Consider the following 70042-nt stretch of genomic DNA (forward strand, 5'->3'; position numbering starts at 1 on the left):
GATCTACCCATACTACCTAACATTGCTATCGACATATTGGGCACCCCTAGTCTAGGGTGTGACAAACAGTGAGTGGGTTTATTTACATTTGGAAAAACCAAATTAATCTAATAATAAATTAAACGCAGTGTTGAGGCAGTTACTGTCAGCATCTATATGAATGTTAAAGTCACCCACTATAATGACTTTATCTGTACTAAGCAGGGGTTGACTCATTGAGACTGACATTTTTCCTGCTGCAACCAAGTTTCTGTAACACAAAATAAATCAAATTGATGATCACTTATGAAGTCATTTACTAACAGAGATTTAGAAGAGAGAGATCTGATATTTAATAATCCACATTTAATAGTGTGGGTTAGGGTTAGAGTTACTATGCAAGTAATGAAAGCTTTTTCGCCTGACCTCTGATCTCTCTGTTTTATACTCAGAGTCACAGCCACCCTGCTCAGTACTGTGATGGAGACTGCTTACCTGTCCCGGGAGCTGCTGCTGCTGGGACACCCTTACACACTCTGCCATCCTGAGAGCCGCCCGGCCATCGTGACAAATATTGAAACATTATCTATGAGAGATGAAAAATTCTCCTCTATTCAACAACAAAAACAACAACATTAACAACACAGTGGCTGACTACTTTATGATGTAATGTAACATCTGTCTTTACATTACAGTTTCTGCAGAACCCTCAACAGCCAGCCAGTCACATCAGATTGTCAACAACACTCAACACAAACAAGATAGACATGCAATTGTGATGCATGAGAAATGTGTCTGTGATAATGAGTAAAGATTATATTAGATGAGGAAATTTCAGTGTTCCAGCATGGAAAAGACAAGCACCAGATATTGCACCACACATTAAATCAAACATATCACCCCACCCCTCACCTAAATCAATTCTGCACAAGAGCACAATAAAAAGTTACATAACACACACAAAACCCCACTTTAACACTCAAGGTAATATTTCTTTTGTCTGTGGCTCCCAGACTGTGGAACACACTACCCTAGACTCTGCGTTTGGCGGATTCTACTGATCCTTTTAAAAAGCAACTGAAGACACTCTTCTTCAGACAAGCTTTTAGCTGACTGGGCTCTTTTGGTTGCATCTTTGTTGTAGTTGTGTTTTCACTTATATTTGAAGTTTTATTGTATGTACTATTTTCTTTTTTACATTTCTGTAAAGCACTTTGTGATTTTATCTGTGAAAGGTGCTACATAAATACATTTTACTTACACACAAGACCTTTTCACATATTAACCACACGAGCAAACACAAAAAAGTTACTCCCATTTGTGTCTCACCGTATTGATGTGTTGTACAGTCTGATAGCTGTGGGAAGAGTCACAGTGACATTCTATATTTGCTTCAGCTCTGTTGACATTTATGCGAATGACTCTGTATCTTTGACAATTGTTAAAACATTTTTCGATGTTAGGGGGAGTAATTGTAATTGTAGTAATTGTAATTGTAATTGTTTGGTAGGAATCTAGTGTCAAGTATCATTACTGTCAGACATCAAAACGTAAATGTAAAAAAGGACCACAATAACTTCAATGTATTCTGTAAACAGTTTTCTTTATTCTTTTACAACAATAACTTTCTTTAGTCCATCAATCTGTGAAGCTACGGTGACTATTTTGTATTTCCTGTTAAGAATGTGCAGTGCATCTTTAACACTTTATGTACAATAAAACCAGGCCTATTGTGCCGAATTGCAGATTCTAGTTTAACTGTGTGATTTCAGGCTGCTTGTAATGATCACGTAATCAAGGAGAAAAATAACACATTTCTCTTGTAACATTGCGGTATACTCCACAGTGATTAGGATCGACCAGATAGGTCTTTATAACTTCTCTTGTGAATGAATACATTTCAGCAAATGGAATTTGTCCTGTGAAATCAGCCTGTGTCTGGTGACATGTGTGACTCAATCAGAGCACTGTGTAGTTTAAGAGTTTTAATGCCAACTTCTTTATAACTTGTGAAGTGCCCCACTCCCCACATTCTAGTCTCTCTCTTTCTCTCTCACAGACTCACTCACTGACTGACTGGGTGGGTGGCTGAATGACTGACTGACTGATTTGATGTGTGTTTTTTTTCTATCTACTATGTATACTATCTTTTAGGTTTACATCAGACAAATAATGAAACTACCTCTAATGTCGCTGCAGTTCTAACACTGCAGCAGCTAGTGACTGGTAAAAATATTTTATGACAGCTTGGGTGTTTTTTATGCATACCGTGCTAAACATTTACAGCCATTGCACAATCATCTAAAGTTCACCATCTAAAGTTTCACATTTGCATTCTCACTCAACTAGTGTTTGGTGAGGTTGTTTCCTGATTGTCTGCATATACTAACTGGCTTCATCGCATCAACTGATCAGGGATCTGATTGGTTGTTTTCAGGATCCTTTGGTGCTTCTGATCATTGCTTCCATCATCTTCCACTGATCGGGAGTTACCTGTGATTTACAAACCTTTAATGAATGTTTTATTTTCATTATCTGTCACGTGGAATTAAAACATATTCACTCACAGACATTAATTGTAATAATGCTATAACATTGTCTCTCAATTGACTCACCCTGCGCAGCTCATTAAACTCTCCTGCCATAGACACATACTCTCCCCCATCAAATCGAATCACCTGAACAGTCAGAAAACATTTTTTATCCTAACACATTTGGCTTTACATTAATGTCTACTTCATGGATGAGTATAAACTCTGTTGTACGATCAAAGTAGACTTACAGCTCCAGACATCCAAGTGGCAAAGTCACTGCTCATGTATGCTGCCAGGTTTGCAAGTTCTGCTGGTTTTCCAAGCCGGCATGTCGGGATCCGATCAATCATCGCTTTCTCAAATGCTCCAGTGGGGTCCAAACGGCTGAAGGCGCCCTGAGCACAACGGGTCAACAGCAGGTAAACAGCAACAACCAAAACAACAGGAGCCTGTACCATAAAGTCAGATTAGTGGCTTATCTCCCTATCTTTGGGCTTCACACAGGTTTTGTGGTATCACAAAGCTGGCTGACTTTAAAAAAGATAAATAAGCAAACAAACTGCTGCAGAGCAGGTTCACTTTAGAGGACCAGATCTAAACCTGTCAACAGCCCAACCAATGACCAAACATGTCACTGGAAAACAGTAATTATTCATACGGGATCCCTACAGGGATAAAAGTGATTGCAACAGTCCGCTCAATAATAAATAGAAATGGCTATTCTTAGACCACTCACATACCAATTTAAATCAGTTTCTAAGAAACTGAGGAGTTTATCCCTACATAACTGCACAATTATAATTCTGTATTTTAATTGCACAAAAGTTTTGATTTCTATAAAGTTGATTTATTTTTTATTTATTAACTTATTCCATCAATGCCCCTTAGAATAAGCAGATGGTAATGCAAAGAGCATTGCAAATTGAGAAAACGCATGCAAGCAGACAAAACACAAACAAATTTAAATTTAATTTGTTTAAAAAAATTTTTAATGCTGTGCCTGTTCTGTCAAATTGATGAAGTTTTTTTTATAATTTTGGTTGTGTTTTGTCCATTTGGAGTGCCTTGAGCTCCCAGGGCAACCATAAGATGCAATAATAACTGAAAAAATACCACTACAATGTCAAATATTTCTCATTATGTGATCATAATGGTTATAGTTTACCTGGTAGAATATCAATTTCTGTTTCCACTTTAACCTGAATTTCTTGAAGGTATCGCTATTTAATTTCAATTCACAATTCTGTTGATGTCACATCTCGTACACCACTCCTATACCTTTTTCAGACGAAAACGCTCATAGCCTGACAGGAGACCTTATGCTTTAGAACCAAGAGAAGAGGAACAGAGCCAGAACCATTCCCTGTGGGGCTCCCGTGTTGCATAAATTCACCTTTGAGTTGCAGTCATTAGCCCTCACATACTGTGGTCAGTTTGTGAGGTAATCCAGTATTCGGGTGGTGAGGTGTTGGTCCATCTCCATGTGCTCCTTCTTATCCTTCAGAAGCACAGGCTTGATAGAATTAAAAGCCCTAGAGAAGTAAAAAAACCTGACTCTCACCGAGCTCCCAGCCTTCCTCGCCTTAGTTCTGAGGCCGCACAAGGTGGTGGTGGTGGTGGTGGTGGTGGTGGTGGGGAGGTGTAAGACCCATGTAGTGTGTTGGCTGTGAGCTGAGGGCAGTGCAGAGAGAGGTGGGGCGGCAGCCGAGGAAACTGGTTGAATGCAGGGGTTGGGAGCTGATCAAACCTACTGAAGAATTGGTTCAGGTCATTCACCTACTCCTAGTCACCCATTACCCAAAAGCTAGGCTCTCTGTGGCCAGTGATAGCTTTGAGCCCTCTCCACACTCTGCAGACATTATTCTGCTGCAGTTTGTCCTCCATCTTCCTCCTATAGCCTGTTTTTCTTTCCCTGATCTTCTTTCTCAACTCTCTTCGCACAGTTTTTAGCTCCTCGTGGTCTGATTTAAAAGCTCTCTTTTTCTCCTTAAAGAGAGCCTTTATATCAGAGTTTATCCGTGGCTTATTGTTGGAGAAACACCGTACACCCCTGGTGGGTACAGTGTTATCCAGACAGATGTCGAAGTAGTACATTATACAGTCTGTTAGACTGTCAATATCATCCCCATGTGCACAGTTCCTTCCACACAGTTGTTTCCAAACGGTCCTTCAGAGCCTCTTCCGTCACATCAGATCAGGTCCTCACTATGCAGGAGACAGCTGGTTGTTTGCAAAGAAGGGGCTTGTACACAGGCAGAAGATGAATCAGGTGGTGATCTGATCTTTCCAAGGACGGGAGGGGTGCTAAGGTACACTATATTGCCAAAAGTATTCGCTCACCTGCCTTTAGACCCATATGAACTTTAATGACATCCCATTCTTAATCCATAGGATTTAATATGATGTCGGCCCACCCTTTGCAGCTATAACAGCTTCAACTCTTTTGGGAAGGCTTTCCACGAGGTTTAGGAGTGTGCTTATGAAATACATAATACACAGTGCTCGCAGTCTTCGCTGTAATTCATCCCAAAGGTGTTCTATCGGGTTGAGGTCAGGACTCTGTGCAGGCCAGTCAAGTTCTTCCACAACACAATTACTCATCCATGTCTTTATGGACCTTGCTTTGTGCACTTGAATTCATTTATTTGGATGGGTGAGCGAATACTTTTGGCAATATAGTGTATATTCCTCCTTGGAGTTAGCATAAACTAAGTCCAGTGTTTATATCGTCTAGTGTGGCATGACACATACTGGGTAAATGTAAGCACAGTGGAGGACAGATGGGCTTGATTAAAATCTCCAGATGATAATGAGGATGAGGACATCAGGACTCTGTGTCTGCAGTTTATTAACAATGAAATGCAGAACATCACACGCCAATTCACCGTCAGCAGAGGGAGGGATTAACGTAGTTATCGCGATAATGTGCAAGAATTCCCTTCGCAGATATTAGGGACTCATGTTAACAGCTCAATGTCTTTACAGCAGATCAGCTCTTTCACAGTGATATGCTTGGAGTCACACCATCTATTATTCACAAATACTGACAGCTCTCCTCCCTTTCATATTATCTACTCGCATCACCTGAAATCCATCCAAAGCCATAGTCATATCAGGTGTTCTTTCTGGTGCTGGGTCAGAGCAGCTAGCTCAACCCTCTTATTAGGTAGAGATCTCACATCCCCCATTACAATAGACGGGAGTGCTGGTCTGGAACGGTTCCATTTGGCACGGCACACAGCACCAGCTCGGTTCCCTCCTCAGCTCGTGAGGAACGTCTGACTTTCCTGCATTAGCACCGCAGAGTATTGGAATGCTAACAGCTTATACCTGGTGTAAACAATAGCCATGGATGTGAATGGAGAACAACTTTATACAGTTCAAAAAACAAGAAAACGCTGCGAACATAGACATAGAGCTATTAGAACTGCTGCAAAAGGCTGCCACTCGTGCGCCGCCAACTTGCAAGAAATCCATGGACAAGGCACTGCTTGCGAAGTTGCCCCTGATTTGCATTCCTTAGTCTCAGTAAATAAGAACAACTGTTAAATGACTGAGCTAAGTGAAGCATTACCTTGGTTTTTATTGGTCCAGGCTGGATGATGTTAAACCTGTGGCCATAGCGGCCCCACTCTGCAGCCAGGGACCTGAAACACAACAACAGTGTTGCCGTGGCAACAATCAGTGACTTCACTCAGTAGTCTGTAAAGAAAGCACTGCTTCATACAGGTGAAGGATCAAACCTACTTGTAGAGTGCCTCTACTCCAGCTTTTGCAGATGCACTTGGAACCACAAAACCAGACCCAGACTCAGCATAGATGGTTGTGATGGCCAGGAAAGAAGCCCCTATACCACAAAACAATACATGGTAAAATAACACAAAACCTTCACTTTATCAGTCAAAACTGAACACTGATCTGTCTAAGCCTACTCCAAATCTCCAGGCTTTTCTGAATTTGAATAAGTTTGCAACCCTGTCTGGTTCTCAGCGACTTATTTAATAAGGCATTTCAACTGACATGCACTATACCAATGAGGGCAACAAAAAGCCAAATAGAGCACAGTAGAATCCAGAATGTGGCAGTAATGAACTTGAAAACTTAATTTCAGATGAAGAGTAAAGACATGTTTACATTCTTATTGCAGATATAACTGGTTCATTAATGAGAACGGAACCTGTTCTGTCAGACGGCACTTAGACATTCCCAATTCCTCTGATATCTGACCTTTCTTGTTCTTGATCAGCCTCTTGCCCAGCTCAAGAGTCACAAACGCAGTCCCATTTAGTACAATGTCAGTGATGCTCTTCCAGGCGTTGGGTGACAGATGCTCAGATGGACACACAAAGTTTCCTGCAGCATTGTTTATGATTATCTGCACCAATTACAACATAAAACCACTGATGTCATAACTCTTGTCAAAGGTGCTCTGACACAATCCTGTCACTATAAAGGGAATGTTGTGTTGTTACATCTGGAAGTCCGGTCAGAGTCTCCACCTGGTCCACACAATGACAGACCGCCTGAGGCTCTCTGACATCACACTGAACTGCATGGACCTGAGAAGGAAGATGGGGAGGTGGGTTAGACCAGTTCAGACAAGGGCCAACAGGTTGAGCCCAGCTTTGGTTCTGATTAACAACCTTGTTTCCAGTCTGTCTGCTGATCTCCTCAGCTGTTTGCCTGAGAACATCCAACTTTCTGATCAAACAAACAGAAAAAAAACTTAAGTTATACAATAAAAAAGTCCTGAAACCAGGGTGGGGGATAAATAATGTAAGTTTAGACCTGCTAGCAATGACACACTGAGCCCCCAGCTCTGACAAGGTGGTGGTCATGGCTCGGCCCAGACCTGTCCCCCCTCCAGTGATGAAGGCCACTCTGTTTTTGAAAGTTCCGATCGGAAGCATGATTTCTTCAAATGGGGGAAAGAACCCAGAGTTGGGCAAAGTAGAACTGGAATGAAGACCTGCAGAGCTGCGGAACCACAACTGGAGGAGAGAACATGTCAGAATCATAACAACAAATAAATTTCCACCACCCTACAATGTTAAACTGTATTTCGTTGCCTTGTACCATAGCATGTGTAATGACAAATTGTTGAATCTAATCAAATCCAATCTAATCTAACAATCACAGGACACCAGTCACACACACATTTAACTATAATGAGTTAAAAATAAACACATTCATTTCTGGAAAACTAAAACTTTCAATTTCTCATCAGAAAATTTAACTTTTTTAGATAAAAATACATTTTATTCAATTTCGATTTTGCTGTTATTTACTCACATTTGAACACATCACAATTAGCATCACTGTAAGCAGGAAGGTGGGTAGAAGAAATTAAAAAATCTCCAGGACAAAGGGTGATAAGAATAAAACATGAATTGTCTGCAGGTAGTGATAAGATTGTTTTCACTTAAAAAACATGACCTCAAACCTCTTGAAACACCTAAGACAACACATAAATGTAAAGCTCGTGGAGATAATAGAGGTCAACATGCCATTTTGACATTTCTAACTCATTTCACTAAACAGTAAATATATGGTGAGATCCTATCCTAATGTTGGAAAATACCAGGGTTGGTAAGTATGGGACTGTATTTTTAAATGTCTATTTTAACATCTGACTCTAATGTGATCTTATCACATACAGACTTACAAAAACAGAACTCGCTGACAATTTGTATTCTGGTAATAATCATATTAAAGATGATGTCTTCTCTCTATCATTAACTTATAAACTTGCCACATTAACACGTTTGTTAAAACAGATCAATCATCATGGCCTCTCAGGTGCTGCCAGTGTGTTTGCATGTGAAAACATTTAGTTGTTCATTCCCTGATATAGGACTGAACATAGTCTCGGACTGATTACTAATTAGTGATTACATTTTGTAACCGGGTTATTTCTGTCATCACATTGTACACATTTAAAATGTGTATACAATAGATTTATTTATTTTTCTCTATTTGGAAAATTATCTTCTCACCTTTACTGCTCTAAAAACGCAATTTCTCCCACAAAACACAGCCATCGCCATATTGGTGACGCTCCAGTAACCTTTGACCTGGATCGTACCAACTTGCAGAAAAAGCTGGGCTCTAATTTCATCACAACAGGCTACGATGTTATAAAGTTTTCATCTAAAAACACAAAGCCAAGACAGTTTTCGTTGATCAGAGTATTATTTAATAAGTCAGAAATATTTTTTTAAATATAAATAAATAAAAACCCGTTTCTTGTAAACACAACAGAAGAGACTGGAGCACACTGATTTTAACTTAGTACTTTTAGGCTTGGAAACAAACTACGTGGATCTTGAAACTAAAGAAACAGGTCTGTCAAAAAAGTCCAGTTTATCATTATGCTTCAGTGCACTGACCTGAGAAGCCTCTCATCCAGCTGCATATTATTGGAAGATACACAAATAACACACTTTTGAAGTAATTAAAGATTTTATGGTGCAGTGTGTAAGATCTAGAGGGATCTGTTTGCAGAAATGGAATATAGTATTTACAATTACAGTATGTTTTCACTACACAAAAATATGAATTAACTTTTTATTTAGCTTGGAATAACACTTTTATATCTAATTGGGTGCAGGTCTCCCTTTTATGTAGGGCATGAAGTTTCAATTTTGAAACGTCATATTTTTACCAGCGCTCAGCAGACAAACTAAACCCTCGTTTGGGAAGAAAATGTATCATTTGTATGTTCCGACTTGAATTTTGTAGCACTCTGGAACCCTTTGCAGTGGTGTCTGGGAAGAATCGAATAATTCTAAAAATATACTAAAATTTTAATAACAGGCTAGGTTAAAAAAGACCATGTAAACATACAGTTGAAAGAAAGACATCCAACACAGACTGCAGTGTAGTGAAAGATTTAATGTCACAGAGTACTGGAATATTTGTCCTGTAGCTAGCTCACTTCCACTTGACTGCAGTCTGTTCTTATGTTAACCCCCCCCCCCCCCCATTTTCGTCGGAAAGTGGTTAAGCCTATAAGCTGACGATGATCACGTGTTACCATAATAAGTCTGAAACACTGTCCCTTTGTAGAGACACACCTCCACCATAGTTCTTTATTCAACTTTATCAATCTTTATGCGTAATGTAATCGACAGTTTATGTTTTCTATCGATCATCGATCTGTCTGACCCCACTGATGAGGGCTATTCTACACAGAGCAGTTTTTCTTTGAGGTGCATCCTGTTTGCTCGGATCGTTACGGTATCGAGCCATTGTGGCGTGATCCTCAAAACAGGGGTCATGTTATGAACCGGCAGCCAGGTAATTTACGTAAGTCTAAAAAAAACGAGAATCGATCAATGATTATTGGTGACAGATGGAGGGCCAAGTCTCGGAACCCGAACTGATTCTGGTTTTCAGCGGGAAACGGAAATCTGGAAAGGATTATGTAACGAATCTGATCCAGGAACGGTTAGTGCATCACATTGTTGTTTACAGGTGTTTGGTTATCCTAAGGTCGACTCATTCTACTGTATTCTTTCTCTTTGGTTAGAAACGTTTCGCTACTCCTACAAGCAGTTATGAAACAAAAGAAAAGTGACCAATGTGTCCAACATCTATTTCCCATTAATTATCCAAAGTCGGCATAGGTCAGTCGGTGCATTTGACTTGTGATGAACAAATAAAACCACTGGGCCATGGGACATCTGTAAATACCCGTGAATGATCCATTCCTGTAAGCTGAACTCCCTTTTCCTTCTTCTTCAGTTTGGGGCCTGATGTTTGCTGCATCCTGCGTCTGTCGGGACCCCTTAAACAAAAGTACGCTCAAGTAAGTACATGTGCACATTACCAGGATTAGGTAACTGGGTTGCATCATCATTGTTACTAATGTTTGCAGGAACATGGTTTGGACCTGGACCAACTACTGGGCCCTGGTCCATATAAGGAGCAGTATAGGGCCAATATGATTTACTGGGGAGAAACAAAACGATGTCAGGACCCCGGTTTCTTTTGTCATCTAGCAACCAAAGGAGCACGGCAACCAGTCTGGGTACGTTGTCAGCAATTTATCTGTGTATTACTTTATCTCTTATGTACAACTACAACATGCTCTGTCCCAAAGGTTATAACACAGCATTAAATAACATTAAAAATAATTTAGCAAACCCTGCAATAATTCAAAGCACTTTATGAAGGTTTAGTTGAATAATTTTTAAATTTAGGGGTTTAAAAACCTCTACCTAGACTACCTTATGTCAACAAGGAGGTTCGTCTAATGTAAAGAAGTACAATAGGAAAAAAATACCGCTGCCAACCATCTTTTATTTTTTTTAATTTTAACTCTAGAGACACAGGATCCCTTAACTTTAAGTACTTAATTTATATGAACTGACCCATTGCTATCATTTATAACTAATCTTATGTCCAACTGCAGTGAGGCTCTGTGCTCTGATTTGTCAGGTGGTGAGTGACGCACGCCGGCTGTCAGACCTTCAGTGGTTTTGGTCAAAGTTTCCTCGACAGACTCGAAGTGTTAGAATTCAAAGTTCAGAAAAAACACGCCAACAGAGGGGGTGGATCTTCACTTCAGGTAAGATTTATCCGTTTATCTGTTACTTTAACTCTTGGTGTGTGTTTACCCGTTTCTGTCCTCCAGGTGTGGACGATACAGAGTCAGAGTGCGGGTTGGACAGCGGGGTGGACTTTGACTGGATCATCACTAACGAGGCTGACGCGCCCTCGTTAGATGAGCAACTGAAGCCATTACTGACACTGGCTGAGGAAGCAACTGAATTAGCTCATCTCTGCTTTATAAATCAATAACGTAATCAGTGGTGAAGACTCATGTTGGTGACATTCTCACTTGTTCTGGGGTTGGTTTCATCATTTATTCCGGATGCACCTTTGGACGTAGCATACATGGTTTATTTAAACACGTTTAATATTAAAATAAAAACTTGAGTCTCCGTTTGAATCTAAAAACCAGTGACTGTTTTTATTTTATAAAACCCTGTTTCACATGATTTATTACAATGAGCTGTGACATCATCACAGTAGTGACAACACCCCTGTGTCTCAGGTAACAACATTTAAACTTTTCTGGTTCATCTGGTCAAAAATGGGTGGGGGTGGGGGTCTTTGACCTCTTTTGGCCCCATTGGTTACCATGGCAGTGGAATAACTCCCTGTGATTGGCTACTTTCAACCAACAGTAATTGCTAACAGGAGCTTCTCTCAGTAAAGGAAACTTTGATTAGTTAATTAACTGACTTTAAATGTTAAACTCCCTTTAAACACAGAAGTCCAGCAGCTCCCCTTCGCTCACCCTCCATAATACTGAAGGGGTGGTGGGGGAAGGACAGACAATAGGCAATAAATGTGACAAAGATTCAAAGCAGGAATCTGCGAAAGCAACACTAAGTTGGGGTAGGAATGTTTGACCCTGGGAATAGAAGGTGGTGAGGTTTCGCCAGAACTGCAGGTTTCTCTGATGCAACAATAGCATGGGTATTTGGCCACATCATTCCCTGACACCTGGGTAGGTGGGTGCATTCAGCAGGAGTTGAGCTCCTCCATCGTCCGATTCAGAGTCGCTTGCAGCTCCATGTTGGCAGTTCTTGCAGCACTCAGACCATCTGAAAAGACAGAAGGGTGTTAATCTGTCAGCAGGCCACACCCTCACAGTGACAGGCCCCCACACCCATCACATCACCTGGGTCACTGTTTAAAAATAAAATACGTAATCAGATTTACCTTCCAGACCATCAATGGTTTTCTCCAGTTTAGTAACAGAACGCTCTGCAAATTCAGCTCTGGTTTCTGCCTGAAACACAAGTAGTCAGCAGGTCAAGGCAAAATGCAAAGAGTTTACCAGTCAAACCAATCAGTAATATTTCTCACCTCTTTGAGTTTGTTACTCAGGTTCTTGATTTCCTCTTCGTACCGGTCCTCCTTATGAGAATACTAAGACAGACAGACCAAATCAGAGAACAAGTGAACTGATAGGTTTGAGGACATCTGGTCCTGCCAACTTCTAGACATGTACTGTATTTATTTAAAAAAAGAAAAAAAAAGACAATGTTATAATCCTGCATTTTATCGCAAGAGATAAAAAGGTTTAAATATCCAACCGACAGCCTTTGTGTATGTGCATTGCAAAAACTTAAAATTGTACTGCTAAGAAGCGTTGCAAAGTGCCAATAAACCAGTATAACTATTGACACTTCAAAATGCAGTTGTCACTTAGTTTTAAACAAGTTCATGTGTAGGCTGCTGTGTGGAAGCTTTTTGCATTTTATTTTAACTGTGATAAACAATATAAGAAAGTTCTTGTCACTAGTGTAGATAAAAGTGGTCTACTAAACAACCATGTTAGTGCAAAGTTATTGAATATGTAATTCAAAGCTTCTTTCACATATAAACTCTAGACAATGTTCAGACACTTCTGAACATTGCCTGGAGTTGCCATTTAGGGGAAACTTTTGTTTACTGCGCACGCACACACACACACACACACACACACGCTTATTTGCTCACTGTAAATACTCCAAACAATTCAGGATAAAGTAAAGTACAAGGTACATTGTCAAGTCAAGTACAAAGTCAAGACATAATCTTGACTTTGTACTAGGAAGCTCACAGGATATATACCATTGGTATTCATTGGACCATCTCACTCGGATATTAAACATTCACGTTCACAAATATACCATCTCTGGGTAAAATCCAGAGAAGATCAGGATTCCAGTTGCGTTAGAGGCTTAATTCTTTTTAAGGTGATTTGAAGAACCAACATAACTGGACAACCTGATCTACAATTAGATCATCGAGCATTACTGATTTGAGCTTTGATGTGTTAAGCTATGCAAAAAATACAGGGCCCTAGCTGACCCGAGTCCCCACCCCCTACCTTCTCAGCCTGGGCCTCCAGAGACTTTGAACTAGTGAAGATCGTTTTCAGCTCCTCCTCCAGCATCCGGCTCTTGCTGTGGGTCAAAGGTGAGAGGTCAGTGGGATGTGTGTGTACGGTCTGTGCGTGCAAGTTTGGGTTGACAGCAGGTGGAGCTAAATTTAATATCACTGGAGGTGAGCAGGTCTTCAGGTGCAGGATGACCAGACACCTGCAGATTCTTCAGTGATTGGTTACTGAACTCTTTCTTCCCCTCTGCCATCAGACTCCTAAACAGCTGACAGGAGTTTGCAACCATGGACATAACTGTTTACATTGAATTACAATTTTGCACATTCATTTTTTTAAGAACTGCACTACCTCACCAAGAATGGCACTACCTCACTTTATTGCCTTATTCAGAACTGCACTACTACACTTTTTATTGCCTTTATTAAGAACGGCACTACCTCACCTTTATTGCTCTTATTTTATTTTATTTCTATTTTTAATTTTACTTGACTATGACATTTAGTGTCGACGGCAAATTAAAAATTTCATTGTGCAGTGAAACATGCTTTCTGTCTGTGCATATGACAATAAACACTTTGAATCTCTTGAATCGAAACTCCTCAACTGCTACTCCAACCTCCGCTTACAGTGAGACAAGTGAAGGGCAAGAAGACAGGTAACAGAAAACAGAAAAAGAACCTTTAGGTCATAACCTTAACAAAGCGATGTAATAATTTCATTGCGTTTACCTGAACTAACTACTCCAGACTAACACGTATTTATGTTCACTAACGCTGTGACATCACCTTACATCTATCCACAGGGTTAGCGCCATTTTTGTCCGTCTGTCCACCTGTCTCTCTACATTTAGCCATTTGGCAGAAGTTTTTGCCCCTAAAGCAACTTACAAGTGAGGTACAACACAAGCAAAAATAAAGAAGACATCAAGGCAAATCGCTAAAAGAAGTGATTCTATTTCATGAAGTCCAAGTTAAAGCATCAGAGCAGTGTTGGGCAGGTCCAAGACAGGTGCTGTATGTTATAGTCAGGTCCACATTTATTTGGATAGATTCTGCAGCCTACAACATTTTTTTGGTTATGTTATATACAGATAGGTTCCTAATATTCTAATCACCTCAATAACACCAAACTGGCAAGTGTTCCTAATAAAGTGGACAATGACAGAGCTGTGTGTGTGTGTGTGTGTGTGTGTGTGTGTGTGTGTGTATGTGTTTTACAAACCCCTCTGCTTGCTCAGCCCTCTCTTCAGCTCGTTCCAGTTCTCCCTCTACCATCACAAGTTTTCGAGCCACCTGTTGATAAAACATTCACTTTTTTTTAACTCTTTTTACATATGATAAATTCTAGTATCAGGCTTTAGATGTTGTTAACACATTTAACGGGACACAATTCTAGACTCTTCAGTACAAAATTTACAATTTTACAATACAAAAAAACTTTACACTTCATAACCATTACAGTAGGCCTAGATGATATGCCCAAACAAAATTGTGAACAAATGTTATTTAATTGAATATTAAAAAAATAAAAAATAAAAAATATTAATGATTCAAAAAGTTTTATTAAAACTACATGCTGTTCCCCTAGCACCACATGGGCTATAACAAAGAAAAACACCACTAGCTGTTCTCCTTTTATGTATGATTAACTAACCCCTAACCCTAACCCTTTTTTAAAAATGGACAATGTGTAAAATCTAAATAAAAACTCAATAGAACGCAAACATCATATCAAATTTTAAAATTGGGATGTTTTATAATTTCATGGAAAATATGAGCTAATTTTGAAATTTAATGGCAGCAACACATCTCAAAAAAGTTGGAACAAGGGGATGTTTATCATTTGGTAGCATCCCCTCTTTAAAAACTGTCTGTAAATGTCTGGGGAGTCAGGAGACCAGTTGAGGATTGTTTGATTTTGTGTTTTTTGTGTCAGTTGTTTTTTTGTTTTTGTTTTATGATGTTTTCTATTGGTTCATCACCTTAACTCTTCTCCTGTGAAGCCAAAGCCATGGTGTTGTGACGGATGCAGTATGTTTTAGCAGTATTTAGCAACGACTTGCTTAAGTATGCAAAGCCTTCCCTAAAACAGATGCTGTCTGGATGGGAGCATATGTTGCTCTAAAACCTTAATTTTCAGCAATAATGGTGCCTTTCCAGATGTGTAAGCTGCACATGCCATAGGCACTAATGCACCCCTGTACCATCAGAGGTGCAGGCTTTTGAACAGTCCAATGATAACAAGCTGGATGGTCTCGGTTATCAAATGCTCCTCAATTTTTTTTTATTTTGCAGCCATTACTTTTCCACCATTTCCTGCCCCTGTTCCAACATTTTCTAAACTTGTTGCTGCCTTCAAATTCAAAATGACCTAATATTTTCCATTCAGATATCTCAAACAACATATCAGATGTTGAAACTATGTTCTATTCTGAATAAAATATGGGTTGCTGAGATTTGCATATCATTTCATTCTGTTTTCATTTATGTTTTACACATTGTCCCAACTTTTTTCCCCCTAAATTAAGGCTGTAGTAAAGATCAACACCACAGGAACAACAGGAAAAGCTGTGCAAAAATAGCAAAAAAGACTAAATGCTACAAAATGCTACAGGATGAATGAAGTCTCAGAGAGACGACTTGGCACATCTGAGATTCAGTCTTGATGGCCTTTTATTGTTTTTTTTTTTTCCCTTGTAGTCACATATTGCAACCACCACTACTCCAGCTTGTTGACTAGCAAAGCCAACGGACTTGGAGACATCTCCAAGAAAACAAATCAGATAGTACTGTGGCAAGTCCAGAGGAAGGAGTGATGTTTTTTAATTTAGACATTTTTCAAAACTTAAGAGTATTACATTGATAGATTGTCTGGCCCTCTTAGACTTTAATAGGTTTTAGCTTTAGTTTCAACTTGTCCGTCTTGCAGAACAACGAAGATGATTTTATCATCAGAACTGATAGAACCAGAAACAAGACGCTGCATGTTTTGCACTTGCATGTGAAAGAGAGGAAAACCTAGGACTGCATGTACAAACTGTAACAAAGCCTGTTAACCTACCTTTGAAACACTCACTACATGTGTCTTATAACTTGTTATGAGACACCTCATTTATTAAAAGAAGCCACAACTACAGTACAACTGAACTGCAATTGTTAATACCATGGTCGCTTCTTGTACATTGATTTGCTAAGCTGCCAATGATGATTGGTGGACTCTTTCACCAATGGGCTGATGCCAATCCAACGTGTTGTGTTAGTCGAAAAACCACAGACTGCAGTTTGACTACCAGTGACCATCTGGGGCACATGGCAAAGACTAGGCTAATTGAGGATCCCAAGTGCCTGATGCTAGTTCGACTGTCAGCTTGGTGCGTCTGTGCCAAGATAAACACTATAATGTAATTGTGTGTGCATGTGGTCAGGTAAGATGTGTGTATGTGATTATACACATGCACGTTGCATTTCCTGACCTCCTCGTACTTCCTGTCGGCCTCCTCAGCAATCAGTTTGGCTTCTCTCAGATGAACCTCCAACTGCTCCATCTTCTCCTCATCCTTCAGAGCTCGGTTCTCTATCACCTTCATTCCTCTGGAAGGTGGGGGGGCAGTGAGTATGTCAGTATCTGAAGCAAACTACATCATAGGCTTACCTGTGTCTCAGACAAAAGGAATCTGACCTCTCGCTCTCATCCGCGACCTTTTCTACCTCGTCCAGTTTGTGCAGGGCAGTAGCCAGTCTCTCCTGAGCTCGGTCCAGATTCTCCTCCATCAGCTGCAGACGACGACCCAGAGAGCTTACCTCCGCCTCTGCCTGGAAGAAACAGCAGGGACACACCACACAGTGAGTGCAAACTGATCCACAAAACTGAAGTAGAGACGTTCATATTTTCCATCTGTTCGATCTAAATACAATACCAAGCATAGTGTTTCAGTAACTAAAAAGTCCTTATTAGGGCTCGACTTTTACAGTGTCTACATAATGTTATATGAACCCCCTTCCCTTACACTACTGCCAGGATGAAAGCTTGTAGATGTATAAATAACTAATACCAACTTTCAGTGTGGACAGACAATTCAGCCATTTGGGAGGGTGAAGCATCCAAAGTTCTTCACCGTCAATGCAAAGGTGAGTGCTAATTACCCAACATTATCTACGTACCCAATGTTGACCCATGAGTGTTAGTTTTTAGGTAAAATATGAGGAACCAGGATTTCTTTTTCTTCCCAGATGAATATGGCTAAAACAGTGCATTACAATGTTTTGGGCCTACATTTGCAGAATAGAACAAATGAGCAAGAATAATGTGAACTTATGTGAATAAATGCTATCCCACACATGGTCTGTTTGTAGTACCTTACTGCAACATATAATGATCATGGTTAGGACAGACACTGACTTTGCTCACCAACATTGATTCAACTACAGTATGTGTTGAAATGACATCCGAACAAACATGTTGACAGACTGCAAACAGCAGCTAGCTAGTTAATTAGCATAAGTCCCCCACCAGGGACAGACTAAATAAACTGAATCCACTCACTGTTCACTGTTCATCCCTAATCAAACAAAGCTCATAACAGTGTTGCCTTCTTTTCAACCCATTCCTTCAATGGACACATTCTCTAGATCTGCTATCGTCAAGTCAGCTGACCAACCTGAATCAGGACAGGCGAGTGAACCGCTGAGGGTCTTCATAGACAACCATTACATCAAGGTTAACTGAGGTGTCATGATTAAGACGGAAGTCATCTACTTGACTTTTGAAAATGCGATTTTTTTTGCAATTTGTAATGAAATGTATAGTTTCCCAGAAATTTTTTTTTAAACATTGTATGCCATTCAGTTAGGACTGAACAAAGAGTGACAACTGTATACATGTGATATTCAGATGATAAATGTTTAATGTTACTGAGAACATGCGCAGCAAGGATCAACCACAGGACTTTATCAGAATCAGAAATACTTTATTGATCCCGGGGGTAAATGGCTTTCGTACAAGATACTCCATGCCAGAGTAGGAAATTGTGCATAAGAACACAACACATATAAAAAGGAATACAATAAATGAATTATAAAGTTAAAAATTTAGTGTCTGATATCAGAGGAAGGAGTTATAAAGCTTGATGGCCACAGGAAGGAAAGACTTCCTGTATCACTCAGTACTGCACTTTGGTAGTATGAGCCTTGCACTGAAGGTGCTCGTTTGTCACCGGCATGTCATGCAGAGGATGGGAACCATTCTCCATTATCCATCGCAGCTTGGTCAGCCTTCTTCTGCTTGACATTGCTGTAATAAATTCTAGCTCAATCCCCACTTGCCCTTCTGATCAGTCTATTGGTAGCTGCAGCCCTCCGTCCACTGCCCCATCACACAACAAGCAGAATCAAACTGGCAACCACAGACTCAAACCATCCTCAGCATGGTTTGAGAGAGGGACCCGAGTCTGACCAGAGTGATCAGAAAACTTTTGAATATAGCACGACTCTGTCCGGTAGCTTAAAATCAGTGGTCTAAAGGGTGAAGAGGAAGGGAGAGAGGACTGTCCCTTGTGGGACACAATTGTTACTCACCACTCTGACACACCATGCAGCAGATGTACATACTGTGGTTTGCCAGTCAGATAGTCACCAATTCAATCAAAAAACAGGATTCTCAGTGCTTGCGGGCTTCTCCAGAATGGCAAATGCGCAGTTCAGCAGGTAGATGATGGCATCCTCAACTCCTAGCTAGGTCTGGTAAGCAAACTGAAAAGGGTCCAGGTTGGGCCTAAGTATGGGCCAGAGTCACTCCAGGATGAGTTTTTTAACGGTCTTCATAACGTGTGATGTAAGCACCACCGCTTGGTACTCTCGTTACCCACGGCTTATTGTTTGGACAGCACTGGACGGTTCTTGCTGGGACAATTCTTTCTACACAGAAGTTGATGTAGTCATATGGACAATGTAAACCCATCTTATCCTCTCCATGTGGCCTCAGAGTGCATTTCAGTCTTTTGCCTTAAAACTCTTCAGTGCTACATAACTGTCCTCTGCCCATCTGCTCACTGACTTCGTGGTCACAGGCAGCTTGCCTTGTATCTCACTTGTCGCTTTTTATAAAAGCGTCTGCTAAATGACTACATGTAAATGTAGGTAGCATCCAGAGGCACATAAAAGGTAAGAAACACCAAATTGTCCAAACATGGACAATCCCTCCCACCTGCTCAACTGCATGCCAGCTGCACAGAGGACCACTTTCAGCCAGACACTGATCACAGTTAAGTGCTAAACAGAACACAGGAGATCCTTTCTCCCAATGGCCAATAAACTGTTCAACTCACCCCCCACTTCTGTAAAAAGGAGGGGAACTAAATGGTCAAATAGTATTGTTTTTATTTCATTTATTATTTTTATGGGTTGGGGTTTTTTCTTACTTAACCCTAACTTAGGGTAGAGCTATGTGCATCCTCCACATTAGCATAGAGTGACTCTAGGGTCCTCTCCTCTCTCGTCTTACAGGTCACATTCTGGGTGAATTTTGGGAGAGTTTTGCCAACGGGAACATGATTACAGCCACCTGAGTTTATAGTGAGGGCAATCCTTAAATTGAGACATTGTGGTCAGGACTCAAATATTCAAACTACACTCCTGGTATTTCCTTTGACTCCAGGCTAATGCACTTAGCTCGTCTATCTTGTTATGAATCAATAAATGTTCAAAGGAGAATAGCAATGAATTAAAAAATGGGTTAGTTTTTTTCCCCATAATTGAACACCCTCAATAAGAATGACCCACAAAACCCACCCTCCTGCCCCTGCGTAGAAAATCAACATCTCCTGCATGCTGATGAAGACAGAAGTGAGAAGTGGAAAGTTTGTGGATCGAGTAGTTAGACTGCTAGGATTTACAACATCAGCATTCTGATGGGGCTGTCATGTAGCTTAGAACTGTAGACATACAATTCATTATGACCCATGATGGACCACATGAACAAGTTCAGCACACTGCCTGCTTCAGAGGACCCTAGAGAATACTTTTCCTCCACCTCTAAACTCAATAGCCCCCTATTTCAGTTTTGCCCTTCATTTTTCTCTGGCCAGAGGATGTCCCCCTGACCAACTCATTCTTTATACACCCAGTTTGACTCCAACCAAGAGATTTTGTCATACTTTATTATTAAATAGAAATTGTGTTGTTTTTTTTTATAAATTTTATTATCATTAAACGGCTAATATGTCTTGTTGCTCTGAATTACATTTTGAAAAAGTATTGAGTAATAGAAGAATCTTGAGCAAGTGCTTAAGTTCTTTTTATGCTGCAGTACTACTCCCAACATGTTCGGGTTGACCACCAGGTTGGGAAATGAACATCAGTTCCGAATTAGTACTTCCAAAAAAAAAAAAAAAAAAAAAAAAAAAAAAATGTATTTCACATTTATTTATAACTTCCAAACAAGGGCTATATATCTTTGAGGAGGCACAGTGGGTTATAGAAAAGAAATTTACATGGTGTTATTTAATAGCATGAAATGAACACACTAATGGGGGGTAATGAAGTGAAATTCACTCCATCTATTCAATGAGACTGGTAAAATTATGTGTGTCAGAAATTATTAATGCAGCATGTGATCTGAAATTCAGACTGGTTTAACATTAAACCCCAGTCTTCTAAAATCTTTCCCATCTGAAACAATTGAAGGCTTTTTATAATGAAATGTTATGGTACCCATTAGTAGCTTATTTAACATAGCCAACTGACAATATTTACTTTATTTTATGTAGCTTTAATTAAACAGAAATAATGAGTCTGTGAAGTAAAAACTAATGTAAGAAGCCCCTCAAAGAAGGGTAAAAAACACGTGTACAGAAAGGATTAGCCAAAATGGTAGCACCAATGATGTTAACGTTAATGCTCAGGATCTTCAGACTAGACAGGATTGTTAACACTGTGGGGAAACCAAATATTGTTTAAGGTAAGACACTAGTCTATAGGATTTGTTGAAAGCAGAGAAGCTGTGGCAGAGAGAGACTTGTAAAGCCATCACATCATTTTCACATTTTCCCAATTAAAGTTTCATTCTCACCATGTCAATAAAAAGCTGTACCAAACGTAGTGGTTGGTAATGTGTAAATATGTATTTAATCAACATGTGGTGTGGCTGCACTCTTATCAGTTTTTTTAGGTTGTAGCTGTAGGTTACAAACATCAATTAGGCTGCCCATAAAAAAAAACACATCTGTTCTGAAACTTTAGACTTGATGAGTTTTACATTTTTAAGAACATTGTGAGAGCACAAGGCACCATACCAAACAGGAATCTAGTTCAGAAAACAGTGCATTCCATCAGGATTGAAAAACTAATTAAAATAAATAACCTAATACCCTGAGCCATTATGATCTTGGGAGTTATAAGTCATGTCAAAAGACCTTGCATATTAAAATGTGTCTATCAAAGAAATTTTAAGACCTTAAATTTAAAAAAAATAATAAATAAAAAATTAAGGACGTTGTTAAGCAGACACCATAAAGCAGACACTGGGTCAACCATCTATTATACAACATACTATGCTATGTCAGCCATCATGTAAATATAGTCATGTTTTAATGCAGTACCAGTATCGGGTATTAGGCCCAACCCTGCCTTTGCGTACTCTAAAACTTCACGTCAACTTCCGCAGGTAGGTCAGGGTGAACAAATATCAGTGGTTTACAGCAGATAACTGATTGCGATAAAAGTAAAGCCAACTGCAAGCTTTGCTGTGCTAAAAATCTTAAGGTCTAGTGATTAAGAGTCATTCTCATGTTACACAATAACGTTTAACATTTGTGAATGAGGTCAGCAATAACAAGGGTTATATATAGTAACTAGAATTCTATCTAAAGTTGGCTTGGTTTTACCAGTTATTTTTTACCTCCAAATTCCTCTGTAGATGTTAGTCCATGCGGTCTGTGATTCTCAAGCCAGGATCTCAGCCCAAATGTGTGTTTTGTTAGTCTTTTTATAGTCCCTCATCTTTTTGTTCCTTTCAGCAAAAGCTGCTGTTTATTAAACACTGGTCACTTTCATATTTGTTTCGCCATAAGAACACGCAAGAATTTATGTTCTCGTGGGATTTCCTTAACACCAATGGAGTTATGAGGATTTTACTGTCCAGCAAATTATACTACAAACAAAACCTTTGGAAAAATGTATTTCAGGTCCTGTTGAACCATAGAAGAGTCTGAAGTGAAGTGTCTGATGTTGAAGAAAGGTTTTCCATGAACTAAAGTTCTGTTTTATTAATCTCACTGTTAACACACACACACACTGACAAAAAGAAACCTCCTCTTGCATCTGTACATCTGTCTTATAGGTGTGTACCTCCTCTCGGCTCCTCTTCTCCTTCTCCACCTCCCTCTGTAGCCTCTCTGCTCTCTCGTCTGCCTCTTCTGCCTGCTCCTGCAGGACTTTGATCTTCTTCTTCACGGCCTCGATGCTGTTCACACCTCCACTCATCTTCTTCTACTGCAGAATAAACAGCAGCACGTAAGCTCAACACACATCAGTGGTTATGTATCCATCACCACAAACACTATTTTGACTGTCTAAGAGTGAAACATACTAATCACCCTTACTTCAGGAAATAACAGACCTATTGACTAATGAGATACTGAAAGCTGCACTACATCTGTATTTGGATTCATCTGTGGCTGAAAATAGTTCACAACACAATCCCTAATACTTACAGATTAACAAAAATTTGTGTATGACAAGTTTCAAAATTAACTTGCTTGTAGTGACAGGGGCTCCAAACAGTATGATGTGTAATTATGGCAGTTTCAGTATCACATGACAGTTTCAGTTTGTGATTCCAGTTGTGGATGCAAGATCACCATACTTAAAACATTTGTGCATGTGGTTGTTCAGTTGGTTTTTTGTTGGTTATTTTCAAACTCAGAGTTTGAAAATATTAAAAAGCAGAGGTTTTGCAGCGAATCGAACAAATAGGTCTGCATGAAAGAAAATAACGACAGTTTTAAATGTAATATAATATGCAGTCGTGTAACATATTTATGGCCACTCAACTGCCAATTGCAAGACCGTTCCTCTTTAATTCAGTGTCAGTTATTTTCTTTAGCCACTAGGTGTCACTAGTTAACATCGTATTAAAAGAGGCTTTAAGGAATGAAACTTGGCTAAGCATTTGGCGCTGAAGCTCCATTGCTTTAAGAAAGCCTTGTTTGGCAATCACTACCTGCCTGTGTTTTCTTACCCTCAAACACATTGTTCACACCATTAATAAAAATTTTAAAAAGAGAGAACATATCTGGGACACAGATATGAGTCTTCAAACATCAATTACCCTTTAGTGTTTAAACCAGAACAATTCATCAATTCCCAAGTAATCAGCTAAATCAAAACTATCACCGAAACGTGAAACTTCATCTTCTGACCAAACAACGCGTTGTGGATTTAAAAAAAAAAAAATACATTCTCACGTTTAAATGTTGTGGCTCACTGACCCTAAAAATAATTTTAAGCATATAGACTGTTTATATCATTATTATGGCCCATACTTGTTAACAAGACCACACAGTTCTTTATAGAGCTAGGATCTTAATGTTTCTGATAAACTGCTACCGATTGCTACATTTTACTTTAAAATGTACTTTACACTACTACAGGGAGCATGCCCCTGGACCCCGTAGAGGGATTTTGGTCAACCCACCATAGTCTTACAAAATAGATTTGTTTAGTTAATACCTCATTTTCGAGTTACATTTATCAGCTGTAGTTTTTACTCTGGATAAGTACTTGTTTAGAGCCACAATGCCTCCCCTATTAATCAGGTTTTAAGACCGACGTTTTGCTAATGTTAGCTAAAGCTAACATCCGACCACCGCCCTGCTAGCAAGTTAGCAAAGCTCGGAGCTAACAGGGACCAGGCCAGGTAGACCTAAGGGATCCTTCTCACCTGTACGAGTCTCCGAGAGAAAACACACTTGCAGGTCGAACCCGATTTCACTTAACAGAGTTAACGTTGTTTCCCTGTTAATAGGAGGCTACCTGATGGCTATTAACAATTAAGAAAACGGAAAATTTGATTAATTTTTCAACTCAAACTTTTAATACTGTGGCTCCGGGTTAGTCTTAACTGGAATGCGGCCTCTTGGTCCGAACGCCGTAAATATAATATGAATATATGCGTCTGGTTCTGGTCCAGGGTTCCGTCGCTTCCTGATGCAGACAACTCCCAACTCAGGACGACGCCTTCTTCCGGGTTAAATTCCCTCCACGGAAAGTGACGCAAACCATAATATTTTCAAAACAAAACTGGATTTTTTTTTTTTTTAAATGTCATAATAAAGGGCAACCCGTACTCTTCGTTTAAAGTTACAATAACTACACTACAATGACTTTACTTTATTTTTTAATACGTTATTGACCTTGTAAGGAAATTATGCAGGAAAGCTGACATTACAGGAGTCCCGTTTTTTTCACATATTTACCTCATTAGAAGCAGAAAAATCACAATGCACAAATACTACTGCATTCACACTACTCCTGTAAAGCATTATATCAGCAACTACCAAGTATCAGCAACTAAATTTAATGAACATATCTGAAAAATGTAATGGAAGTATAAAATAACAGAAAATTAAAATGCTCTAAAATTTACAAATACATTTACTTAAGATTCAAGTTTCAAAGTGTAATGTCATATGCACAGACAGAAAGCATGTTTCCCTGTACAATGAAATTGTTACTTTGCCATCCACAATAAATGTTATACAGTAAAGTAAAATAAAAATAGAAAAAAAATAAATTAAAAATAAGAGCAATAAAGGGAATAAAGGTGAGGTAGTGCAGTTCTGCATAAAGGCAATGAAAAGTGAGGTAGTGCAGGAGGTAGTGCAGTTCTGAAATAAAGAAGCAAAAATGTAAATCAATGTAAACAGTTATGTCCATGTAAACAGTTATGTCCATGTAAGCAGTTATGTCAATGATTGCAAACTCCTATCAGCTGTTTAGGAGTCTGATGGCAGAGGGGAAAAGGGTTCTTCAGTCTTGAAGTCCTGCATTTCACACTTCTGTACCTCCGTCCTGAGGGTAGAAGTGTGAACAGTCCGTGCTGGGGTTGGGAGGGGTCTTTGAGGAAGCAGCTCTCCTGTGGACTCTGCGATGGTAGATGCTCTGCAGAGAGGGCAGTGGAGTTCTGGTGATTTTCTGCGCAGTCTTCACCACTCTCTCTACCCTCAGGCGTTTGCGGTCCATGACAGTAGTGCTGCCGTACCACACAGTGATGCAGTTGGTCAGGACACTCTCGATGAAGCAGCTGTAGAAATTGCTGAGGATCTTAGGCGACATGCCAAACTTCCTCAGCCTCCTCAGAAAATACAGCCGCTGTTGGACCTTCTTGACCAGCTGCGTGATGTGAGGTGTCCAAGTGAGGTCCTCACTTATATGGACACCCAGGTATTTAAAGTTGCTCAACCTCTCCATTTCAAGCTCCTGGATGAACAGTGGCTGATGCATTCTCCTCTTCTTTCTCATGTCCACCATCATCTCCTTTGTCTTGTCCGTGTTGAGGGTCAGGTTGTTGTCGCCACACCATGACACCAGACTAGCCAGCTCCCTTCTGTAGGCTGCCTCGTCACCGCCAGCGATGCCTCCTATGACTGCGGTGTCGTCCGCAAACTTCAGGATGATGTTGTCCTTGTCTGAGGCGACACAGTCGTAGGTGAACAGGGTGTAGAGGATGGGGCTGAGTACACAACCCTGTGGAGTGCCAATGTTTGTGATGATACTGGTTGAAGTCCTATTACCAATCCTGACAGACTGAGGCCTGCCAGTCAGGAAGTCTAGAAGCCACTCACAGAGGGTGGGGTGCAGACCAAGCGAGGACAGTTTGTGGGTAAGTTTGTGGGGAATGACCGTGTTGAAGGCGGAGCTGTAGTCGATGAAGAGTATCCTTAGGTATGAGTCCTTATTTTACAGAGGAGAGAGGGAATAGTGGATGGCAGAAGCGATGGCATCCAAGGTGGACCTGTTGGGTCGGTAGGCATACTGCAGGGGGTCAATAGTGTTTGGTATGCTGCTCTGAATGTGGGCCAGCACCACTCTCTCGAAACACTTCATGATGATTGGAGTGAGTGCCACTGGCCTTTAGTCATTCAAGCAGGTGGGTGGGCTCTTCTTAGGCAGGGGGACGATGGTCGTGGTCTTAAAGCATGAAGGAACAGTGCACCGGCTGAGGGAGAGGTTGAAGATGGAGGTGAGAACATCAGCCAGCTCGTTGGCTATGAGGGCTCGCCCAGGAATGTTGTCTGGTCCTGCTGCTTTGTGGGGGTTGATCTTCCTCAGAGCTTTGTGTACGTGGGTTGTTGAGACAGTTGGTGGAGGGGAGGGGGGTTGGGTGGTCCAGGTGTGTGTGAGCCCCCTCTCTGCAGTGTAGCTGGGGGCCTCAAGGCGGTTGTAGAATGTGTTGAGGTCGTCCAGCAGGCTGTCTTTTGAGGTGATGTTGTTGGTGGTGGTCCTGTAGTCTGTGATGTGCTGCAGGCCTTGACACATCCGCCCCCAGTTGGTAAGGCTGTCGTCCATGGACCACAGGGTCAGTGGTTCAATCCCTGCTCCCGGCTACATGTCAAAGTGTCCTTGGGCAAGACACTGAACCCCAAGTTGCTCCCGGGGGTCAGGTGAGCACCTTGCATGGCAGCCACCACCAACGGTGTGTGAGTGTGTGTTAATGGGTGAATGGGAATCAACATTGTGAAGCGCTTTGGATAAAAGCGCTATATAAGTGACCATTGACAGTTTACCATTTACAAAGCCCAGAGTCAGCAGCAGAATAGAAGCTGTCCAGCTTCTCTCTTTACACCTCTTGGCCGCTATGATGGCTTTTCTTAGTCCATACTTCGCTGCTTTTTACTCGCTTTCATTGCTGATGGAAGAGTCCTCCAGAGTGGCTGCAGCTTTAAACACATCCCAGTCTGTCAGAGCAAAACAGTCCTGCAGGGTGCTCTCAGACTCTGGGGTCCAGAGTTTAACCTGTTTGGTGACAGGGTGTGCTTGTTTCAGTCTTTGTCTGTAAGCAGGGTACAGGAATAAAGAGATGTGGTCTGAGTGTCCAAAGTGGGGGCGGGGTGCAGCCCTGTATGCACCACGTATGTTAATGTAAACATGATCGAGAGTGTTCTTATTACGGGTGGGAATGTCCACATGCTGGTGGTATTTGGGGAATACAGTCCGTAAACTACATTGTTTGAAGTCGCCAGCAACAATAAAAACAGCTTCTGGATGAGCGGTTTCTAACGCGCTGATGACGTCATGGAGTTTGCTGAGCGCTGCCGTGGAGTTATCTCGCGGGGGGATGTAAACGGTGGCCAAAAACACAGCAGTAAATTCCCTTGGTAAATAATAAGGACGGCACTTTAGCAGTAGAAACTCCGCATCTTGCGAACAGTGCTCATCAACCGTCTGTATATGTCCACACCACGAGTTGTTGACAAACACACACACACCTCCCCCTTTAGGCTTACCGGACCTGGCAATTCGATCGCCTCGGTGAACAGAGTGAGTCTGTAGCTGAATGGCGTCCTCTGGGACTTTGTCTGAGAGCCAGGTCTCGGTGAAAATCAGGGCGCAGCACTTTCTGATTTCCCGTTGAGTTGTAATCCTGGCTCGTACCTCGTGCAGTTTTTTTTCCAGGGACCGCACATTCGCTAGCAGGAGGCTAGGCAGCGGCGGTCGGCTAGCGCGAGCTTTGAAAGTGAAAACTTTATATATTTGGTTACATTCCTAATAAAAGTTAAGAATAATTCTCTTACAGAACAAATTCCCCAAAACAAAAAACTCAAAACCACTATTATTTGTTATTGTATATCGTCCTCCAGTCCCTTATTCTGAGTTTTTGAATGAATTTTTCGATTTTCTCTCAGAATTACTGCTTAGTACAGGTAAAGTCATTATATTGGGTGACTTTAACATTCATGTAGATCCTGACAGTAACTGCCTCAATACTGCGTTTAATTCATAATTAGATTCAAATGGTTTTTCCCAAAATGTAAATAAACCCAATATTTTAGTCACACCTTAGATCTTGTCCTTAAATATAACATTGAGACTGGTAATTTACAGTATATCCTCATAATCCTCTTTTGTATGACCATTTTGTAATAACATTTGAATATACAATAATGGACTATACAGCAAAAATCCCACTACAATACGTGCTTTAAATGAAAATGCTGTAAACAAATATAAGGAAATTATTCTTTCATCATTTGCTTCACCATGTGTCAAGACAATGGAGAGTGGCCATGTTAACTTTACTCCTGTACAAGTTGATTATCTTTTTGACAATTCTGCAGCTTCACTACGTACGATATTCGATGGTGTTACTCCTAAAGGCAGTAAACCATAAGAGGCAATCTCCATGGTATAGTTCATAAACACGCAACTTAAAACAGGCAACATGAAATTGCTGACTGGAATTAGCATATTTGCCTTCACTAGCTTCTCTCCATTGGCTTCCCATAAAATCTAGAATAGAATTTAAAACCTTGCTTCGTACATATAGAGCTCAAAACTGTCAAGCTCCATCATATATAAAAGACCTTACAGTACTACATCATCCCAGTAGGCCACTTTGATCTCAGAATGCACGCCTAGTTGTGGTTCCCAGAATTTCCAAAGGTAAAATGGGAGGCAGAGCCTTTAACTATCAAGCTCCTCTCCTGTGAAACCAGCTCCCAGATCAGATTCAGGAAGCAGACACCCTCTCTACTTTAAAACCTTCCTCTTTGATAAAGCTTACAGGTAATTATAGTCATGCTGCTATAGGGTTAGACTGCTGGGGGACATTAATATTTACATTTAGTCATTTAGCAAACGCTTTTATCCAAAGTGACTTACACGTACCGAGGTACAAGGCAAGCAAAAATGCAAAGCAAAAAAAAAGTCAAGGAGAAAAATATTAAAAGCAAAGCCCTATCAAAAAAGTGTTTATATTTCACGAGATGGAAGTGCATGAAAGAACAGAAAGGAAGGTTTTTTTTTGTCTTTGTTTTTAAAAATTTTTAAAAGACACACCCCCCGATGCACTGAGATTCTTTCCTCCTCTTGTCCCTCTCTCTTCTCCTCTCACAATTGTCACCACTGTATGACATTAACTCTGTGTGTTTTCTCCCATAGTTATCTTTGTCATTCTCTGTCTCCTTCTGTCTGTCCCTTTCTGTAGCTTTGGAGCTTTGTATTTTCCAGTGCACAACCTGCCCAGTGTTTTGTTGTTGCTTTTGTTGCTCTTTTCTTTTCTCTCTCCACTTTCCACTTAACCAAACTTGTTTCTTCTGTTAAAGCAAAAAACCTTTCCTCTCCACTTGTCCTCTCCAAGCCTAGGGCTTGCTTTTCCTTTACGTTTTTTTCCTATACAATGTTATAGTCTTTAATTTATTATATGAAGTGCCTTGAGATGGCTTTGTTTTCATAATTGGTGCTATAAAAATAAAGTTGAAGTGAAATTTGTCCAGCATTTGTGTTTGGTAATTCTAAATTGAAACGTATATTTAAAAAATGTTTGTATTATAAACTTTATGGAATTAATCTTTAAAAATATGTTTTCATCATCTCATTAGAAAAATTAATTGATATAAAAAATAAACATCCCAAAAAGTCTCTGTTGGATACATTTTCAAGTGTTTATTTTTTATAATTAAGTTGATATTTAAATTTTTATCTTTTAATTTAGATAATATTATTTTTTAGGTTTATCCATTTGTAAAATAATAATAATAATAATAATAATAATAATAACTGTAATAATAATAATCAGACCAGCATTGAAATATAGAAATTATTTAAAAGTCCAGGGTTTTACTCTAAATGTTAAAGTTTCAAATAAAAAAGTTTCAGATAAAATTCTCAACCTAACTGATAAGCATCTGCACTTTGTGCACGTTTAGGTTTTTTTTAACTGCTAAATCCTTTAATCACTGTGTTTAAAAACCTTTATATTCTGTATTCACTGTAACCAAATAATAAGATCTAACAAATATCTGCTAATAGGCTTGCTGTTCATTTCTGGGGAGGTTTTAATGAAATAATAAAATCAGCTAAATTGTTCTGAAATAAAAAGACAGTTTGTTGTCCAGCAGATTTATGAAGCACAAACAGCATATAACAATAAAGAGAATCACTTTTTGTTTTACAAATATCTGATAAAATCTTTTTACAAACACTGAGTTTAAAGTTTAATCAAGTTGAACACGTTACAGCATCAGATTATGATTTGACAGCATCATAACTCAATTTCATCAGTCATTTTTAGGTGAAAATATCAAAGTTAAATCTTTACCTGCAGTCAGAGGTCACATGCCACAACACTTGTTTGATTAAAAGTTGCAGGGTCAACATGTTTTCATCACTTCACCAATGTAAGTAATGTAAAGGTTTAATCAGGTGAGATTTTTTTTTTCCCGGGTTAAATATTCTTATCATTTTTTTTTAACTTCAGGGGGTGGGGGATTTCTGAATCTAAATATTTATTATCACCTGATGTTTTTCATCTTTGTCATAAAGCTGCTTCTACAAACACATTTAATTTGTTTCCAAAGTTCATCAGTTCATCAATAACAGCATAAAACCAATCAACTGAATAATCAGCGGATCAATAAAACATTCACAGATTATATACAAAACAAACATGCCAACATGACAATGGATAGGACCTCAGTCAAAAAAACGGCTTCTTTTAAAATAATCCTTCCCTGAACTAACACTTTCCTAAATTAAAAAATGGTTTGAAATGTTGAAATGTTTTAAGTTACATTATAAATAAAGTTTACACTGTTGTTTTCATGGTAAAAAGTAACACAGATTTAAACAGACTCGTTCCCCCCACCCCCAACTGCCACTCCTTCCTAGAGTCTATATTAACATAGCATTGAAACTTGTCAGCTGCTGATATCCAAAGGCATTCTGGGAAATGTAGTGTGGTGTCTGTCTGCCTTAAACAAACTTTCTGTGACATGGTTCCCTTGATTCCTAAAACTATGACATTACTGTCTCTATGTGCTATAACTGATCAGCAGGTGAGATGAAGGAAACCTAAGGTAAAAAAACCTTGGGATTTTTATTTTTCCATTAGAACAGATTAAGATTCAAATTTAACCCAAATTTAACCTAAAACTCAGCTGATCATCTGCACAAAAATCTGACTTCACACCTCTTGCTCAACTGCTGATGACACACAAGTTATGAACTGGTTTGTTTAAAGCAGACACTGGTTCACTGCCATCTATTTGTAGGCTCCAGCTAATGATGTCAACAGGTCACATGGTTATACCTCAAAGTCTGATTTGGTCAGAAGAAAAAAGGAATTTACATCATCTCCAATCTGGTCCTCCATCACGATGAGTTCATCAGGTGGAGGTGTGATGATGTTCACACTCGCTCTCCTCTGGGATGTCCTGCAGGTCTAAGGTCAGAGCGCACAGGGTACCATGGTCACTAATCAATAATCACTAACTAAATATTTACTGCAGCACCAGTTTGAAAGGGACAATCAATAAAATGTATGTTACTGAACTGTGGTACCAACCTCTGGGGCTGTCGGAGCGAGGAGAGATCTTCATTAGTTCCTGTTCTTCCTCCTCATTTCCCTCCTGAACACCATCTAATTGGTCGACTGGATTCTGAGTAGCCAATGGAGCGAGAGATTCCCTGGTGCTAGAGCCTTTGCTCACCTGTTGACAGAAACAGCTGATATTAGCTTATTTTAGCATATCCTGAATTAGTTGACTGACATTCAAACCTTATGCACCTGTTCTTCTATGATGACATCGCTACTGTCATTGGTCCCATTGCCCCGCCTCCTGCTTTCAGGCCCCTCACCCTTCAACCGCAGCCGCGTCACTTCATCTTTTAGCAGCTCCACCTGTCGCCGCAGCAGCACTACCTCGCCTCCGGCATCCAGCCCCGTGTCCCGTGATACAGAACGACTGAGGCGGGGGCCAGGAACTGGGGCAGGGCCCGCTGTGACTGACAGTTCCAAGATCGAGTCCTGACGAATCACAGCAGCCTGGATGCAGAGTCAAAGTAACAGCATTAATCATCAGCATCATTTGATGAAACGTAAAATGAACGAATAAATAGACGGAATCTGACCTGCAGGGCATGAAGCTGTGTGCTCAGACTGACCAATCGCTGACGGACTTCCTGTGGACAAAACACGTGTGAAACATTGTGATTGGACAGAACTAAATGAAGATTAAACTGATTTTTTACCTCATTTAAAGTCCGATCCTGCAGCTGGTTACCATTTCTGTCCTGAAAAAGGAAAAGGAAACACAATTTCATCAATTTGGGTAAAGACAATTAACTGATTAACTTAACCCTGTCTCATTTTTCATTTACTGACCAAATTACAAAGTAATGCCCATAAAATCTCCTGAAAATGTTTCCTCAGCATAAAATTTCTAGTTATGTGTTTCCATGTCTTTGTTTTAATCTTTGATCAGTTGTTAAAAGATTAAAGGTAACCAGTTTTGTTTCACCTTTGATGAGCTCCCGTTCAAAACTAAAGAGTCCACAGAACCAGAGTCTCCATCTGACAAAAAGACAAGTGCAGACAGACAGGTAAATGCAGGTAACATGTTTGATCTTTGGACAAACACAAAATGGCAGTTCTGAGCTTTCTGTTTGTTTTTCAGAAAGTCTAAAACTTCAGGTGGTGTGCAGTAGACAACAGGTGGCAGATGACTCACTGCTGAGCTCCTGGTTGCTGGTGGTTACCAGGGATCTATGAATGCTGGAGTCCAGTAGAAGCTCTGTGAGTTTGTCAACTGAAAAAAAAAATTAAAACTTAGGTTTCTTTCCCAAACTCCTCAGACCCTGATCCTATTTTAATTATAGCTCTTTCAAACCTTCAGCAATGGCCCTCGTGAGGAGCGGTTCCGCCTGAGGAGCGTGAGGAGTATCGGCCCTGAACAGGTTCCTGCAGGACGAGGAGCAGCAGGACGTTATCTCCACACCTTCACCATCTACTTCTCCTCTTCCTGTCACTTCTACCAGATCAGAAAAGAGAGTGACACGCTCCTGGAGGAGCTCCAACACCTCCCTGTCTTTTTGCTGAATGTCAGCTGGGTGAAGAGCAAAGAAGAGGAAGGGAGTTAGAGAGGAGGAGAAATAGAAACAAGGGAGTGAAAATGTTAAATTATATCCTAAAAAGCTGCAAGGTTTTGTAGGAGATGCACGAGGAGGATAAGAATTAGAATGTGTAGAAGATGAAGAGGCAGTAGAAGAGGAGCAGTACCTCTGAGGCGTCGCAGTAAAGCTTTATCTTCGGTCTCGATAAGCGGAAACTCGTCTCTGGATGGACAACTGCAAAACACAGTCTTGTCAAATACTACATTCCTACATATTACAGTACATACTATAAAAAATATTATAGAAGAAAAAAGAAATAAGTCCAGTTGACATGATTCAACCTTACTGAAATCCTTCACCAACCTTATACTACAGAGTAATAAAAAATAGTACACAGTTCCACTGAGTTCTTAACACTACAGTCTGGTACTGCAGTATTTTTAGGTACAATACTGTTCTGCAGTACTGAGTGTAGTACCTGAGGGCAGCTTGTTGGATCAGGGTCATCCAGGTGCGTCGATCATCTTTTGAAGCTGCATGAAGCTCAAACATCTCAGGAGGTGTTGACGCACTGATTAGATACATCCCTCGCTCCTGATTGGCTATGTCCCTTACAATCAGGTTGTTCAGAGACACTACTGGAGACTTGTCCTGACATAGGAATGACAGAGAGGGGAGACAGGTGTGAAAGAAACTGGTGACACAGAAAGAACCTTAATGAATGATCAAGCCCAAAGACATATCTGTACGTATTCTGTCTGTCTCTGGCTGCCTATGTAATCAGGTGAGACCAGGTGAGACTTACCAGTGATGCAAAAGTGAACTTCTGGTCCTTCTCCTGAAGGAAAACCAGAATGTCTGACATCAGCAAGACCTGCACATCTGCAAACAAACACAGACTGATGAGCTCCTGATAACAGTGAAGAGGTGATACGGGTGAAAAACCGATATCTACCTTTCATCCTGGAGCCCTGAACCTTCCAGAGAAGCGTCCCCTCGTGAAGGAGCCTCCTCCTCAGCAGTTCCCCTCCTCTGAACACTGCTCCTCCCTGGACCTCTGCTTGGGCCCGGGGATCCAGACGGGCCTGGATCTCCTGTAGCTTCCTGGTCCGGTCCAGCTCAAGTACCTCCTGGTCCACTGAGCCGATCAGCTCTTTCAAGAGCTGCAGGGCCTGGCTCAAAGCCTCCACCTCCTCATTCCTGCCTGCGAGAGGTAACAGAGGAGTCAGAGCTCAGAGGTTACAACAGGTCAAAGGTCAGAGGTTTTCAGGGGTCATAGGTCACCTTTAGTGTTGTCCAGGATGCGCTGAATAAGAACTGGGTATTTTGTGATTCGTTGTGTCACCAGCAAGATGCATTCCTGGACACCATGACGGCGCAGTAGAGGACCACGACAGACTCGCTAAGTATTATGGGATAGAGAGAGACCCAAAGTCAGAAAAAGAAATACCAGTTATAACCAGTCTAATTCAGATCCCAAATCCAATCAAACCAGAGTAGACCAGTAAACTACAATAAGCTCAGATCTAGATCTGAATGAACTGGGATAAACTAGGGCCCCTGGTTCTTTGTATTTGGCTCAATAGATCCACAATCAAACAACTAAGGCTGAATCGGTTGGTTCGGAAGGCAAACCCACAACCTTCTTGCTGTGAGGTGGCACAGACTTATTGAATTTAGAATTAAATATTCCTTTATGTGCCAATTGTGTTATTCCACCACTCATTAATACACAGACACAGACACATGCAGAAAGTGTGTCAGTATTTTTCTGGGACAACAAGCTCAGAAGAACCAAGCGATCAATTAAACATCCATGTTTAAAAAACAGCCATGTTCCAAATGATGTTTCACCTCAACAAAACCAGCTTACTTAACCAGACCTAAACCACTAAGTCTAAATTAGGACTAAACAAGATTTCACCAGCCTGAAACAGAAAACCCCTAGTTCCGGTCACGCTTCTGGTCCTCACCCTGATGAACTGCTGCAGTCTTCTGTCTCGGGTTAAAACTTCTTTGTAGAGTTTCACAGCTTTCGGGTGTCGGCTGCAGAACTCTGAGTAAAGTTTCTTCATGTCACTGGCGCTTTGACCTGAAAACTGCACATATGGAAATATGTAAATACAGAAAAAGATTTCAGATCTGTAATGATGTCTTTTTCACACGAAAGATTCACAGTAGCTGAACCAGATCAGACAGAACCATGTTCATACAAACGCTATATATCTACATATATATATACACACACACACACACACACACACACAGATAGATAGATATATAGATAGATATAGATATATAGATAAGTGCAGACCATTTACATTGTTGTGTTGACAACACAGTGTTGTTTATATCTTTAGTATAGAGTCTGTAATAAGGCAGTATTTCTACTTACATAGGAGTACACAATCCAAAGTTCATGTAACTCAATTGCTGACTTTTAAATAACTGAGTCCATGTTCTGATGTTCCTGAACAGCAGAAACCTGTGACACCCTTAACAGTCTTCACAGTCTTATGTTTCAGGGATCGCCCGAGGTCCCATACCTGTCTGAGCAGCAGGTCTCCAATGCTGGGGATGGTGAAGTTGGTGGAGCTGCCCTCTTTCAGACCTTCCCTCCTTCTGTTCAGCAGCTCAGACAAGAAGCTGGAGTGAAGCTCCAGCAGCTGGTCCAAACAGGGGAACATGGTGTGGACAACACCAGCCTCCAGCATCACCTCCTCCAGCATCCCCCGCCGATATACCCCCTCCATGATCCGCAGCGTCCGCACATGGTGGAACTCCGTCTGGATCAGCTCTGAGAGACAGACACAATAGAATAATCATAGAAACAGACACGCAGAGCTTCTCAATAACAGAAATAGTCAGACAGAGGGCCTACAACACAGATTGACTTTAAACATGTTTGTAATTCATGTGTTTACCTGTATGACTGTTGATCACATGTACACATAGAAAAATACAGTTTTTAACTCTTAGTCTTGTACATAAACTTAGAAACATTTTCATCTAACTTTTCATCTGTTGTCCCTGGATCAATTTGCACTTTAAAATTTTCGAATACTTAATGTAATCCCTGGTTCTTTGATAAAAGAGTGAGGTGTTTCACTATAGTATAAGCTCTGGGTGACCAACTACGGAAACTCCATTGACACCACATCTGTCAGTGACAGTTTGAACCATGCTTTATGCCCTCCTCTTATCACCAAATCCGACTACTAGATTTCTTTCTGTGTCTAAGGGAAAAGTTGGTGAAACGCTTGACTCTGTTATCAAACAATTCTAGGGTTACATTAGGTAAACCAATATTTTTCTAAATTTGCTTGGTTCACTATGAAAGATTGCAAATGATCTCCCGAAACGTGCACACAGCTGTGGCCCAGAGTCAAATATAAAGCTGGACCTGCCCCTGTGGTTCCAGCACTGCATGAGCAATTGACGGTTCTGTCCAGTAATAATTAGAAATGTGTAGCGAGTAGCCCAACAAACTAGTGCACAGGTGCCTTAAACAGGGTCCACAATGTGGCCATTCTCCTGGTGGAGTGAGACCTCAGCCCCAGTGGAGGTTGAACTCCCGCACATATATGATATAGATATACCTCCACCATCCAGTGAGACTGTTTCCGATGTGATACTGGCTTGCCCTTGTGAGAAGTGGCTCATGAGACAAACATCGGATCTGTTTTCCTAAAACCTGCTGTCCTAGCCACATAGACATGCAAGGGCATAAAGTGTTAAGTTGTTGGGACTCCTCCAAAGGGAAAATCGGAGGGTGAGCAGCTAACAGCTCCACAGTGGGACATCTGTATAATTGATCCACTAATTTAGGCACAAAAGATGAATTGGGCCGTAGACACACATTAACCTGTTCACAAGCCCACAATAGACATGAAAGGTTAATAGAAAGAGCATGTAAATCACTCACTCTCTTAGCTGTGGTCATTGTTCAAAGCAGTGCAGCTTTAATAGAGAAATTCTAAAACCACACTGTTAATGGGCTCAAAAGGGCCCAAAGAGCCACCTGGTGTAGGTGAGGATAGTAGATTTCCCTCCCTCCTATCCAGTGCTTGGACCTCTGGACACAAGTCTGCACTCCCATTCAAAATTCCTGGCATGTGCATGGCGCACAGGGACATAAACCTTGTGCTGGTCCACAAAATTAAGTCTGTGTAGCTGGAAAGAATGACTATCACCCTAGCAGCACTCCCAAACCGAGGAAAGCAGGGTCTCTCCATGGCTGGAGGGCTTCAGTGACACAAGGCCGAGTCACTGAGATTGTGTGAAATTATCAAACAAGGCCAAATTTTCCTATCGTCGATACACATAGATGCAGACCTACACAGACAAGGGAATTATGGTTAACTATAGGTCACAGAGGCTCGCAGAAACCCTGATCTGCACACCTCCCAAATCTCAAGAGCTCGTTTTGTGGAGATGTGCAATGACCAAACTGATTGGACAATTAGAACCAAAAAGAAGAACTGAAAAATATAAATGTAATTGTTCATACCTGTCTAGATGTTCACACTAATTTTATATTATACAATATTTGTATATGTTGTTTAATATATTCTATTGTTGTACTGCTGCTTTATTCAGTCTGTGTTTTGAGATGTCCGCTTCAACTATTGACTTTTTGATTCTTAAAGCAAAACAAACAAAAAATCATAAAGAAAAGTCTTCACCCTAACCGTAACATACGATACTTCACAAGGGACACACCTATTTGATTAATAGATAATTGATTAAAATAGATAACAAATTTACCATTTGGTATTTGCAATGACCATTCCTGCTATCTCTCAAAATATACATAGATTTATTCTTTCCAACAACAACTTCCTCAATATTAACCAGTCTGACTTCAAGAGGGGTCACTCCACAGTAACCGCACTCCTGACTGTCATGGAATCTCTTTGAGCGGCAAAAGCCACAGGTGAGACGACTCAACTGTCTCATCATGAATTTTTAACCTGTCTCTCAGACATGTCTGAGACTTTATTGCCTTTTTTTTAAGAACTGCACTACCTCACTTAATTCCCAATGTTCTTATTTGTTTGCTCTTATTTTTTTACTTATTTTATTTTATTTCTATTTTTTGTAAATTCTCATCTTACTTGTAACATTCAGAGTGGAGGGCAAAGTAAGAATTTCATTGTACAGGGAAACATGCGTTCTATCTGTGCATATGACAATAAACACTTTGAATCTTTGAATCTTTGAATCTTGAATGTCTGCCCGGATGAGAGGGAGACATCTTCAGCGCAACCTCTCTAAAACCGAAGTCCTTGTCTTCCCAACCAGATCTTTGTCGCAACACAACATCAGCCTCACCACTGGATATACAGTGATCATCCTCACTAAGTCAGTTAGAAATCTGGCGGTCATCATTGATGACTAACTGAGCTTTAAGGACCACATCTCAACGAACGAAAGTTCAAGCACCGTACAGAAGACACCAAGCAAAAGTTTTCAGCGCAATCACAATGAAATCACAGAATCAATATGGTAGAACGAGCTACCAAACTCTGCACACTCAGCAAACTCACTCCCAATATTCAAACAACTGCTGAAAACAGAACTCTTCCGCACCTTCCTAGGCACTTAAACCTATTCTATTGAAAAAAAAAGAAAAACCTTCCTTTCTGCTCTTTCTTGCACTTGCTATCATGAAATGTAAACACTTTTCTGATAGGACTTTGCTTTAATGTTTTCTCCTTGACTTAGATCTTTGCTGCTTTGTACCTCACTTGTAAGTCACTTTGGGAAAAAGCATCTCTTAAATGACTAAATGTGAATGTAAATGTAAATGCAATAACAACAAAGGACAGAACATTGTAGTTTACTGTGTCTATCAAAAACTCATCTGAGCAATAACCTCCAGAGGCTTCACATATTTTTTCTTGTCTTTGAAGCTGACCACATCTCAGCAGAGCATCCTGCAAAAGAATAATTTTTGCAGGGGTCTGGAAAACCTTCATCAGGTCTATTTAACATTAAAATCCACATTTACCTTTATAGACGCTGAGTGTAATTACAGAACACACACATTTACTTTCTGTTTCCAGATTCTTTTCTTCATTTTCAGGAAATTGAGGTTTGATAAATGGGATACTGTCCTCTTGTGGACATGTACGTCTGCCGTGCACAAATAAAAGAGACACGTGCATGCACGTATCCAAGCAGAGGTCAACTTTGACATTTACGTTTATTGAAGGAGAAGTATAATTCAGCTTCTTTGATGAAGTGATTGCAGTGGGATTTATTCTGAACAAACTGCTGTTGTCACTCAGCTCATGGTAACACTTTAGCAAGACTCTCTTTTAACCGGTTAAGCTAACATGGTATTGCTAGCGAACGTTGTTCACTCATCATGACACATTAGCCTGAGCTACACTGGAATAATACGCCGCTAAACAAATACATGATAGGCAATGGAAAAGCTTGCCTTAATGCAGACAATGTCCCCTGCAAATAGGGTAACCGTGATGTTTTACTTGCAAAGGACTTACTCAGTGCAATCCAGGCTTAAGCCAAGAAATGTGCTCCTTTACGGGTCATCTATGAACTGTAAAGCAGGTTTACAGCTGTCTGAAATAACTGAGGGAGCTTATGCTCCCAGATGTGAGAAAAAAATCATAAGAAAAAAGCAAGTAGAAAAAAACTGTGATATAGACAATGGTCAATCACAAAGGTGAAAGACTATACTATGAAAGACTATGAAAGAAACTAAAAACATACAAGAGCACAAAGACAAAACAGAAATAACTTAAAACTGACAAAAGTAATAATACTGTAAATGCTTTTGAATTGTGTTTCAACAGAAGCATTTTAAAAAGTACCTAATGAAGCTGGCCTGAACAAAAAATAATGGCACCCTTAACTTAATATTGTGTTGCACAACCTTTTGAGGCAATCACTCCAATCAAGCGATTCCTCTAATTCTCAATGAGACTTCTGCACCTGTCAACATGTATTTTGGCCCACTTCTCATGAGCAAACTGCTCCAGCTGTATCAGGTTTGAAGGATGCCTTTTCCACACTGTATGCTTGTTATTTCCACAGATGTTCAAAAAGAATTTAGATCAGCGCTCATAGAAGAGCACTTCAAATAAGTCTAATGTTTTGTTCATTGCCATTCTTGGGTGTTTATAGCTGTGTGTTTTGAGTGATTATCCTATTGGAAGACCCATGACCTGTCACCTGAGACCAAGCTTTCTGACACTGCGCATCACATTTCGCTCCAGAATGCCTTGATAGTGTTGAGATATCATTGTACCCTGCAAAGATTCAGGATTCAGTGCCAGATGCAGCAAAGCAGCCCCAGAACATAATCATGCCTCCTCCATGTTTCACAGTAGGTACAGTGTTCTTTTCTTTATATGCTAAATTTTTCTGTCTGTGAACATAGAGCTGAAGTGTCTTTCCAGAAAGTTAAATTTTTTTCTTTCATCTGTCCAAAAGGACATTCTCCCATAAGCTTTGTGGCTTGTCATTATGCATTTTGTCAAATTCCAGACTTATACTTGGGCGACTGTGGCGCAGGAAGGTAGAGCGGTTGTCCACCAATCTCACAGTTGCTGGTTCAATCCCCAGCTCCTCCAGTCACATGTCGAAGTGTCCTTGAGTAAGACACAGAACCCCAACTTATTTGCTCCCAGTGAGTGTTGGCGAGCTGCATATCAACTCCCCCACCGGGGTGTGTGTATGAATGGGTGAATATGAAGCAGTGTAAAGAGCTTTGAGTGCCAATAGATAGAACAGTGCTATATAAGCGCAGACCATTTACTTTATTTTTAATGATTTCCTTTCAAGAGTGGAGTCATTCTCGGTTGTCTTCCATTAAGTCCACTTTGACTCAAACAGTGACAGATGGTGCAATCGGACACTGATGTACCTTGACCTTGGAGTTCATGTCTAATCCCTGTAGAAGTTGTTCTGGGCTCTTAAGTTACCATTCATATTATCCGTTTCTTCAATCTGGCATCAATTTTCCCCCTGTAGCCACGTCTAGGGAGGTTAATGCAACCGCAAGGGGGCACAAGCCAGTGTCTTCTTGTGCCAGTCCCAAGTCTGGATAAATGCAGAGGGTTGTGGCAGGAAGGGCATCCGACGTAAAACACATGCCGAATCAAACATGCGAATCGTGACAAAGACTTCCATGCCGGATCGGTCGAGGCCCGGGTTAACAACGACCGCCACCGGTGCTGATGACCTACAGGGTACCGGTGGAAATTGGACTACTGTTGGTCGAAGACGAAGAAGAAGAGGAGGAAGGTGTGTTCGTAGGCAGAGAGAGAAGAGGAAAGCTAAGAATGTAGGACTGACAGTAGGGACTTTGAATGTTGGTACTATGACAGGGAAGGCTAGGGAGTTGATCGACATGATGCAGAGAAGGAAGGTGGACATACTGTGTGTCCAGGAGACCAGGTGGAAAGGTAGCAAGGCTAGAAGCTTAGGAGCAGGGTTCAAGTTGTTCTACCATGGGTCAGATAGGAAGAGAAATGGAGTAGGAGTTATATTGAAAGAGGATTTTGTGAGGAATGTTCTAGAGGTGAAAAGAGTATCAGACAGGTTGATGAGTCTGAAGCTGAAAGTTGAAGGGGTGATGTTCAATGTTGTGAGTGGTTATGCCCCACAGGTAGGATGTGAGTTAGAAGAGAAGGAGAAATTCTGGAGTGAGTTAGATGAAGTGATGCAGAGCATCCCCAGAGGTGAGAGAGTGGTCATTGGTGCAGATTTCAATGGGCATGTAGGTGAAGGGAACAGAGGTGATGAGACTGTTATGGGCAGGTTTGGTGTTCAGGACAGGAACGCAGAAGGTCAGATGGTGGTTGACTTTGCAAAGAGGATGGAAATGGCTGTAGTAAACACTTTCTTTCAGAAGAGGCAGGAACATAGGGTGACGTTCAAGAGCGGAGGTAGAAGCACTCAGGTAGACTACATCTTGTGTAGACGTTGTAATCCGAAAGAGATCAGTGACTGTAAAGCATTGGTAGGGGAGAGTGTAGCCGGACAACACAGGATGGTGGTGTGTAAAATGATGCTGGTGGTGAGGAAGATGAAGAGGACTAAGGCAGAGCAGAGGACGAAGTGGTGGAAGTTGAAAAAGGAAGAATGTTGTGCAGTTTTCAGGGAGGAGCTGAGATAGAATCTGGGTGGTTTGGAGGTGCTTCCAGATGACTGGACTACTACAGCTAATTTGATCAGGGAGACAGGTAGGAGGGTACTTGGTGTGTCATCTGGAAAGAGGAAAGCGGACAAGGAGACTTGGTGGTGGAACGAGGAATTTCAGGAGTGTATACAGAGAAAGAGGATAGCTAAGAAGAAGTGGGACACTGAGAGGACTGAAGAGAGTAGACAGGAGTACAGGGAGATACAGCGTAAGGTGAAGATAAAGGTGGCAAAGGCCAAACAAAGAGCATATGAGGACTTGTATGCTAGGTTGGACACTAAAGAGGGAGAGGTGGATTTGTACAGGTTGGCCAGACAAAGAGATAGAGATGGGAAGGATGTGCAGCAGGTTAGGGTGATTAAAGATAAGGATGGAAATGTATGGACAGGTGCCAGGAGTGTGATGGGAAGATGGAAGGAGTACTTTGAAGAGTTGATGAACGAGGAAAATGAAAGGGAACGAAGAGTAGAAGAGGTGACTGGTGTGGAGCAGGAAGTAGCAAAGATTAGTAAGAGTGAAGTGAGGAGGACATTGAAGAGGATGAAGAGTGGAAAGGCAGTTGGTCCTGATGACATACCTGAGGAGGTATGGAAGTGTCTAGGAGAGGTGGCAGTAGAGTTTCTGACTAGTTTGTTTAACAAGATCTTGGGGAGTGAGAGGATGCCAGAGGATTGGAGGAGAAGTGTACTGGTACCAATTTTTAAGAACAAGGGAGATGTGCAGAGCTGTGGCAACTACAGAGGAATAAAGCTGATGAGTCACACAATGAAGTTGTGGGAAAGAGTAGTGGAAGCTAGGCTAAGGGCAGAGGTGAACATTTGTGAGCAGCAATATGGTTTCATGCCTAGAAAGAGTACAACAGATGCAGTATTTGCTTTGAGGATGCTGATGGAGAAGTACAGAGAGGGTCATAGGGAGTTGCATTGTGTCTTCGTAGATTTAGAAAAAGCGTATGACAGGGTGCCGAGAGAGGAGCTGTGGTATTGTATGAGGACGTCTGGAGTGACAGAGAAGTATGTTAGAGTGGTGCAGGACATGTATGAGAGCTGTAAGACAGTGGTGAGGTGTGCTGTAGGTGTGACAGAGGAGTTCAAGGTGGAGGTGGGTCTGCATCAAGGATCGGCTTTGAGCCCCTTCTTGTTTGCTCTGGTGATGGACAGACTGACAGATGAGGTTAGACAAGAATCTCCCTGGACTATGATGTTTGCAGATGACATTGTTATTTGTAGTGAGAGCAGGGAGCAGGTGGAGGAAAATCTAGAGAGGTGGAGGTCTGCTCTGGAAAATAAAGGAATGAAGCTTAGCCGCAGCAAGACAGAATACATGTGTGTCAATGAGAGGGACCCAGGTGGAATGGTGAGGTTACAGGGAGCAGAGGTGAAGAAGGTGCAGGACTTTAAGTACTTAGGGTCAACGGTTCAGAGCAATGGTGAGTGTGGAAAAGAGGTGAAGAGGCGAGTGCAGGCAGGTTGGAACGGGTGGAGAAAAGTGTCAGGTGTGTTGTGTGATAAAAGAGTATCAGCGAGAATGAAAGGAAAGGTGTTCAAGACGGTGGTGAGACCAGCAATGTTGTTCGGCTTAGAGACAGTGGCACTGAAGAAAAGACAGGAGGCAGAGCTGGAGGTAGCAGAGCTTAAGATGTTGAGGTTCTCTTTGGGAGTGACGAGGATGGACAGGATCAGGAATGAGTACATCAGAGGGACAGCTCATGTTAGATGTTTTGGAGATAAAGTCAGAGAGGCCAGATTGAGGTGGTTTGGACATGTTCAGAGGAGAAACTGTGAATATATCGGTAGAAGGATGCTGAGGTTGGAGCTGCCAGGCAGGAGGTCTAGAGGAAGACCAAAGAGGAGATTTATGGATGTAGTGAGGGAGGACATGAAGTTAGTTGGTGTGAGTGAAGAGGATGCAGAGGATAGAGTTAGATGGAGGCACATGATTCGCTGTGGCGACCCCTGAAAGGGAGCAGCCGAAAGGAAAAGAAGAAGAAGAAGCCACGTCTAGGGAGGTTGGCTACATTTCTGTGGACTTTAAATTTCTGAATAATAACTGTAGCTGTAGTCACATGTAGGAACATCAACCTGCTTGTAGATGGTCTTATAGCCTTTAGCTTTAAAATGTTTGTCTATAATTTTCTTTATCATCTCTTTACACAACTCTCTCCATAGTTTTCTGTGATCCATTTTCAGAGTGGCACACACCATGATACCAAATAGCACAGTGACTACTTTTCACCCTCTAAATGGGCAAACTGACTGAAGACACCTGTGGAGCTAACTATAGGACACACTTTAGTGTTAATGTCCCTATAGTCAAATCATTTTTGTCCAGGCCATTTTCATTAGTTTTTTTGAATGCTTCTTTTGAAACACAATTCAAAAGCAATGTCTGATTTTAATTAGTTACTTTTTAATAATTTATTATTTATTATTATTTTTGTCAGTTTCAAATAATTTCATTGACCATTGTGGGTTTTTCTTTCCTTAATAGAAGGTATTAACACATTTTTTCCATGTTTGTAAATTTTGTTTTCCTGTATGGAACAAAAACAAGTATTTTAAAAACATTTTTTCTATGAGATATCAATTTCTCAGATTTCTAATGATTTTCTGTAACACTAAATTACAGAAAATGTTTTTACTAGTTTTTATTTTGGACTGTTTTTTTAAACCTGCAGCTCTGATCCTGTTTCTGTTGTTTCTCTATGTTGATGTCAGTGCATGAACGTGTATTTACCATAGATGACGTCCTGTTGTTTGATCAGGTCTTTGTGCAGTGTCTGCAGAAAGTGCGGTTCCACAGCTAGACTCCAGCTGTCGGCCTGAATACAGCTGCCATCCACTTGCAGCTCCTCCAGCAGGGGGCTCCACCACCACTCACCTGTCACACATACACACCCTGTTGGCTGGTCTCAATCAACAATAAAATTGTTATTACTATTGATAAGTTATTGATGAGCTAATTCACAGACCGTCATCAGTAAGAGACTCCATGGACAAAGTTCTGTTCCTGAAGTTCAAAGATTCAGTGGACTGAGAAAGAATCCGCTTCAGACCTGTAGAGTCCTCCATCCCACTGAGAGAGAGAGAGAGGTGTGATTAAAAAAACTGTTTGCTATAAAATGACTGAAACAGAAACATGAAAAAATGACTCACAAACTCAGAGAGAAAAAATAGACACAATAGAATCTTGACAAAACTGACAGGAACGTGTATATTTACATGTGTTTTTACAATTTACATGTATGATCTATAATGTTTAGTGAGTACTTTCAGCCAATCAATGCTTCACTTTGTCTCACCCTGCAATGTTATTGGTTGAGACACTCTTGGCGAGTGAGAGCCCAGATCGAACTCGTCTGGACCCAAGCAAGGACTGACGAAGACTGTCTGACGGGTAGATGGCTGAGCTTGGACGCTCCTTCATTATCGGGGCTGCAGAGAAACACCAGCAGAAGAAAATAGGCTTGACTATCTCTGTCAGAGATAACAACATTGTGGCCTATATCTCCCATAATGCAACGCCAAAGACAGACAGGTAGACTTACTTTTTGTCCGCAAGGTGACGTTCTGCAGAGCGGAACTGTTTCTGACCATTGAAAGTTTCTGTTGCTGTTAGAGAAAGAAAGAGGGAGACAAGTCAGAGAAAGAGACAGGTAAGACATAGATAGCTCAGAGGGACAGAGGGACAGGTCAGAAAGACTGGTCAGAGAACAAGACAGATCACACAAAGAGACCAGTAGGAGATAGACAGGGTTAGGGTTAGGGTCAGATCAGCAGATCATAGAGAGAAAAGACAGAGACTGGTAATAAATAGGTTAAAGACAGGTCAGAATGAGATACAAGTGAGAGGCAGAAAGACAGACAGGCCAAGCAGAGTGAGAGGTTTAAGACACATTGTTCAGAGAGGGAAAGAGACAGATCAGAGAAGCCGTACCCTCTGTTTCATCTTGGCACAGCTCGCCAAACTGTCTCTGCAGCGGTTGTGGATGGTGACATTACAGGCTAAGAGAGAGACAGGTAGTGAGAGAGAGAGAGACAGTGACATTTAGATATTTAAAATCAACTGTGATCTGAAATATTAATGATGATTTAATGATGCCGCATTTGTAACATCATAAGCCCATAACCCTGACAACAAACAGCATGAATTCAGACTATGATTGGTTCGTTTTGGACAGGTAAAAACACATAAACACAATGACTGTGTTTACATGCACTGAAGTAACCAGGATACTCAGAGAAATCAGCTTTCTCGGGTAATCTGGGAACGATGTTTACATTCACTTAAGAGATCTGGTTACTGGAAATCCACGTACACATACAGCAGCATACTAATTCCACCTCAGACTTATTCTGGAAGTTTGGCTCACAGGTTTTTACATTAAAGTATGGAAAAGGAAAAGGCAAAAAATGGAGGGGACACATGATCCATGACAGGAACTATCTGAATTTTACTCTTTACGGTTTGACTTTAGTCTGACTTCGTTTTAAAAATGAGGTAGCATCACCCCACTAATGATCTCTCTTTTCATTCAGCATTATGCTTATTATGCACATGCTCAGTTGGAGAAAGCCGATAACCAGAAACCTGGTTATGTGTACACATGGTAGAAATCGGCATTCTCAGACAGAAATCTAAATCCCCTACCCCGATTTCAGAAACCAGCTTTCAGTTTACATGACACTTAAGAAATCAGCTTTGACAAGAAAGCAGACTGTAACCTGGTTAAATAAGCACATTCACTGAGTGTATTTACATGGACTTAAATTACCAGGTAGCCACTGACTTTTTTAGGAAAGCTGATTTCTCGGAGTAGGAATACATTTGGGGAGTTGATAGTTTTGTTTAGTTGGTTTGTTTCCTTCTTTCAGTGTGTATCCTAATGATCCTAAAGTTTTACATTTAAATGGGCCTCCGGAAGAATCGAAACACACTACCCACACTTGCATTTTGTAACAACTGGGTTAGGATTATTTTACCACAGAGACAATAAAGTCATTAGGTGAAACTTTATATTCCTCTGCTTTTGTTCAAACTGAAGTTCATCATCATTGCACTTAACCCTTAACTAATTCACACACACACACACACACAGTAAGAGACAACCTGCTCTACCTTTATGAGTTTGGTGCCTCCTAAATCTCTACAAGGGGAAAAAAACTGGTAGGTCACTCAATAATGTGAATGAGTGAAACAAAAAAATAACAATAAGATTTTCAAAAGAGGTCCTCACATACAATTTGAATCCATTCCATCCATTCAAATCTAAAAGTGTAAACTGAAACTGTACTGGACATAAGTGGATGTCCAGATTATGTTTCATTTTATGTATCATGTTCAGATATTGAGATAATCCTCTGTGACATCTTTGTTTGATTGTCCCCTTACCTCCAAAAATGATCCCTATCAGATGTCTAGATTCTGAATCTGTACAGGAAGTCAGTGGACTTCTAGACTTATTCCAATTTAGATATTCAGATGCTCAGCGTATTGCGGACATCTGTGGATATCTATAGGAGGTCATAGACAGACATCTTGGTCTAGAGTATTTTTTGGATGTCTACTGAGCTCAAAACAGATGTCCAAGTTCTCAAATCCTTAATGGAAATCCCTAAAGATTGAGAGCAGAGTACAGCAGAGTCAGTAATAACATTAGCTGGAACTACTTCATCTTTCTCCTTGACTCAGTTCTAAGGGTTCATCTACAAAAGCCCTTAAAAATATAGGTCAGTACACACGTGTGTGCATATACACATGAACACACATCCACACACAAATTGGGTCTATTGTGTTACTGTGTGTTAATCTAAGACGTACATCTGTTCATTGTGATTGAGGATTAACACACAATCTGTCTCTCTGTCTCATACACACACACACGCACACACACATACAAACAAACATTAGAAACACAAGGTATGTGATTTTGTGAAAAAAAATTTCTACTTTTCATGTTTATCAGTTAGGGGACCATGGTGGTGCAATGGTTAGTGTTGCCACCTCACAGCTAGAAGTCTCTCTGTGTTGGCCTGAGACAGACTACAGACCACTCCAGGGCTAACCCCACCTCTCGCCCAATAGACAGCCGGGATAGCCTACAGCCCTTCACAACCCTGAACAGGATAAGGGGCTATAGATACTGAATGGATGGATATTCGTCAGATAGCCCTAGAAAACCTCTTCAAGGACCATGTGTCAAAGTGTGGTTGTTCAGCAGCTTTGATGGAACCACAGTCCTGCACAGATGAGGTTATCACTAACAGCTGCACAACAGTAATTTTGTTGTCTGTAAAAACAGGGAGCACTGCAATGTGGGACTATGGACAGGCCATGTACACTACTTTTAGTGTTGCATTGTGGAAGTTTGAGTGGACTATATATAGTGGACATAGTTACCCATTCAACATTTGGAAAAGGCTGCTAAAGGACACTGTATACCTGGGTGCAAGTTTGCATTCATTTTAATGTAGGGGTATGCAAATTTAATACAACGCCTACCAGAATAATAATAGACAAACAGGTAATATCACTGTTTCATCATCTGAAGCATTGGAAATGGTCAAAGAGTGTAGTAAATAAAAAATATATGAAATTGTGTGGAAGGGAACATTTGTACCACCTGAATGTCCGCTAAATGTTATGTCCATGAAAAAAAAAACCTTTTACTTTTTGCCATTTCAAAATAAGGGGATGCAAAGTTTTATACAAAACAGTGTGATAGACAGAGGAAGATTTTGAACACAGCTTTCTGCTGGAAGATGAACAATGGCCGCGGGTTGATTTACAGGAATAACCCTCTAAAGATTCGATCAACTCCACATAATTATCACCTTAACATAAACCTCAGTGGAGAAAACTGAAGAGCTGAGCTTTGTACGAAGCACTTAAAATGGTCCTTAACACAGTCTGACTGGCCTTAAGCCTGTTTAAGACATGAATTCTAGAGAATATCAGGAGGATCAGGTCCTGGCATTGTCTGGAGTTTCCCTTTTGAGACATTTAGCCAACAACGGGACATAGTCCGTGGAGATGTGTTCTCACTTGTAAAGAAATACTCCATATAATTGGGCAAGAGGTGGGGCTTGGGCACTTTGAGCAGGGGGCAGGAGATGAAACATAAACAAAGCTGCAGAAGTGACAATGTTTTGCTATGTAATCTAACCGTATACCACAGAATATTCGTGCTGTTCCTTGTTTTTGTTTGATGATTTCCGGGTCAGCACCAACAGAAGTGAATTTCCTTGTCCTTCCAGTTCGACATTGTCGTTGCATTCGTATGAAAGAGTTCTTCACCTTCGGTGTTTGTATTAGCATGGTTTAATGGCCACCCAAGGAAATTGACGTCATGAACATGCCCTCCGGAGTATTACCTCCTCTATACACAAATGAGCTCGGTCCAGACTTTGGTTTAGGGAGTTGACTGGGTAAAATCCGAGTAATGTAAGGGCCAACAGACTTGGGCATTTGCGTTCACACATACACCCCCTTCAGAAAAAGTCTGGATAATGTCTGAGTTCCAGAGCATATCTGAAAGGGACTTTTGTTTGATTTCTGACAAACAATTCAGATTCATGATTTCTGCTTCAGTTTTAAAATCAAATCTTGTTTCTCAATCCTGAAACTTTCTAATTATTCCTAAGGTTTACATCAGAACATCTTTAACATGTGCTGCAGATAAAAGTTGTGTGGACATTACCTGGGCAACTAAGCGCCTCCTTGGCCGTGATGCTCCTGTTGCAGGAGGAGCACAGGGTGGTAGAGGAGACAGTAAGGGAGGTAAACAGGTGACCATTGCTGGAGCGGGCCTCCCTCTCTCTTGCCTCCTTTTCTCTCTCTTTCAGTCGCTCCTTCTCCTTGTTCTGAGGATCACATCGAGAACATCAATACAGATGATCAGCACTGACCAATTATTTTTTACTCAGACTATCAGAACCTCAGGTGTGTGTGTTTGGAAGTGGGGTGGGACAGTAAATGCCTTCCCTTTACATTAAGTTTTTATATTTTCTCCATTTCAGACATGAATTCACGAATCTAAATCTCACTGATGAATATCATGATGAAGCAGAGGGTGTGGATGACTATAAACATTAATAAACATCTGACATCAGCTTTCACTTCCTCTTTTAGTTTCTCAGAATAACTGACTCTGGCTCCTAAGACATTAAATCTTCCAATAAAGAGTTGTATTATTGTTGTATAAAAAAGAATGTTAAAGATTCAGATCCACCAGCTCCATCTCCTGACAGTCGTTCCTGCCAAACTGAAACATGATCAAACATTTTCTTCTGATGCTACGTGGTAATGAATGAAGCAACACATTTATGAGCAGAAAAGGAGTCACAGCAAGGTAGAGGTGATGATTTATCAACATCACTATAATCTTATTAAATCCTCATCCAGCTTCAGTCTAGCTGCAGGAAAACAAAGTTTTCAGGAGACTTTCCTCTAGTGTTTAGTATTTTATTCATATTTTATCTGTGGAACCACAGCTTTAAATTTAAATTTTTACTCAGCATCAGTAATTAGCTCACTAATAATTGTATCCCAGTACCAGTAGGGTTTTCGTTTAATTGACTGCTACAGGAACAAACCTGCAGTCTGGGTTTTCTCAGAGTGAACTTCTCTGTTCTCTGTGTTTTCACATTAACTTCTGCTCTGAGGAGGGGCAGGAAGGGGAAGTGTGTGAACAAACCTCAGTCTGACCGTCTCTGTGAGGACATGTGGTCCCGTGTGTGGGTCCAGATCTGGGTTTAGAAACAGCCCAGACTCAGGTGAGTGTGTGTGTTGGGGTTTACTACTCCACAAATTCAATATTAAATTCACCTAGAGAAGAGTAGTCCTGTTAGAAATTATCAGTAGACTACGACTCCCAAGATGCATTTTACTGACGAACGGCCAATCAAAGATCTCACTGTCAAACAGGAAACTGAAGGAAAGACATGAAATGGGGTGGGTGAACACAGACTTCAGGTTTATCTTTACCATACAACATGAAGTCACATTGTCTTTTAACATTTTCACAAGTGCATGTTTTAGTAAAATGTTCAAAGTCCAGAATCTTAAACACCAAGTTTTATTAAACAGCTTCTGGTTCAGGTCTGACAACAAACTGCATCAGTACTAAAGACCTCAGTCTTTTTTTTCTTGTTTAGACTGAGTTATGCTTATTAATTATTGATTATTGTGAATATAAATTATGCTGATTTGCGAGCATGTAAGACAAAGAACTATCAGGGACTCGGTGTAAACTGGTTCAGGATCTGGTGACAGTCAGTGATCAGCTGATCAATAAATAAAGAGCTCAGTGATGGAGGGGAATAAAGAGACCTCTGTCTGTGGGGGGGAGGGGTCATGAGACAGAGCCACACAGAGACAGAGAAGCTGAAATGTGAAACCAGCAACAGCAGAGTCACTGGGGAAGACAGGTGAGACTGAGCCATGTGACCTGCTCTAACTTCACCTGAACAGGTTCAGATCATCCTGCTGCTGCAGACACATGCTTGTAAAAAGCATCACATGCAAACATAATAAGATCCTTCAAACAGGTTCAATTATTACTTTAGTTCTTCAGTAGAAAGGATCAAAGTTCAGCATCAGCTGTTTGACTTTAATTATACTCTGTTTGTTCACTAAACACTGAGAAGCTGCTGCAGCCACGCATCAGACTGCTTGACCTACACCTGGAGTACATTTTCACACTGGGAACCACATTAACCAGGTAAATGAGTGTGAACCTTTACTAAACCAAATGTTGGATCATTTATTGAGTCGTTCAGTGTCAACATTTCAGTCAGTTCAGTAAAATCCTTCTGCCAAATAATGTTCCAAGCTCCATTAAATACATTATTTTAACGTTTTAAACCTTCAGGTGAGGACTAATAGACCTGATGGACCAGAACCCACCTGACTAATCCAGATTATTGAACTGTTTATCACCTGTCAGAATCCTGTGTGGTCCCTGACCACCAGAAAATTGTTCTGTTTTCCTTCATATACTACTTTTTAGCCAAACCCTTATTTTAACCCTTATTTTACAGTAGACAGTTGACAGTTCATTTCTAACCCCATGTGGTTGTTAACAGACAGATCTTCTGTCCAAATACTTATGGACCTAAATGTAACATCATTAACATTTATAATTGATTTCATCCGTCCATTATCTGCAACCATTTATCCATGTCAGGTCACATGGGGCTGGGGTCTATCCCAGCTGTCATAGAGTAAGAGGTGGCTACGAGACTTTGTCTTCCCAGCACAACCCCCTCTAAGATGATATCTTCTGACTGACTGAACAGACATGGTCCAGGTGATCTGCAGTGGGTAGCTGGAAATATTCAGTATGAGTATGGCAAGAGTTGAGAGGTGCCAAACCGGTCATCTTTCAGGATTTTAAAGTCCAGACTAAGAAAACAGGGAAGTTGTATTCAGTTAGATTTTCTAGGGGGTGAAGCTCCATCAGATAAAGGTTGTGCTCTGTTTTGACCACAAAACACTGACTATAAAACATGAGCTGACAGTTTATACACAGGTGAGAGGTCAGAGGTCACTTCCTGTGACACACACACACACACACACACACACACAGATAAACACGCGGCTCCCCTCCCCCCTCCCTTTTCCTCTGCAGGACAAAGCGACCACGCTGCTGCAAACGGACACACAAAAAACACAAGGAAATTGACGGAAAGTCGGGATGTGTATACACACCGACACACACACCGATTGTAAAAAAAAAAAAAGCCGTAAAATCAGGTTAGACGCTGAACTAAAACGACCAAAAAAAAAAACGTTTCCCTTTTCTGAGATCCGCCAACTTCCCTCGTCTGTCCACACACTTACTGCTCCAACCTACACCACTGATCCCCGTCCAGGTAGCGATCAACCACGGGTAACCACACGTCCAACATCTGCAGTAACGGAACAAACTCGGAACGGTGTTTTCCAGATGTGAGACAAAGCGGAAAAAACGGAAAGTGAGACTTAGTCCGGGAGCTGGTAACCGTCCCAGATGAGTAACTTAAAAACTGTATGATCGGCTCCAGATCATCGATATCTATCAGTTTCGATCGGTGAGGTTCCGTTTTTTTCGATAAACTCACCTTTATGTTGATTTCCTTCATCCTGTCCTGTCTCCTGCTCTCCAGCAGACGGGACATCCCCTCCAGCAAACCAAGCGCCCCTGATCGGTCACCTGTTCACTAACTAACCAATAACTGACCAAAAACTGATCAATAACTGATAAATAACGAGTCTGTGGCTGATTCCAGAGGGTCCGGAGGGGTCCTGGGTTCCGGTCCCGAAGCAGTCCGCGGTCTGAATCCGGGGGGCCGAGCCTCTCTCTGACTGACAGTGCACTCTCCACTTCTAACCAATCACAGATTAGCCCGCTGATGCCGCAATCAGCCAATCCGCTCACCGATCCCACTTAAGGTCCCGCACACCCACATCTGTCAAGGAGCGCTTGTTTTGAATGCCGGGGCGTGATGTAGTGGGTAAGGGCGGAGTCAGTCCCTATGACAACGTGTCAGTGTGTCACATGACCCTCAGTAGCCACTCTGAGATCAGCAACTTATCACGTGAGTGACGAACCGTACCAGCGCCATCCTACAAGAGCTGGTGTGTGACGTGGAACCAGCGATCACGGACCCCGCCCGCCACGGAGACACACGGTGTCAGAGGCAAACACCATACCCATCAGAACTGGCACACAAAGAAAAATACTACTGCAGCACTCTTAATACTGCAGCACTATCACTACTACCCCCATGTTTTTGGCAGTAACATATGCAGCAGAACCACATGTCGGTTCCATAAACTAAGTGGAACGTGCGGAGAGGGTTCCACGGATCTTGGTAGTTCCTATGTAAAGGAGGGAAAAAGTTTTTCTGACTCAAAGGTCAAAGTTCGTTTCACAAAGTCAAAGCCGCTGAAAAAGATTCTGAGACAAACAATTTTATTTTACTGCTAATTAATGATAAATCACTTATATGAATTATGAAGTATCATTAATTACAGGAAGTGAAAACAGGAAAGCTGTTTATGCTGCAGCTGCTGAATAAAACATCTGTTCACATCTGTCCCGGTACCGACTGACACCATTGTTACCACGACAACCACACAGAGCCCATAATACAGAGAAAGTAGAAAGTGATGTCATCGTGCTGACAGCTCCACCTGCTGACAGGTTGAGGTAGTTTAAACAGTTCTTATAAAGATTTTCAATAAAGACCAGTAGCTAATATGTTTTAGAGTCTTAGAGTTTTCAGAGAAAAAAACTGAGGAAATTTACATTTTAACTTTCTTAGAAAACACCTTTATTACCAGTGAAATGGCTTTTAAGGATATGAAATTTAGTCAACAAAACTAGTAGATTGGAGAAATACAACTGAGGTGAAATGCTGACTTCCAGAAAGCCAAACCTTACATTTTTCTAAATTAAAAGGGCAGCTGTAAGCTCCGTTGGTAAGGTGGTTGTCCACAATCTGCATGGTCAGTGGTTCAATTCTCGCTCCTGGTTACGTGTTGAATAGAATAATACTTTATTGATCCTTTGCAGGAAGTGTCCTTGGGCAAGACAATGAACCATAAGTTGCTCTCGGTGGGTCAGGTGAATACCTTGCATGGCAGCCGGTTTGGCATGGTCACTGGTTTTTAATGGGTGAAAGAGAAGCCATATTGTAAAGTGGATAAAAGCACTGTATAAGTGGCTATTTAAACACACACTTTTTCTGGGTATGGGTGTTAATAAGCATACAAAATGTATTCCAAAAGGGCTTCACAAAGAATGCCAAATACTAGTTTACATACTAGTATAACACTAGTGACTGATAAAATGCTGATTCAGATTCTGCTATGATGATTTAAAGGCTGCACTTTGGTTTATTAAATATATCTGACAACTTGTACCATCAGCAACAGAAGATGTAGTGTAACAACATCTTGATAAGGGTTGTGTTAAACCAGGTGAGCTGAACATACACACTTAGATATTTGTGCATAAGTAAAACCTACAAATTAGCTTATATATGTAGCACCTTTCAAGACAAGACGTCACAAAGTGCTTACAATAAAATAAAGAGGAAAAGTATACAGTTAAACAGAAAATGAAACAATAAAGCATAGTCTGAACAAGTGTGTCTCAAGCTGTTTTGTGAAAGTGTCCACAGATCTTGTATCACATGGGAGACAGTTCCAGGAACTCCTCTTGAGGCTAGTGTGGGGGACAAAGTTGTGATCAGAATCAGAGGACCTAAGAGTTCTACCGGTCAAAGGTGGCCGCAGGAGCCTGCCCATGCAGGACTTGAATAGTAACAACAAGAATTTTTAACTGGATTCTGAATTTGATGTGAAGCCAGTGTAAAGAAAAAAAAATAGGGGGAACATGAGATCTTTTGGAAGGCTCTGTCTAGAGTTTAGCTGGAGCATTTTGCAAAACAACAGTAAGTTTTAAATAAGCTACTACAGTAGTAGTAGCTGATAGGTACATTTAACAATTTAACAATTACACAGAACTTTTCTTTTCCACCTGTGAGACTTTGTCAAATAATTCTGGGCGAGAATTTAACAGCATTAAACTCAGTACAATTATTATAGACTGTTTTCTTAGTGGAGTACTTGTACATTTTTACTTCCAGTGCATGCACTTCAGTACTTCAACTTGATTAAATAATTTGAAGGGATACATCTACTTGTAGTGGAGTAGGTTTTAGGCAGATAATTCCACTTTTACTTCAGTATTGAATTTGTATACTTAACTATACTGTACTATAAGTTTGCCGCCTCTGAAAATATTTAAAGATGGAATAAAAGCATTTTGGTCTTTTAGTACTTTAAGTCTTCAGCTCCAGGTATTATTTATAATTATTAGTTATTAATATTTTTCTAAAAATAACAACCTCAATATTATTGTGATCTGACAGAAAATCTGACATTATATATAACAGAATGTTTCTGTACAGTATTTTACTTCTACTATATTTTTTTATGGGGGACTGTTATTACTTGATAATGACACATAACATTGTATTTCTCACTTTGTCTTTACTTAAATTCGGTTTGTTTAAGCGAGAGGAAACCTTTAAGATGGCTTTGCCTGTAACTCACCTGACGTTACCACACCTGAACGGAACTTCCGGAAGTTTTCACAACAACAACAGGCAAAGAAGAAGAGGCAGGATATCGAGAAAAAAGGAAAGAAAGAAAAAGAAAAGGAAAAGGAGAAAGAAGAACCAGCAAGGTCCCAGTGAGTTGTGACTGTTTCAACTCTAGATCAGGCTAAATGTCTGACTTTAATCTGATCCAGATTCAGCCTATGAACATTCGTTAGCGTGTTAGACCTACCGTATGAACATACTGTATGTTAGCATGTTTGCACGGATATCGCCAGGTGTAGGTGGGGCCAACTGGCGCTCTAATATAAAGATGAATTACGGATCATTATTATGTTTTAATGCGGTACAACAGAAACAGAGCATATAACCTTAAGAGAAAAATAAAAATATTCGGTATTGACAATCATATTTAAAAAATTTACAATGTGCAAAAAAACCCTCCTTTCTTATTACAAAGAGGATTGATAATGAAATTTTAAGCAGGTAAACTCAAACAACTCTGTTGCTGCAGAAACAAGGAACAAAATTCAACTTTATCAAAGGTTTTTTATAGAAAGTCGAAGTTTTATAGTCTATAACCCAACACCTGTAGGGACGAGACTATCTAAGAGTCCTTGGTCTGAACATGGTTCTCTTTCACTGACAGGTAGACACACCTGTGGGATGGATGGGGGCACAAGACAAACCAACGGTGAGCATGAACTGGCAGGGTCCACCTGGATGGAACCCAGCACCCTTCAGTGGCCTGGGGAGAAGCAGACAGGTGGACAGACAGCTAAAGGGAACAGGACGAGTTTGAGGTCATGTGAGGCAGCCAGTTGGACAGAAAGTGAGAGAGCACTCACGGCAGAGGGAGGGAGGGGAGCAGAGGTTGAGGGCGAAGTGTTGGGGTCGAGTACACACCTGGAGGAGTCTGTGGAGAACCACCTGCCCGAAAAAGCCGCTCAGGTGTTCAGCCCTGCAGTGGATGCCCTCTCCTCCCCCTCCTCACAAAGACAGAGTGAGGCAATGTGGGAAATGCAATCAGAGAAAAGTCCCTTCCTTAGCCCCAGGGGGTTACCCCAGGACTTCAACCAACATGACTACCAGTTTGACTGGACTGAGGGAACACCCCCTACCAGATGTGAGTACACCTGTATGATTCTCTTCATCTGTCTGTTTTGATCTGTTCTCAGCTGTCTGAATCAACCGTCTGTTCTCAGGTGGACAGGGATGTCCCAGCAGAGATGCATTGAAGGTGGGTGTGTCCCTGATGACATCAGCACTCCTATTTCCCTTCCTGGTGTGGGGGGGGTTCATGTTCCTGCCCTTTGATGCCCCCCTGATGGATGGTGCCCCCCTAAGGCTGATCTATTCACTGCGCTGCTCCGTGTTTGCCACCATCCCTATAGTTCTTGGTGAGTATTCGCTAAGGTCTGGCAGCTAGTTACTGAGATCTGGGGAGGGATGGGCTCAGGTGTGACCTTTCTTACCTGTGTGTTACAGGCTGGCTGGTCCTGGCGGCCTCGCGGATCCGCTCAGGTGCATTTCGGCCTCTGTTTGATGACCAGCTGAAAGAGGTAGAGCTCCAGGACATCACTGTTCACCGACGCTTCATTTCTGATTCCGTCTCCCTGTTTCTAATGTACTTGGTGCAGCTAGTTGTCATGACAATGTACCTGAGCCAGGAACATCTGAAGGTTGTCCCACTGCTCACAGTTGTCTTCACCTTTGGACGGTAAGGTTAAATCAGCTTGGGGGGGGTCTTAAGTTGTTAACACAGAAGGTTTACATCTGCATTTGTTTTCTGTCTCCAGTCTGGTTTACTGGCTGGCTGCGGCCTTTGGCAGCAGTGTTCGTGGTTTTGGGTTCGGTCTGTCGTTCCTGCCGAGTCTCGTCATGATGGTCGCCAACATCTATTTTATTTTCACAGTGGAGGCAGCAGGGTCCATCTTCAGCCTCCCTGCCCCAACTGAGGAAGAGCTATCTCCACTGTCTGACAAACAGAGGTTTTGGGGATGAGAACTGATCAGTGATCAATGAGCTTTCTCTGCTGATCAAATGTTTTAAAACTTTCCATCAACAGAAAAGTTGAGTTTGTTTGTTTTTGTCTTTGTGAAACATTTGTGACTACTTCCTGCTCTATGATTAAATACTTTCCACAGAGTTTCATGCATTACAAAAAAATCATAAAAGTCACATGGATTTGTTCTGTACGTGTGTGATGACTATGAACAGCTTCATCATTGCAGCCCAAAAATTACAATTCAACATGGCAACAGTTCAAAGCTTCTGTTTTAATCCGGTAGAGGTAGAAATGTTAAATGTAATTTAACTTGGAGAAAAGAGTCAATAAAATCCTGCTTTTATTTAATGTCAATTTCACTGGATGAGAAAATGCTGTCCTTTATGTTAATAATTTGTTGTTGCAAAAAACTGATAAACACAAGTTATTTATACACTAAGCCATTTAGTATGAGTAATAATAGTGATAATTTGCTATTGAAAAAGTGTTAAAATTAAGTGAGCAAAATATCAATTTAACATCAATATCTCAACATTTAATGTTCATTTTTTCATTAATTAGTATAGGTACATTTAAGCAGTAATGTTAGAATTCTTTAATAAGAATTATATGCAGATTTTAATCAATGATTCCTTTTTAAAATAAAAATTCAAACAGCTTAGTTACAGCAGCAGAAAAAGAAGAAAACCAAATCACCAGTTGAATAAAAGTTATAAAGAAATAATGATAATAATTATTATTATTGTTGGCATTAAACAGTTTGTAAAATATTTGCACTATTTTTATAAGAATTCAGTTGTTGATCAGCAGTATGAAATCAGGAATTGACAGAATAGGTGTGTCATCATGTAGCTTTAATCCACATTAAAACCTTATTTACATCATTTCCATTATGAGACAACTGGGTCAGTATCACTTTAAAGTTTAGACATCACGATAAAAATTATGTACATGATGAGTTCACATTCACAATATTGGGCTATGGTTACTCTCTGTTTTTGTTTATTTTACCACAGAATGATTGTACCATGCAACTTAAATGAAAAACCCAAGATTTTGGTGCACACATTTAATTTTATTTCGGTTTTTGAAATACACTAATTCAAACTTGGGTTATTATTTTAATGATGCTGAAAGTTCTGAAATATCTTTTAATTTGCCAAGTGATCAGTGGTAGTTATAACTGACTCTGTACCAACATAATAATGATTTGACAGCACTCATTGGACTAACGAAGTGCAATGGGAAAGTCCAAGTAGCTCAGTGCAGATCTGAGAAAGACGATGTGGATGTCAGTGGCTCAATCCCCGGTGCCAGCTATATGTCAAAGTGTCCCTGGGCAAGACACCGAACCCCCAACAGCCCACCCCCATCCCCAGTTGCACAGTGCCAGTCCGAGCCCAGCAGAAATTGGGAAGGGTTTCATCAGGAAGGGCATCCAGTGTAAAAACTGTGCCAAATCAATATGCAGACAATGATCTGCTGTGGCAACCCTGAACTCACAGGATAAGCCAAAAGGACAAAAAATAAATAAAGCATATGCTGGCACTTCAGTAAGCAGGTGATTTACTGTTGAAGGTAACTGTGCACTGCTACCCTAACCCTAACCCCTAACCCATTTCTGAAACATTTTTATATTTTTTAAAATTTTGCTATGACAGGTAGACATGTTAAGCTTAACACAATATGATGAAATTGAGGAAAAACACCTACAGCAGCAACATCAACTGAAAAAAGACAAAACGCTGGTTGTTTTGTCATGAATAACATCATTTGGTTTATGTTTTACCCTGTAATTACATGATCAACATAAATTCCAGAGGCATGCAAAAAATGTTTTAATATGAATATTTTAATATATTAATAATATGTTATTAATATTTGTAATGTGGGATTAATATTACAATATTAGAATATTAATATTTTGTGTTGTCAAAAAACGTGTTGAGGACTACAACAACAATTAAAAGTAGTGATTTACAAATAAATAGCAGACATAGGGCCAACTTAGGGGTTCAGTCTCTTGCCCAGAGATACTTTGACCTGCAGCCAGGACCACTGACCCTTTGGTTTGTGAGTGAGTCCACTACTCAGCTACAGGCAACAAAACAAAAACATCTATTAAGTATTTTCATTTCGTTTCATTTAACCATCCCAATCATTGAAGTTAAGCAAAGAAGTGTGTGAGCCAAAGAAATGTATAAGGTGAGGGAAACACATTTTAGTAAACTGATGTGTGTTTATGGTCAATTATGTTCATGATAGTATGTGTTTCTGATGAGAAAACAAAGCAACTTTATAGTGATACTGACCCACATACAACAGTAATAAATTAATCAGTGCCAACTGTTGTTCACTGGATCTGTCCGTGTAAAGGAAAATTTACTGCTATGCGTCTGAAAAGCGTCTGACACTGAAATGATACGAATTGATAATTTAAGTGTACCGTCTCTGACCAGCTGCAGTTGTACTTTGTCTCTAATACACTCAAATTTAAGTCTAGTTCTAGGAGAATGGTCTAGTTACTTTTAGTTTATTGAATAAAAATCAGTTTTCCTCAATGTTTGCACCAGTTGCTCTTCACTCACACAGTACTGCTGCGATGTTTTTTTTTCGGTCGAACCAGTTCGACAGACACCACACCTGTTTACCTTCAAAATAAAAGCACCAAGCCCACAAGGGAAAAAAACAAATATGTGGGAAAGTCCTGGGATGGACCAAGCACCTATGCCGGTGTTCCCACCTCACGCCTCAATGACAGCTAGGAGTAATTTTAACTAAAGGTTTCAATGTTTGTCATAGTTGTGTCAAACTCGTTCAGGAGTATACCTTTATTTAAGCTAAAATCTGCGCAGAGACTAAAACTTACCTTATCTTCCTATGCACTTATATCTATTTTTTAAAAAAACTTCCTACTTGCTCTTTCTCGCACTTGCATCTCTTGAACTGTGAACACTTTGCTGATTGGACTTTGCTTTGATGTTTTATCCTTGACTTAGATTTTTGCTGCCTTGTACCTCACTTGTAAGTCGCTTTGGATAAAAGCGTGTGCTAAATGACTAAATGTAAATGTACCTGCGAATAGTAAATGCGTAAACCAAACGTAAACCGTGAATTATCACCAAGTAAATAATGCTATTATTTATTTTGATCAAACCTTTTAAATAGTATTATTTCTTCGGGCACCTGTTCCACTGTAGGCAGGGCTTTTATTTAGAAGGGTGAGCTCTGTTCGTGTGTGCAGGTAGACTCACACCTGACACACAGTCTGTCGTCACAAGCTGAGGAAGCTTCTTAAGTAAAAAAAATAGTTTGTTTCCGTTGAATCCACTTGCTCAGACTAAGATTTACAAATAAATCAACATATTCTTCATGGAGTCGCTATCTGTGAGGAGGAAACCGTGTTTGCTGCGGCTCAGGGTGAGCTGTCCCTTCAGGAAAACCCGCAGACAAACGTATGGTCAGTCTCTGCTCGTCGTTGTTTTTTCATGTTCATATTATTGAACTTTGGCGGCTGTATCTCCGTTGGTACGGCAGTCGTCCACAGATCACAGGGTCAGTGCTTATGTGTCCCGGCTATATGTCGAAGTGTCTCTGGGCAAGACACTGAACCCCTAACAGCCCAATCCCTTCCCCAGCTGTGCAGCGCCGGTCCAAGCCCGGTAGGTATTGGGGAGGGTTGCATCAGGAAGAGCATCTGACGTAAAAACTGTGCCAAATCAAAATTCTGACGATGATCCGCTGTGGCGACCCTGAACTCACGGGATAAGCCGAAAGAAGAAAAAAAAATTTTTATCAAACTTTACACAATGACACTGGACTTTCGTGTGGTACGATTAAAGTTAATTACATTATTTTATTAATTTGAGTGTAATTTCTTGTGGTATTGGTATTTTTACTTAAGCAAAATCAGTAAGTGTGACTATTTCCTGTCGTCTTGGTGAAGTCACTGTTTCACCTCTTTTTTTCGCCTCTGGTCAGTTAACAGTAAAAAAGAATACGAGCTATGGTAAACAAAGCCGTTAGTCGCTTCGTGTTTACTTGTTGATTTTGTTGGAATATGTGAATGTTTCAGCGTAAAATGTAAAAATCAGTTTAAAGCAGTTTGCTGTTGTGCTCAGGTTTCTGTTCACAGCTGATTCCAGTTTATGTCTGTTAATCAGATCCTTGTGATGTTTCACTCATTCCTGTTTGATGCTATTACTTGATGTTGACTATTGAACATTTATCACAAGAATAAGAAAAGAGAACCAAACTAAATCTTAACACACTGGAATCATGGACTAAAACTGCAGATTTCAGTATAAAATTTCATATTCTTCTAATGAGGCTGTAAAAACTAAAAGAGCAGTTTGTCAAAATATTCAGTTTGGAAACTCTTTTAAAGCAGTTTTATCGTGTGATTTTATTTGCCTGAGTTTCAGCTCCTGATTTACATAGTGGTCAGTGTATTATAATTCTTTTATGTTAGGTCCTAGACTGACTCTCTCCTACAGTTTCCACTCAGACCAACATTACCTCCAAAACGTACATTACATATCATGTTTAATTCAGTGTTAACAATCAGCAAACCATGACGATCAGATTTATAATTCCTGCACATAAACTGACGATCTATTTCAGTTTCCACTGGAGTAAAAATGTTCCTGATTGCTTCTTGCCAATGAACTACATCAAACTGTAGTTACATAAAGTATAACTTTCTTCAACTTCCCCGTCAACCAGCTGGGCTCCTATTGCATCTGAAGCACACAGGAGATGCTACTGAACATTACAACTACTGTACCTTTCCATTGACAATGAATGGGCAGCTGCTGAAAGCTAAGATCTTTGCAGTAGTATGCTGGAGCCTGGTCAGACTGACCTCTGACCTTTTATCACTTCCTGTTTCTTATAAACAGCTGTGTCAGCTGCAGCATCATCTGCTAATGGTTTGTACTGGAACAATGTCAACCCGCCCACCAGCAACCAGCCAATCAGCACAGCCTGCTCAAAGTCCCTCCCACATTTATCCAGTAACTACAACCAATCAAATGAAGCCTTAGGTGAGTTAATTTGGCTGAGGACAGGGTCTGTTCATGTCAAAGCCAATTTATTGTTTGACCAAAAGTTAGGAACACTGGGTTGAAAGTTCAGGTAAAGTGCAGATTTAGTGTTCAGTTTATTTTGTCTGCTAATTCTTGGGTACAAGCTGCAGATGTTCACATGGAGGACAATCGACCTGATACAGAGAACGAGAAGAAGCAACAAAATCAGAAGAACCAAGAGAACAGAGCTGAAAACTGTATGGGTGAGATGGATTCCATAAAGTTTTTTTTAAAATCACTAAATGGTATGGTATTAGAATCAGCTTGTTCTGCATTTGAACACGTTGAAACCTACAGGATGGTGAAAGTGATCAACTTTACCAGAGTGAACTGAAGTTTGTTTTTCTGCAGTTGACTTTTAAAATGTTTTTTCATATGTATAAATAATTTCTGTCAATTCAAATGAACTTAAAAAATGCTGTCCTAAAGGCACTACAGGAAGGCTATAACTTCCATTTGAGTTAAAGACTTAATTCTCTCATCCTAGCAGAGATTTCAGAGAGACAGACAGAAATGTTTGATGAGACTTTGAAGTCATTTGGTGGAAAAGATCAGGAAATGTTGTGTTTCATCAGCATAGAAATGATAGGAAAAGCCATGTGAGTGGATGATAGAACCCAAGGATCTAGTATAGATAGATAGAAAAACAAAACCAATTCCAAAAGAGTTGGGACTATTTGTAAAATGTAAATAAAAACAGAGTGCAACAATTTGAAAATCTGCAACCCATATTTTATTCAGAATAGAACATAAACAACATATCAAATGTTGAAACGGAGATATTTTACCATTTTAATGGAAAATATTAGCTTATTTTGAATTTGATTGCAGCAACACATCTCTAAAAAAGTTGGAACAGGGTGATGTTTACCATTGTGTAGCATCCCCTCTTTTTTGTAACAATTGTCTGTAAACGTCCGGGAAGTGAGGAGACCAATTGCTGGAGTTTTAGCAGAGGAATGTTGTGCCATTCTTGGCTGATGCAGGATTTTAGCTGCTCAATAGTCCTGGGGTTTTGTTGCTGTATTTTTGTTTAATGATATGCCAAATGTTGTCTATTGGTAAAAAGGTCTGTAGGCAGGCCAGCTTAGCACCCTGACTCTTTTCCTGTGAAGCCATGCTGTTGTGATGGATGCAGTATGTGGTTTAGCATTGTCTTGCTGAAATATGCAAAGAGAAAGAGACGTTGTCTAGATGGGAGCATATGGTCATCATGTTTTCCATAAAGAATTTCAAATTTTTATTCATCTGACCAAAGAACAGTTTTCCATTTTGCCTGATGGCATTTTAAATTAGCTTTGGCCCAGAGTGGCATTTATACAAGTCAGGCATTTCTGGATCGTTAACTAACATTTGTGGATTGCACAGCAAACTGTTAACAGATAATGATTTCTGGAATTGAGGTCATGCAGCGATGTCCAGTAGAGGATCATGACTGTTTTAATGCGGTGCTGCCTGAAGGCCCAAAGATCCCGCGCACCCAGTTTTGACCTTCTGCCTCGTCCCTTGTGATATTCCTCCTGATTCTCTGAATATTATGATATTAAATACTGTAGATGGTGGGATCTTTAAAGTCTTCTGAATTTTACATTGAGGGAACATTTTTCTAAAATTGTTCCACAATTTTTAGACAGTTTGTCACAGATTTGTGAACCTCTGACCATCTTTATATTTGAGAGGCTCTGCCTCTCTGAAATGCTCCTTTTTTACCCAGTCATATTACTGACCTGTTGCCAGTTAGCCTAGTTTTCAAATTTTTTTCTGCAGCTCACAGATGCAGAGGCTGTGACAGTGTCCCTGCCAAGACACCATGAAAGTCCAACCAGACAAGATGAGGCCTGGGTCAGGCCAGAATTGTATCAGAGATGCCCAAAATGGGAGATTTGGGACAGAAGGATCTGGTGGTTCAAAGCTTGCAGATGGATTGAGTAGGATTAGGACAGCTTTTGCAGCCTGCAGGGATTATTCAACTGTCAGGAGTGTGTATCTGTAGAAACTCCCAGCCAACCAATTCAACCTCCTCAAATCCAATGGAATCAAGTTGATGTCAAGGAGCTTGTTCTGATAAAGGAAATCTTGAGATTTGATTGAAGGCTGCTCATTCAAGGGTCCTGGCCAGAAATAAAAGAAAAGGGGCGGGTCTGCCATTCTTTACTTGGGAGGGGTTGAGAGTAGGCTTCTTAAGTTGTGGGGTAACGCAAGCCCAAATGAAGTGGAGAAGGTGCCTGTGAGAGGTGTATTATCAATTTATATAATGGCTGGGATTTGTGTGGGTGCAGTTGCTTGAAAAGAAAAGTGGAGGAGATGGGATCTAGAGAACATGCGGTAGGGGAGGATTATTATATTAGGGTGGTGTACTCAGTTAAAGCAGAAAAAGAGGAAAGGGATACACTGTTTAATGAAGTTAGCTGGATGTCTCCATCTGGTGGGGGAACTGTGAGCTGATCATTGGCACCTTGTTAGTCTTCTTCTTTTCCTTTCGGCTGCTCCCTTTCAGGGGTCGCCACAGCGAATCATGTGCCTCCATCTAACTCTATCCTCTGCATCCTCTTCACTCACACCAACTAACTTCGTGTCCTCCCTCACTACATCCATAAATCTCCTCTTTGGTCTTCCTCTAGACCTCCTGCCTGGCAGCTCCAACCTCAGCATCCTTCTACCGATATATTCACAGTTTCTCCTCTGAACATGTCCAAACCACCTCAATCTGGCCTCTCTGACTTTATCTCCAAAACATCTAACATGAGCTGTCCCTCTGATGTACTCATTCCTGATCCTGTCCATCCTCGTCACTCCCAAAGAGAACCTCAACATCTTAAGCTCTGCTACCTCCAGCTCTGCCTCCTGTCTTTTCTTCAGTGCCACTGTCTCTAAGCCGAACAACATTGCTGGTCTCACCACCGTCTTGAACACCTTTCCTTTCATTCTCGCTGATACTCTTTTATCACACAACACACCTGACACTTTTCTCCACCCGTTCCAACCTGCCTGCACTCGCCTCTTCACCTCTTTTCCACACTCACCGTTGCTCTGAACCGTTGACCCTAAGTACTTAAAGTCCTGCACCTTCTTCACCTCTGCTCCCTGTAACCTCACCATTCCACCTGGGTCCCTCTCATTGACACACATGTATTCTGTCTTGCTGCGGCTAAGCTTCATTCCTCTGTTTTCCAGAGCAGACCTCCACCTCTCTAGATTTTCCTCCACCTGCTCCCTGCTCTCACTACAAATAACAATGTCATCTGCAAACATCATAGTCCAGGGAGATTCTTGTCTAACCTCATCTGTCAGTCTGTCCATCACCAGAGCAAACAAGAAGGGGCTCAAAGCCGATCCTTGATGCAGACCCACCTCCACCTTGAACTCCTCTGTCACACCTACAGCACACCTCACCACTGTCTTACAGCTCTCATACATGTCCTGCACCACTCTAACATACTTCTCTGTCACTCCAGACGTCCTCATACAATACCACAGCTCCTCTCTCGGCACCCTGTCATACGCTTTTTCTAAATCTACGAAGACACAATGCAACTCCCTATGACCCTCTCTGTACTTCTCCATCAGCATCCTCAAAGCAAATACTGCATCTGTTGTACTCTTTCTAGGCATGAAACCATATTGCTGCTCACAAATGTTCACCTCTGCCCTTAGCCTAGCTTCCACTACTCTTTCCCACAACTTCATTGTGTGACTCATCAGCTTTATTCCTCTGTAGTTGCCACAGCTCTGCACATCTCCCTTGTTCTTAAAAATTGGTACCAGTACACTTCTCCTCCAATCCTCTGGCATCCTCTCACTCCCCAAGATCTTGTTAAACAAACTAGTCAGAAACTCTACTGCCACCTCTCCTAGACACTTCCATACCTCCTCAGGTATGTCATCAGGACCAACTGCCTTTCCACTCTTCATCCTCTTCAATGTCCTCCTCACTTCACTCTTACTAATCTTTGCTACTTCCTGCTCCACACCAGTCACCTCTTCTACTCTTCGTTCCCTTTCATTTTCCTCGTTCATCAACTCTTCAAAGTACTCCTTCCATCTTCCCATCACACTCCTGGCACCTGTCCATACATTTCCATCCTTATCTTTAATCACCCTAACCTGCTGCACATCCTTCCCATCTCTATCTCTTTGTCTGGCCAACCTGTACAAATCCACCTCTCCCTCTTTAGTGTCCAACCTAGCATACAAGTCCTCATATGCTCTTTGTTTGGCCTTTGCCACCTCTATCTTCACCTTACGCTGTATCTCCCTGTACTCCTGTCTACTCTATTCAGTCCTCTCAGTGTCCCACTTCTTCTTAGCTATCCTCTTTCTCTGTATACACTCCTGAACTTCCTCGTTCCACCACCAAGTCTCCTTGTCCGCTTTCCTCTTTCCAGATGACACACCAAGTACCCTCCTACCTGTCTCCCTGATCAAATTAGCTGTAGTAGTCCAGTCATCTGGAAGCACCTCCAAACCACCCAGATTCTATCTCAGCTCCTCCCTGAAAACTGCACAACATTCTTCCTTTTTCAACTTCCACCACTTCGTCCTCTGCTCTGCCTTAGTCCTCTTCATCTTCCTCACCACCAGCATCATTTTACACACCACCATCCTGTGTTGTCCGGCTACACTCTCCCCTACCAATGCTTTACAGTCACTGATCTCTTTCGGATTACAACGTCTACACAAGATGTAGTCTACCTGAGTGCTTCTCCCTCCGCTCTTGTACGTCACCCTATGTTCCTGCCTCTTCTGAAAGAAAGTGTTTACTACAGCCATTTCCATCCTCTTTGCAAAGTCAACCACCATCTGACCTTCTGCGTTCCTGTCCTGAACACCAAACCTGCCCATAACAGTCTCATCACCTCTGTTCCCTTCACCTACATGCCCATTGAAATCTGCACCAATGACAACTCTCTCACCTCTGGGGATGCTCTGCATCACTTCATCTAACTCACTCCAGAATTTCTCCTTCTCTTCTAACTCACATCCTACCTGTGGGGCATCACCACTCACAACATTGAACATCACCCCTTCAACTTTCAGCTTCAGACTCATCAACCTGTCTGATACTCTTTTCACCTCTAGAACATTCCTCACAAAATCCTCTTTCAATATAACTCCTACTCCATTTCTCTTCCTATCTGACCCATGGTAAAACAACTTAAACCCTGCTCCTAAGCTTCTAGCCTTGCTACCTTTCCACCTGGTCTCCTGGACACACAGTATGTCCACCTTCCTTCTCTGCATCATGTCGATCAACTCCCTAGCCTTCCCTGTCATAGTACCAACATTCAAAGTCCCTACTGTCAGTCCTACATTCTTAGCTTTCCTCTTCTCTCTCTGCCTACGAACACACCTTCCTCCTCTTCTTCTTCGTCTTCGACCAACAGTAGTCCAATTTCCACTGGTACCCTGTAGGTCAACAGCACCGGTGGCGGTCGTTGTTAACCCGGGCCCCGACCGATCCGGTATGGAAGTCTTTGTCACGATTCGCATGTTTGATTTGGCATGTGTTTTACGTCGGATGCCCTTCCTGCCACAACCCTCTGCATTTATCCAGACTTGGGACTGGCACAAGAAGACACTGGCTTGTGCCCCCTTGCGGTTGCATTATTGGCACCTTGTTAGTGAAGAATAATATTCAGACAGTTACCCAGCTGGACCGGTGGTTATAGATCACATTGACTGTGGAGTGCATGAACCATGACTACAGATCAACATTATCATCTCAAATGAGTGACTAGAGATGAGATTTGGAAATACAAAACCTTTGTTGTATATAATGCACTTCTCATACGATCTCACAAAGGAAGACTGCCTGAGCAGTTTAGCTCTTTAGCTGAAAACTAAAATAAGAAATATCAGGACTCAAGGGGCCCTCTAACTTATCAAATCATGTGCAGAACACATTCTGCTGTGGTGACCCCTGAAGAGACAAGCCGAAAACTTGAAAAGATCTTTCGAAAAGTAATGTTTGATTTCAATACCAATACCATTCACATGGTTTCAACATATAAATTAAGCAGGTATTGTGTTTGAATGTAATAAAGTTAAAAAGTAAAGTTGTACTGAATTTTATGTTTCAGAGCTCGATGACTGTGTTGACCCAGAAACTGGAGAACGAGCACAGGGATGAACCCTACTCC

At 40.9% G+C, this 70042-nt stretch overlaps 5 protein-coding genes and 1 long non-coding RNA gene across 13 annotated transcripts; 3 read left to right on the forward strand and 3 right to left on the reverse strand.

Moving 5' to 3' along the window:
- Positions 1–1561: 1561 nt before the first annotated feature.
- On the reverse strand, positions 1562–8616 carry decr1 (2,4-dienoyl CoA reductase 1, mitochondrial). 4 transcript variants are annotated; one of them, XM_067509616.1, is made up of 11 exons: positions 8510–8581; positions 7806–7831; positions 7302–7504; positions 7157–7214; positions 6986–7072; positions 6741–6888; positions 6261–6360; positions 6088–6160; positions 2762–2908; positions 2595–2657; positions 1562–2472 (listed from the first exon to the last, which is right to left on the reverse strand). In XM_067509616.1, the coding sequence occupies exons 2-11, from the start codon at positions 7827–7829 to the stop codon at positions 2413–2415; spliced, it is 963 nt and encodes a 320-aa protein (XP_067365717.1). In that variant the 5' UTR covers positions 7830–7831; positions 8510–8581; the 3' UTR covers positions 1562–2412. The 4 variants fall into 4 exon arrangements, with proteins under 4 accessions (XP_067365717.1, XP_067365716.1, XP_067365715.1 ...); XM_067509615.1 differs by having other exon boundaries at positions 7806–7868; XM_067509614.1 differs by lacking the exon at positions 7806–7831 and having other exon boundaries at positions 8510–8616.
- Positions 8617–9544: 928 nt separating this feature from the next.
- Positions 9545–11477, forward strand: pmvk (phosphomevalonate kinase). Its single transcript, XM_067509623.1, has 5 exons — positions 9545–9962; positions 10260–10323; positions 10393–10545; positions 10956–11085; positions 11152–11477. The coding sequence occupies exons 1-5, from the start codon at positions 9868–9870 to the stop codon at positions 11316–11318; spliced, it is 609 nt and encodes a 202-aa protein (XP_067365724.1). The 5' UTR covers positions 9545–9867; the 3' UTR covers positions 11319–11477.
- On the reverse strand, positions 11464–24677 carry LOC137130036 (tropomyosin alpha-4 chain-like). 4 transcript variants are annotated; one of them, XM_067509622.1, is made up of 10 exons: positions 24533–24668; positions 24352–24450; positions 22758–22898; positions 17095–17228; positions 16889–17006; positions 14638–14708; positions 13405–13480; positions 12396–12458; positions 12249–12318; positions 11464–12130 (listed from the first exon to the last, which is right to left on the reverse strand). In XM_067509622.1, the coding sequence occupies exons 3-10, from the start codon at positions 22890–22892 to the stop codon at positions 12048–12050; spliced, it is 750 nt and encodes a 249-aa protein (XP_067365723.1). In that variant the 5' UTR covers positions 22893–22898; positions 24352–24450; positions 24533–24668; the 3' UTR covers positions 11464–12047. The 4 variants fall into 4 exon arrangements, with proteins under 4 accessions (XP_067365723.1, XP_067365720.1, XP_067365721.1 ...); XM_067509619.1 differs by having other exon boundaries at positions 22758–22901; positions 24533–24667; XM_067509620.1 differs by lacking the exon at positions 24352–24450 and having other exon boundaries at positions 22758–22901; positions 24533–24677.
- LOC137130039 (uncharacterized) lies at positions 17127–18872 on the forward strand. Its single transcript, XR_010914802.1, has 3 exons — positions 17127–17258; positions 17478–17543; positions 18045–18872. It is a non-coding gene; the product is annotated as an uncharacterized lncRNA (long non-coding RNA).
- A 6657-nt stretch (positions 24678–31334) lies between the features above and the next one.
- arhgef2b (rho/rac guanine nucleotide exchange factor (GEF) 2b) lies at positions 31335–54039 on the reverse strand. Its single transcript, XM_067510453.1, has 22 exons — positions 53799–54039; positions 50396–50558; positions 46633–46700; positions 46244–46307; positions 45998–46130; positions 45668–45771; positions 45433–45576; positions 36068–36318; positions 35495–35620; positions 34806–34923; positions 34477–34725; positions 34327–34403; positions 34000–34172; positions 33688–33755; positions 33299–33514; positions 33140–33217; positions 32930–32982; positions 32661–32702; positions 32541–32591; positions 32197–32454; positions 31975–32119; positions 31335–31851 (listed from the first exon to the last, which is right to left on the reverse strand). Exons 1-22 carry the CDS (start codon positions 53853–53855, stop codon positions 31796–31798), a joined length of 2694 nt encoding a protein of 897 aa, XP_067366554.1. The 5' UTR covers positions 53856–54039; the 3' UTR covers positions 31335–31795.
- Positions 54040–56766: 2727 nt separating this feature from the next.
- LOC137130374 (transmembrane protein 79-like) lies at positions 56767–59174 on the forward strand. 2 transcript variants are annotated; one of them, XM_067510454.1, is made up of 5 exons: positions 56767–56941; positions 57457–57933; positions 58013–58207; positions 58296–58527; positions 58607–59174. In XM_067510454.1, the coding sequence occupies exons 1-5, from the start codon at positions 56782–56784 to the stop codon at positions 58809–58811; spliced, it is 1269 nt and encodes a 422-aa protein (XP_067366555.1). In that variant the 5' UTR covers positions 56767–56781; the 3' UTR covers positions 58812–59174. The 2 variants fall into 2 exon arrangements, with proteins under 2 accessions (XP_067366555.1, XP_067366556.1); XM_067510455.1 differs by having other exon boundaries at positions 56767–56935.
- The last annotated feature ends 10868 nt before the right edge of the window (positions 59175–70042 follow it).

Source organism: Channa argus, chromosome 7, assembly GCF_033026475.1.
Source record: "Channa argus isolate prfri chromosome 7, Channa argus male v1.0, whole genome shotgun sequence".
Lineage (NCBI taxonomy): Eukaryota > Metazoa > Chordata > Actinopteri > Anabantiformes > Channidae > Channa > Channa argus.

Excerpts from the sequence above, each read along its gene's own strand:
- decr1 (XM_067509614.1), bottom strand. The coding sequence starts at position 8,560 with ATGGCGATGGCTGTGTTTTGTGGGAGAAATTGCGTTTTTAGAGCAGTA. Across the intron at positions 7,073-7,156 it reads GCAGACAGACTGGAAACAAG|GTCCATGCAGTTCAGTGTGA; the intron begins GTTGTTAATCAG and ends CTTCCTTCTCAG. Across the intron at positions 2,658-2,761 it reads CCACTTGGATGTCTGGAGCT|GTGATTCGATTTGATGGGGG; the intron begins GTAAGTCTACTT and ends CTGACTGTTCAG.
- pmvk (XM_067509623.1), top strand. The coding sequence starts at position 9,868 with ATGGAGGGCCAAGTCTCGGAACCCGAACTGATTCTGGTTTTCAGCGGG. Across the intron at positions 9,963-10,259 it reads ACGAATCTGATCCAGGAACG|TTTGGGGCCTGATGTTTGCT; the intron begins GTTAGTGCATCA and ends CTTCTTCTTCAG. Across the intron at positions 10,324-10,392 it reads TTAAACAAAAGTACGCTCAA|GAACATGGTTTGGACCTGGA; the intron begins GTAAGTACATGT and ends TAATGTTTGCAG.
- LOC137130036 (XM_067509620.1), bottom strand. The coding sequence starts at position 22,892 with ATGAGTGGAGGTGTGAACAGCATCGAGGCCGTGAAGAAGAAGATCAAA. Across the intron at positions 17,229-22,757 it reads AGAAGAGGAGCCGAGAGGAG|GCAGAGGCGGAGGTAAGCTC; the intron begins GTACACACCTAT and ends TGTTTCTTCCAG. Across the intron at positions 12,459-13,404 it reads TGGAGGCCCAGGCTGAGAAG|TATTCTCATAAGGAGGACCG; the intron begins GTAGGGGGTGGG and ends TGTCTGTCTTAG.
- arhgef2b (XM_067510453.1), bottom strand. The coding sequence starts at position 53,855 with ATGTCCCGTCTGCTGGAGAGCAGGAGACAGGACAGGATGAAGGAAATC. Across the intron at positions 46,131-46,243 it reads CGTCACCTTGCGGACAAAAA|CCCCGATAATGAAGGAGCGT; the intron begins GTAAGTCTACCT and ends GTTTCTCTGCAG. Across the intron at positions 33,756-33,999 it reads ATCCAACAAGCTGCCCTCAG|TTGTCCATCCAGAGACGAGT; the intron begins GTACTACACTCA and ends TGTGTTTTGCAG.
- LOC137130374 (XM_067510454.1), top strand. The coding sequence starts at position 56,782 with ATGGCTTTGCCTGTAACTCACCTGACGTTACCACACCTGAACGGAACT. Across the intron at positions 58,208-58,295 it reads CACCATCCCTATAGTTCTTG|GCTGGCTGGTCCTGGCGGCC; the intron begins GTGAGTATTCGC and ends TGTGTGTTACAG. Across the intron at positions 58,528-58,606 it reads GTTGTCTTCACCTTTGGACG|TCTGGTTTACTGGCTGGCTG; the intron begins GTAAGGTTAAAT and ends TTCTGTCTCCAG.